Source organism: Corvus kubaryi, unplaced genomic scaffold, assembly GCF_017639235.1.
Source record: "Corvus kubaryi isolate FWS band 111438036 unplaced genomic scaffold, C.kubaryi_AGA036_p1.0 37308, whole genome shotgun sequence".
Classification (NCBI taxonomy): Eukaryota; Metazoa; Chordata; class Aves; order Passeriformes; family Corvidae; genus Corvus; species Corvus kubaryi.
The window spans coordinates 1027785-1099873 of NW_024581096.1; the positions used below are offsets into that span (position 1 = coordinate 1027785).

A 72089-nucleotide genomic window follows, 5' to 3' on the forward strand; every position below is an offset into this window, starting at 1 on the left:
CCATTATAACCATGGTTGCAGCACTCCGATCATATGAGTCATCCCACCACATTTAGATGATGGTGACTATGTCACAGCTTTCCTGCTGCCAATGGCTCCCTCCTGTTTGTCACTTTGTTACCCATACTGTGTGCACTGGTGTGGATGACCGTCAGCTGGGGTACTGATTTCACCCCCAACGCTGGCATCCCCACTCTACGCTCATCTCTGCTGAGCCTGGTTTTTATCATATTCCCCCTTCAAACCCAGTTTAAAGCCCTCTCAATCAGCCCTGCCAACTCATGGGCTAGAATCATTTTCCCTCTTATAGACAGGCAAACCCTATCTCTTTCCACCAGGCCTGGTGCCATATAAAACACCCCGTGAATAAAAAAGCCAAAATTCCACTGGTGGCACAAGCCACATGTTGATAAGGTGGCTGTTCCTTTTGGCATTCTTCCCTGCTACCAAAGGAATTGAAGAAAACAACACCTATTCTCCTGTCCTTACAACCGGTCATCCCAGTGCCCTGAAGTCCTTTTTGACTGCCCTAGGACTTCTCTCCTCAGTGTCAGTACTGCCAACCTGGGTAACAACAGTGAATAATTATCAGAGCGCTGACTCAGTTCAGGGAATCTTCTAGTAATATCTCTCACCCAGGCCCCAGGGAGGCGGCAGATTTCCCTGTGGAATTGGTCCTGTTGGCACATGGGAGCTTCGGTTTCCCTCAGAAGGAAGTCACTTAGAAAACACTGGGGATTTGCCTTTTATATGTCCAAGGGGGAGACACCATTTAAAATGCCAAGAAAAAAAATCAAGTTTTTTTGGTTTTCTAGTGACACAGCAAATGCAAAATCTCACCCTGTGTTGTTACAAAGAAGAAAATTTTGAATTCTTTTCTACTGCAGCTTCTCACTGCAACATTTTGCTTGATGCAGGTGAATGGCTGACTGCAAAAAAAGAGGACTTCTCTGATTCAGTTGTCTAACGGGATTTTTGGCAACCTGCTTGTTAGAAGGATTTTTTTCTTTAACAATATTGCTGTAGGAATGCATCTTCTAAGTAGCCTGCTACATTATTTTGACATGACTTTTGTATCTTTTGAACTTACAGTTTCTGGAATTCTTTTTCTCCCCATAAGAAGCAATGTTGCTGGGTGTGCTTTTTCTAATAAACCTTGATGGATGATCAGGAAAAAAAAAAGCTGTCCAGTGGCTTGATAATTTCAGGGTCAAAACAGATTTTATGTGTTGATCTTCTTTCACTTGCTGATGCATCTGTTTGACCAGGCAGCTGGTGCATAAGATCTAGCCAGCAGCACACAGAACACATTAGGAGAACAAAGAGAATGTGAGATTAAACCAAAAAGAGGCAAGAACAGCATTTCCTCACTGTTCTGCATGAAGGCAGAAGATGCTCCGAGAGGATGCTAACTCAATTTTCTTATTGGACTTGTGGCCTCTTCCCCCCCATCAGGTTATTCAAAGGTAAATTTGCTTTTCACTCTCTCAGAAAGACTATTTTCCCCTCACTGGTATATTTATTTATTAGTAACATTATTTGTAAAATGCTAACTTCATTGGCTGTGCTGTTATGATGTTATCTCTATGTGCTTCTGTGAGAATGTAACAATGTCATGAAGAAAAATGATGTAAAAGTGATATGGGTACATAAAACGGGATTGACAAAATGTAATAAATCACTGCTGGGCTGAAGAACAGACCTGCATGTGTAATGAAATACTTCAGCATTACATCATCGTTTATGTAACATCTGGCAGAGCCTTGTATTGTATTTCAGTGCTGATTTGAATCAGGATCATTTTTTCTCTGTGATAAAAGAGAAAAACAAGCCTCTAGGTTTTGCACATAGGAAACTGTAAAGAAAAAAAAAAGGAAAAAAGCAACCCTTAAAATACCCACGTCAGTTTCCCCCTGAGAAGTTCTGCCATCTCCAACTGGATGCAAATAATGTAATGACTGAGATGCATAAGAATAGTTAGCATCCTAGAGGACTTTCTCAGTTTTACAAGAGAAACATATTTTTACTATAAAGGGGAATTTTTGAGATTATTTAATCTAATAAGAGTTTTTCTAATTTACATCATTATACATACCTTGGAACCAGACTTCTAGAAAAAAAATTGCAGGTGTGAAGTCTATGTACTTGAGTGTTTTCCACTTCATGTTTTTTTCAAAGGAGAATTGAATTATCTTAACTGTGGAGTTCTGATCCTGTCTCATGAAGACATGTGGGTACTACTTCAGTGTGGATTCCTCCATCCCAGGCTGCCAGCAGAGTCTTCCTCATCCATGGGGTATATCACTCTGCCTTGTTCACCTGTGGTGCCAGGCAGGACAACATGATGGGGTTGTCCATCAGTTGACCAGCAGTGCTGAGGATTAGTTGAAATATGTTTAATTGGCTGTTGAAATAGATGAAATAAGGAATGTGAGTGTCTGCTGCAGAAGTGTCTGGATGACACACTCACATGTCTGAAATCAGTAGAAATCTTGCCATTAATTTCTGGGTTTCTTGGCTCTTGCCCTGTGGCTCTTGCCTCTGAAGCCTTTGGGAGGTCCTGGTGCAGTGCTGGTGGTGCTGTGAGGGTGCTGCAGGGATCCAGGCTGCCAACCCCCTCAGCAGCTGACTCTCCTTCCCCAAATTTTGGTGGCCCAGAGTGCAGAGCTGGGACATTGACAAGAACTTGCTGTATCTAAAAACAGGCCCTTTTTTTTTTTCCCCCCAGTGCTAGGAGGAAATAGATCAGATTGTCAAAAAGAAATCACTGTTTATTTAGCTCCTTTTTGTTAATCAAATACCGTACAGATAAGCCACCATTACTGCATTCACTCATCTCCCAGGGATTTTCCTATGGTATATTTATCCAGCAGTATAGGACTGGCTGCTACATACATAGAGCTAGTTGCTATAGCTATCTTACTTCCCCCCCCTATTTTCCCAAGGTTGGTACAGAATGGTAGATCTTGATATGCGTCAAGTAAAATGTTATATCTGAGTTTGTTTTCTGATAGCAGAAAAGGCAAAGGGAAGAGGAGCAGTCCCAAAACAGCAGTTACTAAAAACCTGATGAGGTGCAGGTGTCTGGAATGCTTTTTTCTCTTTCTGAACAATTGTTAGTTACTGAAAATATTGTTTCCTTAATTTTTTAAACTAGCAGTAACTTCTATTGATTTCATTTGGAGGAGAGAGATGCTGAAGAGCATGAATATCGTTGCAAGTAGGACTATATAAAACTGGCAAAGGCAGAAGAGTGAAGCAATGGTCATATAATTGAAGCGTAAGATTCAGAGTCAGGATTTCTAATTCCTATTTCTGATTTTCCAGCAGGTGATTTTGGGAAAACAAATCACTATCAGGGGTGAAAGCTGGCCATGTGCAGGGCCACAATGACTCTTTTTGGCAGCTGAGGCAACAGTGGGATGGTCTAGGATGGAAACCCCCTCTTTCTAGCACCTGAGGATTTTGGATAAACATATTTTTCCCTTATAGAAGTGTCATGGCAATGTACCAATGACCTATGGATTTCCTAGGGCAAGGAGAAACATTTTTACATTTCAGAGGCATGTCCATGATATTTTTGATCCTGGACATTCTAAAAGTGGAAGCAGACTGTCACATAGTTTACTGAGCAGGGGTGGTGTAAGGTTAGAGAACAAATGCTGGTGGATGCTAAGACCATCTTGAGGTGAAGAATGAGTTGTGATGATGACCTGTCAACCAACTCCCTCTCCTGTAATGAAAAATAAATTGCTGTGGTTTGAATGACAGACCTTTGCAGTGAGGTGATGTCTTCCCACAGGACTTTCTGTGAGACACCAAGTGAGACCTCCAGTGAGTTTAGTGGTTCCTTTGCATTTGCAGTTTGTACCTGTGCCCCTCATGCTGTGTAATGGCCACAACTTGAACAGGTTAATAGAAGACTAAATTATCCAATGGCTGTAAGTTTGTCTCAGTCCCCTGGGAAGGATGAGCTGACAATGCAAGAATATATATGAGCATAATTGAGAACTGGATTTCAAGGAGAAGAGTCCTTTGATAAGATATTGTCTGAATGGAAAGGGATTTTTTTTATCTCTGGTTTCTTCAATTTCTGCAGCCCCATCTGTGAAGAAACCTCGGACCGCTCCTGGCATGAGAAGGCCCAAGAAAGGCAGGTAAGCAGCTTGCTTTCTCTTCTGTATATTCCTCCAGCGGTTTGATCAACAGGAACTTTGGTCCTTAGCTTCATCCCTGTCGTCATGGGATCAGAGCCCCACTGTAAAGGTGTGCCTCTGTGTCTAAGACTGAGCAGTATGTTAGTAAAAGAGAATGAAGAAATGCTCTCTCTTGCTGTTCTTTACTTTGCCATGGCAAGGACAGGAGCTGGTGAGGAGCTGTTGCTGTAAGAGTAATTGCTTTCCTCAAAAGTCAGTGTTGGATCTGCCTCTTGCAAAGGGCTTGCTCTCCACACCTAAACAGTATGTGGGCACTGGCCTACATGGTGAAATTTGTCTAATTCACTGTATGGCAAGGCTTTTGGGCAGTCCATTACTGTGCTGAGCAGGAGAGAGGATTTTACTCTTTAATGGGCCAGTAATGTGTTCAAGATTTGGTCAAGCACTAGGGCAGGTGCTAATACACAACACTGGGACAAGAAGATGAGAATTCCCAGTCTGCCAAGAAGATGAGAGCAATTCTGGAGAAGTGAAAGCAGTCAGTCATTGGGGAAGAAGGCTGAAATGGTGCCTTGGATGGCCAGAGGTGCCAGAGTTGGTTCACTACTGCTGCTGGCTGAGGGACGCCAGTCCCCACAATCCCTAATGTCCTTCACAGCAAGGGCAAGATGCCCTTGTGATTTCACACTCTATAGGAGGAGATAAAGCATGGGTTTTTCCATTTCTGTCAGCCTCTGTCTGTAATAACTTTGCAGCCATGTCACCTGTTGGGATGTATGACTACCTTATTCCCATTTGCTTGTATGATGACTTGGTTCAAATTAAGGGTGAGTTGATCCTAGGATCTAGGCACCTCCAGGCTGGCAACCCTTGAAATGGATCCCACTCTCTGAAGGCCAGGGCATGGCTTGAGGTCCCCCTCACCTGTGCCTGCACCTTCAGTGAGCACGGGCAGCTCTCCACCATCACTGCCACTGCTCTCCACCTGCACAAAGGGCTGTCAGTAATCGCCGTGGCCACACCAGCCTGTGGGATCCGGGACAGTACCCAAAGAGCCTTTGACCATTGCTCAGCAATCAAAACTTTGAATAATCTGATTGAGTTTATCCACCACCTAGCAAATCTTTTCCTGCTGGTGTAACAGATAAAGGAACAGTAATGGTTACAGGGAATGAAGTTTGTGTGAGGATGCATAACAGTGGCATTTCAGATTTCTTTCTTTTCACTTCTTGACAGCTGTTTAGCATTTCACAGATGCCCATATTGATAACTTTCCCCATCATTTCTACATCATGAAGCTGCAGTTTTTTCCCAGATCTTCTATTTAATTCAGCGAAGCAATATTCAGTTGCCTATTTAAAAAGGAGATTGTGGACAAACAAGGCTGGCCTGGAAGAAGAATTGATTGGTTAAATCACAGCTGACTATGGAAAGGTGCCTCCATCAGGCTCTGCTCCCTGCTTCCCTTCCTCAAGATTTTGTGGAGTTGTAGGGACAGGGGAAAGCAGAAGGGAGGAAAATCCTTCATCTCCTACCCTGGCCTGTGCCCATGCTGTTCCCACTAGATTGATAGGACTCTTCTGGCAGAAGTATTAAAGTGAATGGCTGTCTAGATCAGTTTTTAAGCTAAAGATTACCACCAGCACACCATGTCAGGTCCATGCAAAATAGTCAGAGAATTTCTGCTGTGTAAGTTCGTTTCTGCCTTTTTTCTTCCCTGTGCTGGTCACTCAGGGCAACCTTTATTAAAACTACTCGGCTGTTCATGATTGCTCTTACATTGTGTTTTGTTTCCTTTGAGCTGGTGGTGTTCACATGCCAAGTTATTCCAAATTTATTGCAGATGAAGTCAGAATCATACAATTATTTGAAAACAATAAGTTTGGGTTATATAGTTTGGTTACTTTTTCACTTCGTTCTCTGCTATTTGATGGTTTGCTTCCAATGTTCCTTCCTGCTGACTTCCAATAGAGGTTTCTTGCTTTAAAAACAACTGGATTGATTTCCAATATAGACTTTTACTTCCTTGAAAACAGATCTTCTCAGGGGAAATTGGCAGTTCTCTGTGTATATATTTTCTTATTTGTATTTCCTTGGAGGGGTTTGAAGTCCAGAGACAAGATTTATGTCAACAAATCCCTCTTCCTCTTATCCAATTTAGTTGTTTTAACATAATGCAATCATTTTCTAAATCAAACTGATGGAGCACTTCCTAAAGGCATTACACCAGCTGTATATCTGGAATCATATTTGCCTTCTTTTATTGCATTAGCACCAGGCTTGAACTTTTTAAATTTGCATTGTGTTTTACAGAAGTTCTCAGGATATTCGAAGCAGTTTATAGCTAGAATCTGGCGTGTTTTAAACAGAGACTGGAGAGTGAATTATAGAGCAAAGCATGTGTAGAAATGAGATTTTGGTTTCATGGAGCAAGTAGAAATTGGAATGAGTAAGCAAGAGGAATATTGCATTTTCTGGGTGGATTTGGAGGCACTGCAAAAGGGGGGTGCTGTGTTACAACACTGATCCTGGGTGTCTCACAAGGCTTTCTAAAAGGTTTCACTTCTTCTCTTTGAAGAAGGTGCTGAGTAAGGATCTGGCATACAGCAAAATTGGATAAGCAGAGAGTGCCCAGGGCAATGCACTTAACACCTGCGATATAATGTGATGATGCCTCTGCCCTGGCTTTTGGCAAATATGTCTCTTGTTATTTGAACGTTGTCTTTCTTTTCACCATATGGTCTGACACTATCAGGCATCCTTCTCAAGATATGCTTGTAATACTAATGAGGGGAATTTTCGAAAACACAAACAAGATTCTCGTGCTCATCTGTGCTTTTAAGTATCTCCTCCCTTGTTCTTGTGTGGTTATTTCAGTGATAATTCTTGGTCACACAGGCAATGGGTCGTTTGGAACAAGCTGGCTTAAATAAGATGAAGAACATACAGTGAAAGGAAAAAAGAAAGCTCAGATGAAATTGGTTCAGGCACAGAAATGAGTTCCCCAAGCTGGGGGATGGAGAAGTATGTCAGTGCAACAACCCTTTGTGCGAACAGGACCATGGTACCTCCGGTATCCAGGGAGCTTGTGTGAAACCCTTCCAGTTTCTCAGTGCTTGGGACATAGCTAAACCACAGCTCTGCTAATTCCTTGCATGCTACTGTGACGTCACTGAGATGATGAAAATCCCATCAGAGATGGATGCTTTAGAGCGCTGCCAAAAGTTTGTGGAACTAACCTATTCCAGTCTGTTGTCTTTTTGTAACTCTTCTCATCTTCCACAGCAGAGGCCAAGTAATCCTTTCATAAGTTCTGTCCCTTTCCCATGCTCTGATAGACAAATGGGTGCAAGGGAGGTTCTTGGGGTACATGACTGGGTCCAATAAATCACATTGCAGAAGATGAGTAAGGCAGCACTGGAGCAGTGAGGGTCCTTGCAATTGCAACTCCTGTGCCATGAGTCTAAGCCTAATTCAAAAGCATTATTTTCCATTCCTCACCCTCCCAAAATATCACAATCAGCTATTGGACAATATCTTAACATCTAAAAAATTAATATCAGGTTATGAATAGTAAATTCACAGAATTCACAGAATGTCTGGGTTGAAAGAGACTTTCAAGATCGTCGAGTCCAACCCATGCCCTAGCACCTCAACTAGATCATGGCATCGAGTGCCATATCCAGTCTTTTTTTAAACACATCCAGGGATGGTGATTCCACCAGGCAGTCCATTCCAGCACTTTATCACCCTTTCTGTAAAAAACTTTTTCCTAATATCCAACTTATATTTCCCTTGACGCAGCTTGAGACTGTGTCCTCTCATTCTGTCAGTTGCCGCCTGGTGAAAGAGGTCAACCCCCACCTGACTAAATTGGCAGAAGATAGCTGACTGCTGGAGACCGTTCTCTGTTTTAAGTGAAAACTTTAGATTTTAATAAATAAGTAAAATTACAGTGATAAAACCCATTTTGAGGTCTTTACTGCAATTCTAGGAATAAGATTACTTAAAAAAAAGGTAGTCCACTACCTACAAATGGCTCTTAGATGAACATTTGGGCTCCCAGTATAGACAATTAAAAGGAGGTTCATGGTATTTTCCTGCAACACAGATCCTGCCAGGTGTGGCAGGCATTCCTGGAAGAGATGAAAATAGTCTTGGGCCCAATTGAAGGATCAAAGAAGCTTGTGTGCTGGCCGGTGGCTGGGATTTTTGGTGGTCAAGGGACAGTTTCTGATGGTTTGGTGATCTCTTCACAAATCCACTGAAGGGGAACGTGTGCTTAATGGAGGATGGTCGGGAAAGGTACCCAGTCTGGGTCCTGTTGGCAATGAATATTCATGACATAGGTAGTTTGGGGTCCAGTGACACTTTTGTCCCTTTTGCCCTATCCTCTCCACAGTGCAACTTAGCTCCTCTCTCTGGAATAAGCACTGGCAAAAGGAAGTTAACCACTGCTGAATTCATACCCAGTGCACTACATTTTCTGAAAAACCAAGAAGTTTGTGGTGTTGCAGAGGTGTGTGCCTACCTGACGCAATTCCTGCTGACACTGCATTAAACCAGCCCCACTGATGGCTGCAACACCCTCTCTGAGGTGTTAGCTGTTACCAAGATGTTTAAAACATCCTCTCAGTCTATTGACTGCCCACATGAGCAGTTCCACTTACAGTCCTTTACTATTGATTATATTAGGAAAGATGAAAAATAGGAAACCAGCATTGCAGAGAATAGGTCAATTTTTAAAGGCTCCCTCTTCAAATTAGCTGTTTTACAATTCAATATATGAACATAAAAATCTGGTCTTAGTGAGAAAAAAAGTCTTCGCACGCTTCGTTCTTCTTGCTTTTTATTGTTGCACATTTCAAGGGAGCCATGAAGCTGTAGAGTATTTGACCTCTTGCCTCTTACTAAATGATTAGTAACATATTTTTTTTCAATCACATTTTGTCACAGTTTCAAACTGCAACAAATTGTCAGTATGTCCCACATGTATTTCCGTCTACCATAAATCAAAAATTTAATGTTTCTCTATGTGTTTTTATTTGAATGGTCTTGTTAGAGAAAGATAATAGGAATAACTGAAGTGTAGTAACCCTCACCCTTTTTCACGCTTTTCCCTTCCTGTGTCATATGTCATGGATAACTGAATGGCCAGATTGATGGCAAAATCCCAGAGAGGGCTATGATAAAGCTGTGTTGGGAAGGAAGGATTGCCTTCCTGCCCTAGAGTATGATCCTCCTTCCTCATTGAGGAGCACCATACTGATTGCGTTCCAGCCACACACCATTGCCAAACTACATCTAATTGTCTGTCTGTTGCCCCCTGGGTTTATTTCAATCCTGAATTTTCAAAGGTGGTATTATTGTCTGAATGGAATTTGGACACTGCTACATGTACTGAAATAGGACTGAAATGCAGAGACTGGGGAAAGCAGTGTTCACACCCAACACTTGGGTGACAATCTGTGTAGCACAAATGGCAGCTCAGATTCACGTCTTGTTCATCACATAAGCAGTGCACCTGGAGAATCGGTGTGTGAGCAGGGAATGGGAAACTTGTCCTCTCCTCTGCTCCCCAGCCTTTTGCAGCACCTTCATGTGACTTACATTGTAATGTCACCCTCTGTCCGTGGGTTTTAACTCAACAGTTAAATTTGCCACAGGAAATCAGTAGCAAACTGTCCTAACTTGATCTTCCTAACCTGGGGACCTCATTCCTCACTGTTTTCCCAGCACATAGATTTTCAGATGTCATTGTTCCCTTAACGCGGTTATGAAAGGGTGCTGCAAGACACTTTGTTGTAAGACCTTACGGATCTGCTGACAGGGTAGAGAAGAAACCCAACTAAAATTTTGTTGTTTCTTTTTCTTCAGCCAGAAATTAATTTACCAGCAGGGGCCTCCCTCATGATTATGGTTGGGTGTTTTCCTCTACCAATGAGGTTGAAAATAAAGGATAGAAAGGTATCGATATATGTGTGACCCCAGAGCTAAGGGCAGATGTGGTCTCAAAGTGCGTTTTGTCTCCCCTGAGTGTGTGTGGATCTTGTTTTCTGTGTTGGGAAGCTCAGGGAGGCAGGGGGCTGTGCTTGGTCATGGGCCCTGTGCTCTCTTGGTGCTTTACCTGCCTGGGATGAACAGCTTTTGGGATTGCTGTTGGGATGGTCAGCAAGATTTTGGAAAATCTGCTGTGGGAGAAATCTTTCCAAAACTGACCTGGGCTCCAGCCAGCATACTGGGGAGAAAGCCCAAGTGCCTTGGACATTGAAGGAAGGATGACAGAGAGAGGTGGCTGCTGCCAGTGGCTCATCCACTGGAGCTTGTGACTCAGTGAGCAGTAAGGGGTGCCTTGCAGGGTAGTGGGAGCACTGATGTCCCCTGAAGCCCCTGAGCCTTGGCCCTAGTGCTCCTCAGCCTCCTCCTTCACAACTGGCAGGGCACTGACATCGGCACGGGGTCTCCTCTCTCTTTTACACCCTGGAAACCCAACACTTGGTGCGTCCAGCCCTGCAGTGGATACAGCTTGGATACAACACTTGCACTGTCACAGCAAACGCTACATACTGTCACAGAGGAATGCTGTGTTACTTTTTATTACCGGAATAGTTGTATTTTTGCCCCTGGCTGGTATGGTGGGAAGGCTGTTTTCCTTGCACTTACCTGGTTCTGACTACCCTTCCTGCTCTCTTCTGCTGTTGAGATACGCTCTTTATGGTATATAAGGCATTTCAAGTGATTTTGCTCTAATGGTAAACTATAAAAATCGCTTGAGTTAGTGGCCCCTGGGATTGTGTTGTAATCCAGCTGTTGTCCTGTTTTAACTTAATCATTTCTATTTGCTAATAATGTATGTAGTGAAAGAAATTTTTTCTCACAGGCACACATACATGAACAGTCTTCTTATATGCCCCCTTCCCCTCAAGGACAGTGTGTCAGGCTACACGCTGCCACGACAGCTCCAGCAGTGTTAGCTGCACCATCAGCTCCTGCTCCCACCCCTGCCCCACCCGGACATGCATCCCCTCTGCATCTTGAACATACATTTTTACAAGCACAAGCTTTGGGTGGAGCCTATTAGAGGGTGATACCAGGTGGCAGAGCCACTGTGGGCTGTGGAGCAGTGACTGCCTGGAGTGGGATAACAGCAGGGCATGGGAATGTGAGAGCAATGTGATTGCTATGGCTACTTAGCAGCTAAATGTTATGATGATGATTAAATAATATTTGAAATTGGGTCCTGGGATTTGGATGCAGAATTCTCAGCTTGTCTTGTGTAGCTGTACGTAGATGGGAGGTAACTAATTTTGTACTAGTCCTGGTTGTGTTGTATGGACTTTTGGTTTTAAGAATGAATGACAGTTGTCAGTGTGGGAACCAGCCCAGATCTTGGAGGCAGCAATGCCAAAACCAAATTTCCTAGAAAAAAATTTGGGATCAGTACATGTAAGCTGATAGTGTTGACATCTTTGAATGAACTGAACATGGACATCACCTTAATCTGCCCCAGGCACATCTACTCTATGTTCTGTAGTGGTTTTGTAAGTGGCTGTCTGCCCTTGTGTACTGATACTGTTGATGGGAAAAGATTAAGACCTTTCAAGTGACACCTGCCTTAAACAAACAGTGACAAATGAAAACCAAATCACACCACTTTTAGAGATGTCACTGGATGAAAGTTTATCCTGGTCAGAATGTCTCCATGGATCTGCAGTGACACTTCACAGGCCTGTTTCCAGGAATGGAATGTGGGCTTTGGATCTTTCATCCAGCTAACATTGGTCTTTGTTGTGGCATTTACTGTGTCTTAAAGGAAAATTCTAGTGATTTTTCAAAATTCTAGCAGTTCTTGAAAGCAACTGAATTGCCTTTGAAAAAAACCCAGAATGCTGTATTTATGAGACCAATCATCAATCAGGCAAAGAAAGAAAGAAAGAAAACCCAACAACCCAGGAAGGCAAATGGTGATAAAGATCCCAGATAAAGTCACTCTTCTCAGCAGGCAGAAAGTCTGATGAACTGAAATGGAAAGTCCTTCTCATTGATTCCACTGGGAAAAGTAATTGACTTTGAACTCTTTGAATAAGTTGCAATCTGTATTTAATTTTTTGTCCAAGGAAGAGAATGTAATTTTGTTTTTCTTGTGGCTGCTATTAGCCTTAATGTCAGTTGCACAGCTGAATTTCTTGCATCAAGCTCCAAATTTACCCCTGATGTCAGTGTGCTTAGGAATAAAACAAAAATCAGCCTTTCATCTCTCAGTTGCTTAAAGGATCATGCCATAATACCACATTTATTAATTCAAAATCTCTCCTGTCTGTACATGCACAAATGCAGCTAAGTATTCTGAGGAAAGGCAGGGAAAGTGTAAAGACTGTAATTAAACTTTTAGACATTAATGCAACCTATTAACTGAAAATATTCAGAGAGTTCTAGCAAACGTACACATTTTTGCCCTTGGACTGCCTGGAGAGATTCAGCACTTCAGGCTGTCAAGGTGGCAGATATATACTGTTGGTTTTCTCGCAGGGCCACATTAACTTTTGAATGACGCATACAGGATAAAGTTTGTTGTCATCAGTTCCAACGTGGACAGGGAGATCTGCATCTGACCCCAGTGGAGCCAAGACCAGTTTCCTCATACAGATGTATTTTGGTAAGATCACGTCAGTTCTGTATTGGGATAGCCATCTGAAAACGGAGGAGCTGTACTTGAGCTTGCACACCATGCCTTGCCTCTTCCGATATGGAGGATCTGATCCTGCAAGCCTTCCTGAAATAAAAATCATGCATGTGCCCTTGCTGTCCACAATACCTGGGTACATACAATCTTTCTGTAAAAACTCCTGTCTTCACCTCACATAGACTTGTTTAGCCAAAGACTGTGAGGAGGAGAAAACAGTTTTGATAATGAAACTTTAATGATTTACACTGGCAGTCTGGGGACATTACACTTTCAATCACCAACACAAACAAGATCAGAAAGCTCATCTAGAAAGACATGTTTATGGAGAAATAATGAGTCTCTCTAAGGCTCCAGATAGCAATGAATGTTGGAAAGGCAGCAAATGTTAAATACCAACCCACTTGAGAGATCCTTTAAAATAACAGAAAAATGTAAATAGACCATTCTGTGAATGAGGATTGGGGGTTATTTGTTTGCATTTATCAGCCATTGTAAAAATTAAGGGACAAAGGCAGTCCAGACTGTTTTTGAAGAGCTCTGATAGGGAGAAGCCATGATCTTGAGGCATGGACAGGTGAGGTGGCCATGCCTGGACCCCTGAAGAGGCACTTTCTTTACACAGGGCAGAACACTCCCCCCACACTCATAGTTTCACAAATAAAAAGACTAAGGGAAACTGGAAAAACAGATGACAAATATATCTTAAAATGGTGCTAAACTGTTTTAAACATCTCTTTTCTCAGAGAAAGGAAAAAATGTGAACCAAATACATCTGCTACCCAAGAGAATATGTCTTCTGTGTGCAGAGTAGAAAACCAGAAGGAAAGCTTTTGTTTTTTTCAGCAGTGGTGTTGTTTTCTGATACTTTCTCGCATTTTTCTGATAAAAACAGAAGATGAGCGAAAGTGTTTCTATACACAATCTATCCACAAGCTGCAGGCGAGCAGTCTACATGTAGATGTCTGACTATGTGAAGTCTAATATTCTGTGTTGTTCTTCATTGTGTTTGTTTTCCTTTTGTTTTTCATGACAATTGATACACAGATTTGCTCCACAAATTCTGACAGCTTAATGTTCCTGCAAGGCCAGTGGAGTACCAGTTATGGTCTTGCGTTTTACCTCTTTCTTCCTCAGTCATACACTTTTCTTTTAGTACTGTTTGCATATTAAATTCTTCAAACTTTGTCATCATGTTTATCTCAAAATTCTTTTTGTCTATTTTCATGGGCTTATACCAGGAACTTTTAAGAATGTATTTTCTGTAGCCCCACTGAAAATTTTACAAGCCGCTTTGCATCAAGTTCTGCTACAGAATTTTGCTTTTCCTTATTAACAGACTTTTCATTTCTCTTTTGGTAATATGTGCTGTCACAGGCTGTTTTGTTTGAGAACATGATTCTTATCCCCTGTAGAGGGATTCCTTGTGGAATATAGGATACCCCAGGAGAGCTTAAGCATCCCAGGGCTGTTGCAGAAGTACCCCTGACGGGGCCTCAGGCTGAAGATAGGCTTGCAAGGCACCTGCTAGCCAGCAGCCTTGAACAGCCTTGGGAAAAGGTATACACTGGTCAGCTCCCCCGCTGCTTAGAGGCTTTCTCATGGGAAAGGGGCGTGAACTTTGGGAAAAAAAGTATAACTTGGTGTAACCGGACAATAAAAGGGGAGCAACGATGCTCAAATTGTGTCAGTGTTTGTGTCGTGACTCTGGCTGGATTCCCCTGCTCCCGGGACCCCCCCTGCTACAATCCCCAGCCATGACAACAATTTTGCTATCAGTATTAAAATCCTGTGAGTGTGTCTTGGGGTGACCTTATGATGTGTATCCCATATCGCTGCCTATGCCCAGAAATTAATTTTTGGGCCTTTCTATGCCTCTAAACTGAGCCTGAGAGGGGGAAGGAAAAAAACTGAGCAAAACTTTCTCAAAGCAGTTGTAGCTTGTTCAAGGTCACATAAAGATAGCAGGTTTTCTTTTCCCCAGCTGGGGCAGGGGAGCGAGGAAGCACCCGGCTTGCGGCTTTCCAGTCAGCTTTTGGCCAGTTTTTCCAGTTTCTGGTTCTCCGGAGAGAGACTGAGAGTTGAACTTTTCCTTCTCTGGAATTTTGGATTTTTTCTCCCTTTTCTAATGGACTGCTTGATTGCTGTAACGTCAGAGCACATCAGGAGGACTTTCCACCAGGCACAGAGGGCCTGGCCCCGGCCCAAGCCCCAGCTCCAAGGAGACCAAAGGGAGGACTCTAACGCTTTCCCAGGTTTTTCCTCTGCAGCGAAAGATTTTACCATTTAACATTATTTTCCTTTCCTGTGTGTTTGTTAAATAAATAGTTTTATCTTCTTCACTTTCCTTTGAGGAAAATTTATTTTTTCCCGAACCTGGTGGGGGGAGGGGTGGTTGTGCCTTCTCTCAGGGGATGTATTTCTAAATTTGGCCAAGCCGGAACAGAGTGTCAGTACAAATAGGACAATCTGGGAAGTTGTGGAGTAGGTCCACTGTAAAGGCTACGGACACTGCACCGGACGAATGATGTAGAGCACTGCAAGGAGTCAGAATAACCTAAGTCAATGAGTAATGAACTAAACCCAGAAGTAATTTTTGGACACACAGAGGTCCAAGGTGATGCACCTGAGGTTGCATTTACCAACATTACTAATTTTACTTGAATATCATACAGGCTGTCAGGAATACCATGGCTTTCCATCATCTCTTGTCTTTCAAAACAAGCCCTAAACCTTTATGCATAGTGAAGGCAAACACGGACCCAGACATTATGCTAAGCAGATACGACTTGCCAGAAAGACGTACCTTAGTGGCATGTCTTGGTAATCCTCTCCTCTAGAATGAAGGCCCCTTCCTGACTTTGAGGTTTCATCAGAGGTCACGATATACAGCTAGTTCTGCGATGAATAATTCCCTGTGCACCATTGCTTCTGTGTACTAGGCTACACCACCAAGCAGGTTTTGCTACTGATTTTTAGTTAAGATCTTGTCTGAAGCTCTTGATGCTATTGACTGGGCACTGTTGCTTTGATGGCAAGCAGGTGATGGGAGTGGGCCATGGATTTAGTCCATTCATGGCAGAAACAGAATAAGCTGAAGAAATGTCTGACTGTACATTGCTAGGCTGACATATGTTGTTCCTTGAAGCTTTACCTGTTTTCTTTCTTCTTCAGTGTGTTCTTGAGACATTTCCTTTCCATAGCACATATGCTATTGTAGAATCTCAGCACTTCAGCATCTGAGCTGTGTTTATCCTTAGAACATGCCATGACTAAAGCAGCATTTTCATCCTTAGATTTTTTAAAGAGTGAAAAATTGCCAGGAAGTTTGTAAGTGGCTTGATGAAGATCACAGAGCTTTTGTGGGCCAGGAAATCCTAAATCCAAAACTCATATGGTAAATTATACCGTTCTTCCTCCATGACTGTGTGAAGAGACACTTTCTAGTCATAAGGAGCAGCCTTACCAACAGGCTGATAACACATGAATATTTTTGTCTAGTGGATCTAGTGTGAGTTGGCAGAGCTCTTGGGCAGTGCTTCCAGCTGGAAGTGTGCGAGGACATTGGTCTTTGGAAACTTTGCTCTTGAAGAGAGTCATTTGGTGGAATCTGGTGGAAGTCATTTGGTGTATTTTCTTCTGGTTTCTATGCCTGAGGAAATGTGGATTGAGGCAACATGCAGCAAGAAGATCTTCAGTGTATTTTCGCCAGATTATTTGTAGACATAGGAATGGGACGTAGGCATTTTCTGTGCACTGCATCCTAATTTCTGGGTGGACTTTACTTAGCGTCTGATGAACCTGAAGCATCCACTTGTTCACCTCTCTCTTGCTGGGAAGCAGAGGAAATGGTCATTCAAATGGTCACAGACATTTAATTTACAGAGATGGCTTCAGATTAACATATCTCTAATGAAGATTTTCTGAGACTCTCTTTGAATGAAAGGAGATGTATTTCTGTACGGCCTGGCACTGAAGATGCATATGTAGGTGGTTGACTTCACACTCTATCAAAGTCTTCTAATCCATCTGTTTTTTTTGGAAAAAAAAAATTAGAAAGTTTATGGATGGGGTTCTACTGAGAGGTCTGGAAGAATGGTTGGTCACGGGGAAGGATTACAGAGCTGGGGTGACTGTAATGCTGAGATCAGTCCTAAACCTCATGTTATTCAGCAGTGTTATCAGAATCCTTTTTGCAGAGATAAAAGAGTTTCCGTTTATAATTTTATGCCACCCCAAGGATTACCAAGGGCTGCCACCCTGATTAGTAATTTTTGCTGGGTCAGCACACTCAGAAGGACACTCACCTAAACCAAGTAAGATTTAATGTATGAAAAGTAAGTCATAGCCCAAAGATAGCTGACTGCTGTCCTTTCTCTACCAAACGGGACACCTTGGAAACCGGCTTTGACCTGAGAAAACTTAAGGTGGTGCTTCCCATCCAAGGGGCTTCATCCTCTCAAAAGGATGTTATGGAAAAGCTACTCCCACTAAGCTCACCTCACTTCAGTGTGCCTAGAATATGGGATCAAAGCATTTGCCCTCTTGTTATCTATCAGAGAGATGATTAATTTGTGGTGAGAAGCTCTTCTGTGGGTAGACAGTAATAGCTATTCAAAGAGAATTTATTGTAGTGGAGAAAGGCATAACTGGCTGGAGCTGTAGTGCAGGGAGGGTAATATTTCTGGAGTAAACCATGGGAGCAGAAGATGGAGTTTCTATTTCCTGATGTTCTCATAACAAGATTGGATGTTCAGACAGACTAAAACATCTCAGTCAGGCCAAAACCAGCTGGTTTTGGGTCAGATGCAAATGAGGGATCTGTCTACCCTGGACATCTCAGGCACTCAATAGGTAATGAAAATAGTCCTGCCCAGCATCCTTGATAGGAAAGATGGTCCAAGTTAAGTTGGTGCAATGTTTTTTATGAACTGAATTGATAAACTAAACTGTCCCTGATGCTTCTCAGAGACATCCTTTGAAGGACCATGGCTCCATTTGCACCTCACTAACTGCTTGAACACCCCCTTCTCCAGATGTGGTAGCCACAGACAGCCAGGTGCCCTGCAGAGACCTGCTTCCCAGTCCCTCTGTTCAGCAAGTCCATTATGCTGGTCTGCTGGGGCTACTGCACCACTTCCAACTTTGAAGGGAGCCTTCTTTGTGGTTTTTATTTAGAAATAATTTTTTATCTGTAGCAATTACATTTGTGATTTAATGAAGCCTATTTTGAGACTGACATGTATGAGGTCACTTTCTTTGCTTGTTTTTATTTCTAAAAAACATATCCATAAGTAACACCAAATAGGAAATTTCTTTAACACCTGCCCTTATACATGGATGGGTAGAAAACAATAAAGTTTAGAAATAAATATCCCTATATAGACAATGCAAACAAAATTTACACTGCAGGTAAAGAAACAGTCACAAAGGAGTTGTTTTAAATGTTCCACTTCCTAGCAATTAAAGGAGATTTCTAAGCATGTGACAGGAGCAGTCCATTAGCTGGTGATCAGTGATACCTTCTAGAAACGTCTTCCTAAAGGGAACAACTGGATATGTGAATGGAAGCTCTGGTGGAGGCAGATGGCTGTGTGCAGGTGTAAGGTGGCTCAGTGTGCAAGTCTGATAGGCTCACTGCCCTCTATGAGGAGGATGGTTGCCAGCATGCGACTGTTGAGGCATTTGACAGGAGCTAGAGACAAGACAAGCACATAATTCAACACAATTTTAGCCTGGTATTTACATAAGTAATTTACTTTTTGCAATTATGCGCTATGCTCTTGGTCACCTGGGGCCATGTCTGAGGCTGACTATGTTACAATCCTCAGGGGGATCATTAGACATCTGAATTTTTATGTTTTGACTGCAGGCCAGAGGTGCTGGCAGGTAAAAGCAGAGCTGTCCAAGTAGGTGGGCAGGAGGTGCCATGGACTCTCAGGCTGCAGGGCTCAGAGCTGTGATGGCTGTGGAGAGCACTGATAGGGTTGGTCAAAGCAGCCTGCCCTGCTGTCCTGTCAGTAGACTGGGAGGGTCACCAGCTGAGTGCCAGGAGCAGGTTCCTGTACTCCTGAAGCATCTTTCTCCTGGAGGTAATTTTTTCCTGGTGAGAAGTTTCATTTAGCTATCCCTTCCCCTGAAGTTTTAATGACATCTAGTGCAGGCAGTTGTTCTGGACCACAAGATGGTATTTAAATTTGTGTTGGTGTGACAACTTCCTTCTCTTGCTCGCCTTTCTGTGCAAATCTTGTCCTGCCCTGTTTCTGAGGTGAATTTGGCTTTGTCAGTGACTGGTTGCTGTCTGCTGAATGTTCCTCTCACTCCTTCCAACAGGTATTGCGAATGGACACTGAAGAGGTCTCCAGGCATCTGAAATTGCTGTAGACAATTTGTTCCTACACACCCTCTGGAGAGTTTTTTCCTTCCTAGAGAAGTTGTCCAATGAATGATACACTCAGGGCAGTTATTGGCACATCCTTTCTGATGCAATGGATAGCCTGGAGCATTCCTGCTTCCTGGTCTGAAAAGAAACAGTCCAGGTGTGACAAAAGGTATGGTGTAGTGTACGTAGTGCAAGACCACCCATGGGCCACATGCAAGGGCTCCTGCCCAGGCCCCTGGCCAAAGGGTGACAGCAGGTTTCCCACCTCTGCAGACCACCCAAGAAGCTCCTGCTCCTGCTCCAGGCACTGAGAGGCTGGCAGGGAGCATCCCACCAGCTTTACAGCTGTGGCCATATGTCACATATCTCTTTTTGGGGCAGCACAGAGCAGCACCCTGAGGGCTGTCTGCCTAAGGCTTATCACTCACTTCATGATAGATATTTCCATCTGAAAAAGCAAGGAGTGATATTTATTATCTTTTTACTAGTGCCTTTAACTTTTAAATAGAACAGAAGAGAAATTGGTTTTATATGGATTCTTTCACTCTTCCATATTGCAAGGCACTTTTACAGATCAGTTAAGTTAGGATGTAGTGCTGGTAATGCAGTGTCTCTGGGCAGACAGGGCAGTCTGAACTGCACCATATATCACGGTACCCACCTCGGCTGGATGTGATGTGCATGCCTTTTGATCTTTTTTAATAGCTATTCCATACCTGCCCTTGATTTTGACTGGCTAAATCCAAGCTATTAAATCTGTGTCTCAGTATGTCTTTAAAACACCTTTTAAAAAGGATGTTTAGTACTTGTAAAAGTTGCCAGATTAAGGTAGGTTTGTGGAATACACAGTTTTATCCCCTAATTGCAATGCCAAGGCATTCAAATATTCAAGGGGATTGTAAGAAGCATTGGATCAGCAGCTGAACTCTGCTGAGCTTTGTCTATGTGTAAGAAAGACTGTTCTGATTTGGTGTCCTTTTATTGTAAAAAGTTCTATTCCCAGTGATGAAAAAAAGGACTTTTTCCTTGCAGGAGATAACTTTAGAAAATAAAAGATAACTCTCTTTCCTTGTAAATATATTTATTTACCTGTAACATACTAGGCATCCTGTGTGTGTGTGAGTCATGCAGGTGCCATTGGTTCCTCTACATTGGTGGCCAGTGGGGATGTAGACACCAACAGCAGGGAGCACAGGACGGCTGCCCAGTTATGGGAGCTGCCTCAACCAGCCAGCCTCGGGAGAAAGAAATACCATTTTACCAGATTCTTAACCCAATCAGTGCTGCAGAGCAGCAGGTGGTGCTTTCTCAATAAATCAGCCAAGGCTGTGGCAGCTGCAGGAAGCTTTGAGATATTATTATTCATACTAAAATACTGGCAAAAGAGTTTATTAATAGGCATATATTCCTAAACACACTGCTCCATACCAGCTTGTGTATCTTGTGATCCTTCATTTTTTGTCCTCCCATTCATGCTTCTGAAGTGAAATAGTAAATAATTATTTCTGTACCCCAGAATCTTCCCATTAATCTTCATTAATGATTACTTCTGCCACTTTCAAGCTGGTTTTGTAAAAATTGTGCTTGTATAATTGACCAAATCCCTCTCTCATTTCCTTTTAAGCTACATTATTGATGTCAAGTGGGAACAGAATACCCCTGAAGTGTAAGACCTGAATTTGACTCAAAGACTATGCAATGCTAAAAGCTTTCCTGTCCTATTATAGGTTGCATCCACTATTTTTAGCAGAAGAAATCATGAACTGCACAGAATATTACCTCTGAAAAATTATCAGGAGAACACATAACAGATAGAGTTGAAAGACAAATTAATTAGGGTTTAAAAAGAAAATAAAAAGAAAACTGAAACCTTTAGTGCTGGTATAAAATGGGAAGCAGACTGTACTCTAGTGCAAATCACTAATGGTTAAATTCTTCTTTCAGACTCTACATAAATCAGAGTAGCCTCACAGAGTTTAATAGTCATGCCAAAATTGCATTGGTGTAGTCAGCTCATTTTGCCCTTACAAACTTGGCATTTGTCGTTGTAGGTCTAATCCAAACTCTGTGGAACCTCTTGGGAATCTTTATATTCAGATAATGGGATTTGGATTGGATGGTATAAGTTTAACATGAATCATAATTAGCTCAATTTGGTATTTTTATGGCTCATAATATGCAAGAGAGGCACATGAGCCAGCTGGAGCATTGATCTTGTGCTTAGGAATGGAAGTGAAACCATGAAGAGTTTCCCTTAGTCCACCTAATTTAACTCAGATTGTATGTAAGAAATTACCAAATCAGAACAAGCTTGAGCCCTGATGTCATATCATGGATTCTGTCTTCTAGTTCCAGGTCTCCAGTAAAGTGATTCTCCTCTTTCACTTCTCATGAGTCTTGGCTATTCATAACACTCATCTCATAATGTTGATGTCATTAAGTACATTAGTATTTAATATGCTACAGGGATAGCATTATCTTGTCTACTATGTTTGCTTAGTTCATTATGTTCTGTGCATGTAGTGGACAAGAGGACCCAGAGGTCACAAAGCCTTGTTTCTGATCTCATTTACATTGGAGATGCATCAACAGAATTTGATGAACTTTGATGAAATTATTCTTGGTATATAGTAGCACAGCACAAGTATGAATCTAAGCTCTACTGTAATTCCGTTTATCTGCTGGAATGGCATTGCTCATGCTGAGGGTAAGAGGGAGTTGTACTTGACATGTATATATGTATATTTATACAATAATTCTTTAAAATGGCTGTTCATGTTCAAAAGGAAAAAAACATATTCTATGTTCATTGGGGATTTTCTGGAGATATTAGACTGTTGTTAACAGCAGGAAAATTTAGCCCACACTATTGCATGCTTGGAAGCAAAATGACACACAACCACTGCATGCATCTCTTGTCCAGAGCCCTTGTGCAGTAGAAAATGTCTTTCACCTTCTGTACTGATGAAAGGAAAAGAGCTTACTGCCAATTTGTGTGAAGAGAAGAAGACTTTCTTCTAGTCTTCATCTAAGAAACAAGCAGATGAAAGGATGCTTTTGTATCAATATCATATAAAGGGTAATGAAACTGGAAATAGATTAATGATTTATTGCTCTTCCAGCAGCGCTCTTAAGTATATGGGAAAATTGGCTTTCCGTATATACAGTAGCTGCTTATATAGCATGACTAAAGAAAGACCCTGTGAATAGGAAAGGTCCCAGATGAATGTGGCCTGAAATAGAGGAAAACCTCTATTTCTACAGCAGGAAGGATTGCGTGGCTTTCACATGCCTTGCCAGTAATTTGCCAGTGTTTACATTTGATCTTTGGCTTGCAGGAGCATTGGTTTAGTAGGCTGTAAAGGTGCCTTTCCCCACCCGCCATTTGCACCAATGAAAGTTATTATATTACAACCATCCCTTTTTCTAGGTGTCAAGCAGGAAAGCCATCACCTGGGAAAAGGGGAGAAGTGGTGGTGTAAATCCTGTTCACTTACTACACTGAAGAAAACATGAGGTGTGTCTCTTGGCTGCTGGACAACGATTTCACCATGGAGAGGAAGAAGGTGTCCTAAGCAGTCAGGAGCAGGAGAATGTTTGCTAGCAGAAGGGATCGGGACCAGGAGAGCGTAGGGAGGGGACAGCCCCTTTTTTGAGTGTTGCCTGGTGTCATCCCCAGTGAAGCTGCCGGGCTTCTGCAGGAACAAGTTTCCCCTTCTAAGTGAATGACCCGACTACTGAGGTCTCTTTGTTAGGGTGGGTGGCAACCAGTTTCCTAAGACCTTGATGCTTGTGACTTAGAACAGGAAATCAGATGAAATATGGAGATACTGTGTGAGGTTGGAAACCTGGTTTCTAAACCTGATTTGAAGCAGCACCAGCCTGCTTGAGGTGTTGTCTCAATGCCAACATGTGTGCTGGAGGAACAGGCTTGGGTGAAAAAGGCAGAGATGCTCTTTGTGAGGCCCTAGCTGGTAAGGAGGTGTGCAGTACAATTTCTCTTCTGAATTAATATTCCTTGAGCAGGCCCTGGGACTGTATCTGTTTCTTAGATCTCTCCAGTTAATGGAACGGCCAAATACAATTGTCTAGTAATAGAATTGCACTTCAGCAATACAAACAAAAAGACACTAATTTACATTCGTGCCAATACCATTAATGTAAATTGGTTATTAGCTATTTATGCTAAAAGGCTGCAATAAAAATCATAAAGGTAGTTTTATTAACTACATTTTGCTCCGTGAAATCCATGCTAGAAGGCATGCTTTACAATCAGTTGCAATCAGGCAATATGGCATTTGCTCCACCTAACTAACATATTTATAAACAAATTACTCTCCCTTTTTCTTTACTTTGCATTTTATAACACATCACTGCTATGAAGTTAACAGGACAATACTTCTGCAATGCTTTTGTAATTCAATTGCAGTGTTATATTGTTCCTTATCCTATCATTCTCATGCATATGTAGGAAGGGGTAATTAAAGAAAAAAAGGCATTTAAAAACAATTATAATGCAGGAATAGCAAGAAGGGAAATGTGCTTCAATCATTGCTTTTAAATAGGAATGTGGAGAACACTGGCGATAGCAGAAAAACAGAGCAGTACCTGATCTGCCCTTCTGGTTTTAGTCTCTTCATGCATCTGTGGGAATATTTTCTAGGTTGCATGGGTCAGATTTTCCCTTATGTGGTGCTGTTATACCCATGTTGATGGAAGGAAGAGCCTGTGACCTCCTTGATTTCTAGCACAGCCATTGCAGTGTCATGCTATTCATCTGAGCCTTTCTGCAGCGTTTGGGTACTGGGTAGCCAAGTCAGGCATGCAGGCAGTAATGGCAAGAGAAAGGGAAGAGGTACGTCTGCTGGAATGAGGAGAGAGTATGTTGGAAATGGTATGCTCTTTGTAAAGAAGTCCAGAGGTACAGCATATGCATACAAGCAGGACACCGTGCCTGCCTCCCTCTGCCGTGTTGCATAAGCATCTGTGTGAAGTGACAGAGAAGATTAAGCTATTGCATGAGGTGCATGGTCCCAGACATCTCAGTTCATGACGTCACCAGGGCTAGACTTAGACAAAGCTTTCTTCTGGCAACAGAGCCAGAGACAGCAGCACTGACCTCCTGCTCTTTTTGGTCTGGCTCCCTTGGCCAGCAAGGTGTCACAAATCCAGTTCCTCAAAACCCAACCCAGGAGGACAATCCAGCTTAACTCGGGTTGGTCCCACAATCCAGTTGTACCCATCCCAACCAGATGGCCTGGTGCAGCTGAAGGAGTTGTGTGAAAACCTTCTCTGTGGCAGGACCATGTACCTGTGTGTGATTCCTGCTTCCTGCCCTGCCCATCACTGCATCAGGCACTTGGGGCTCAGGTTCTGCTCTGCTCCTCTCCCAGGAAGAGCAGCATTTGAAAATTTGATGTCAGCTCCTTGGCATGAGAGAAGCTCCAGGATGTTTTGGACCTGAGGAAATATTTTGAGCAAACAGAAGGTGCTGGAGTGTGGTTTGAGGTTATCAGATGAACCTGTCTCAGCCACCTGCCCCTTTCAGGGCTAGTGCTTCAGGCGTCCAGACCACACCTTCTGATTTGTCTTCACCACCATGCAGATGCAGTTTCGGCCAGGTATTTTGATTCCTCGCTTTCTCCTTTGACTGATGCTCCTTTGGGGAAGGTAGGATGAGAGATGTGAAGGTGCATACTTCTCCTTTTCCAGAAAGTAAGGGTTTTTAATTCAGACAAAAATGCAATATACCTAACAGCAACTGTAAATTTGGAGGTCACTTTCTTATTTCTGTAGAGAACATATTCTGATGAATGAAAATATCTTCCCTTTAATGAATTCACATATTCCAATGGAACTTCAATCTTTCACATTGGAATTACATGTTCACATTAAATGATATCCTTAAATTACAGTGTCATCTAACCCAGCTGTGTATTTAACAGGCTGATGTTAGTCATTTTAAGGGAAACTTGCTAGTTTGGAAAAGAGAGGGTAAACCTATGTTTTGTGCAAAGAGATTTATAAAGTCATGATAAGTAATAGATAGCAACTAGCTCTGTGTGTAGGAATAGTTTTATCCCACATACATTGGCATTCTCCATGTGAGGATGTATAGGAGACTCTGAGCATACAGGTTCCATGACACAAAATAATCTGGTGCTCCTTTTATTCTGGTAAGGAAGAGCAGTAGACTATTTTTGCGGTGAGTTGATATCAGAGGCTCTTCAGTTGTTTGCATTCAGTGACGCTGGAGTAGGTTGCTCTTAGAGGGTTGGTGTTGATAACAGGGAAGGGGGTGCCATGCTCTCCTCTGACCACTTGTTTGGGAGTCAGCACTGGTGGCTCTGGCTGCAGGGTAGAGCATGAAAAACAAGTTAATAATTGACCTATTGTCCTTGTTTTTCATTGTCGGGACTACAGACATAGACATGATAACATCTGTTTTTTCAAAAACTTCTTATAACGAATAGAATGTTTTTACATCTCATGTTAGAAACAACAGACACGGTAGGTCAAGGAATGAGTGATTTGCTGTCTCTTTTTAATGAGTGTTCTTTAAAGAAGGAGAGATCAGATACTGCTAGGGAGGCTCATGCAGCATTCAGAAAACTTTGTGAATCAACCGCAATAGGCTGAGAATGCCATTTTTTGTATGACTTTTCAAGTTCACATAAAGGTTACGTGGCTACCAAGATGAAAAGTGCTCATCCGTTTTTTTTCTAACACAGCCTTTTTCCATTACTAAAATTGAAGATTGTGATGAATCATGTCTTCAGATGAACATCAAACACAAGTCCATAGTCTTCAGTAAGCATTAAATATAGATGTGAATATAAATAGAGGAGGTTATTATGTGGAAGAAGGAGGATAATAGCTAGGCACAAGTCAGATATTTAACATGTGCTTTCTATTCTCTTGGTATCCTACATTCTTTTATTTGGGGAGAAGAGGGCAATGGGTTAGCATGACCCTGTTGTAGACTATAGGCTTTCAGCAGAAAATTAGGATGAATAGTTACTATTATCTATGAAGCAATTGCGATTCTGCTCTATCTCTGTAAATATCTGAATGGATATTTCATCCGGCTTTGTACTTACATGTCTTCAGCCCGCAGTATTTTGTGTCATGGCACAGAGGAATCCCAGAGTCTAAATTTTCCTCATTCATCAAGGGGCCTGGTTGCAGAGAGCCTGCAATTGAACCTGGTCTTACCACCCTCATCTCTGCTCAAGACCTCCAGGCTCTGCTCTTCCCTCCAAGCCCAGTGCAAAGCAGCTACAAGCAGTGCTCTGCTTTTCCTCATTTGACACAGTGAGAACAGGTCATGTCTCTGATGCAGATTTGTTTAAGCATGTCTGTTTAGCATGTTGCCACTACACTGCAGCTTTTGGCTTGCAGGGGGACCCCTGGCTGTACCTTGTTTGAAGACTGTCTCCAAAGGCCTCCATGCACAGCTTACATATTGGAATTCAAGACTAGTACCAAAATGAAATTCAGCGATTTCTCTCTCTCTGTTATAACCAGAAAATTCTGGATATGAATGCTGAGATCACTGCCTTGGCTGTAGCGCCAACTATCTGGCTTGTTGCAGACTACAGACTGAAAATGGGATGGTCTATTGATCCTCTATATCAGGTTTAGGATAGAACCTGATAAATGTGTTACAGAAGGTAAATGAAGAGTTGCATCGTGCAGGGAGCCATTTCAACCAGGATAAGGTCAAACTTACCACCAGCTAGCTTCATCTTGGTAAGGAGGAAGGTGAGGAGGTGAGGAGGCTTGTCACCCAATCACTCTTGGAATCTGATGGATCTTAGCATATTTAAATGTATATCAAATCACTGTTACTTGTTTCATGTGACATTTCAATCATCCTTCTCTTCTTCTATTGAGAAAATACCAACTAACCTTGTTCATGAAACCACCCGTGCTAATCACCTTTTCTCCAAAGTTTACCCAAAAACTTTGTACCTTTTGAGGATGGAGTTGGGACACTTTTCCTTGTGACTTTGTGGAGTTCCTAGAATATAAAGTTTTAAAGACCTGGTTCATCTAGTTATTCAAAGTTAGAAACTTAACACTGAGATATAATGGAACAGCCTTCAATGATTAAAAGTACTTTGTAACTCTAGGTTAAGACAGGAAACTTTTTCTAAAACCGTTTAACACTTTGGAAAGAGAATCAAAAGTAGTAATTCAAATACAGCCCCTTTAATTAAGTCTTCCAAAGATAAAAAGGGTCTTCTAGAAACTCTATGAAGATCTTTCTAGCAGAAAAGTCATACTGACTTCTCATGTACATGTCTTCAGTGGACAACTTCACTGATCAGAAGAGCCCTTAATGATTGGGCTTAATTGTCACTCATCAGCACCACTGCACCATCTGTCCTGAAGTGGTAATTTTCTGTGATAGCAGTGTAATACCACAACAGCAGTGCTCTTCAAATATCAGGTTATTGAATTAATCATGAAGGGGTTTTCATTAGCACTGGGAAAAACTGCCTCAATTTAAAAGACTTAAAAAAAAATCTGGGCAAGGATAATTTCAAGTTTTCAAGGAAACTTAAATGCATGTGACAAACCCAGCAAGGCTGCTGTGCCATATGCTGGTCCTGACCCCTCTGGGAATTCCTATTAGCAATGCTTCTGGTCTTTCCCTGGAAGTTCTTCTTGCTTTAAACTTCTCATTTTCTCCTGCTTGTGGTAGGGCACAGCATTTCCTTCAGACTCTTTACTTGTCATTAGTTACATAAAAAGTCAAAAAGATCGCTGTGTATTTTCCAAAGACTTTCAACTTGATCTATTTTGATAATGACTCTTCTTCAAAAGATGAAAATCTCTCACCAAAAAGAGGTGCTAGTAGGGTTTTGAGGTGCCTCTGCTAAATTGTAGAGGAGTACAGACTGCAGGCAAAACTTGCCAGTTATCTTCAATACCTCCCAAAGTTTTGAAGTAACTCGCTCTGGCAGTGCAAACTAGCTGAAGCCTTTGTGGACAAAGAAGAGCAGATAGGAGAGACCGGGTAACTCCATGGAGAAAAGGATTATTTCAGCACTTTGTCAGCAGGTACAAATAGAGCATAATCCTTCCAAGTATGCGGCATATCAAGGTATGTGGAAGTCAAGCATGCACATTCTAGGAAACTTTTCTGAAGTGAAATTTTTGTTTCTGTTTTGACTAAAAGATGTGTGTAACTATCAACATAGCACAATTCTAGTATCTGTAGGGCTTTGCTGCCTGTGAAACCTGTGAAAACTTGAAAGTCTGAAAGACCCTCAAGAGCACTCCATGTCCATCTCCTGCCATTGTGACTAGATGGGTTACTTTTGTTACCATCCCTCCGCACAAGGCTTTGCAGGCAGCCTTGCAGATGAGTTGTTCCAGGGCTTCACTATGCTCACTCCTGAGAAGCTTCTCACCATGTTCAGCTAGCCTGCTGCAGTAGGCCCACTGAGTCTGGTCTGTTCCACCATGGGCACTGAGACAGCTGGTTTATTTCTTCTTTGCTGGAACTTCTTATGTATTTGAAGTTGAATTCCCTGTGGATGCATTCTTGATCAGTGCTTTGGAGATAACATTCTCTACGAGTGCGGGTCCTCAAGGCTTTCAGAAAGACAGTGGAAAGCAAGCTGTCTAAACTCTTCCAGCTGCTGCTAATAAACTTCCCACTCTTGGCCCTGAGCTGTCTGGTGGCACATGCTGTGAAATGTCAGGAAAGGAAAGCCCCTTTGGCACAGAGCCTGTCTTTTCCTTGCATGGATGAGAAGGACTATGAACCTGTCTGGGCTGCTGTAATCATGCTAAGTGTGGCTCTTTGTACTGCTGCCCAACCAGCAGCCCATGCAAGCCTGCAGCTGTCCTCTTACCCATTAACTTATCTGAACACACGGTTGCTAATCCTGTCCAAAATGCCTGTTCGTGGTCTAGGTATCACCTATGCCCTGTTGGACCTTACAGTTAATACAAACAAAATTGCTGAATCAAAATTAATAAAGAAATGACATTTATTATGTGACCGAAATATTGGTTTCAAAAGCCACGATCGAGAAAAGCAGCCCGGAGCCCGGGGTCGGAGCTGGGTGAGCACTCATAGATCTGATCTCTATCACATGAGACCTCCCAAGTTCACAACTGCTGCTTTGGCTGGTCCCTTCTTATACAGTTTTTGGGCAGAGTCCAAATTAATTCTATTCTTCTCGTATTCATGAAGTTTTCTTGTCCCAGAGTTGGGCCGCACAAAGCCTTTCCTGGGTCTGATGAATTGTCCATCCTGGGTCATGAGTGGGCCATTTCTGCTGATGGATGGGCCATCTCTGGTTCCTGGAACAGTTGTGATAAGATCTAACCCCACCTAGGTGGAATCCTCACTTATTGTGAAAGAAATACTTCTAGTGTTGTGAAATTTTTCCTTTCAACCAGGCTGGTGCAGGGATTTAGAAACTCGGTCTCTGTAGGGTCTGATTACATTCCAGTTTTATACATAATAGCACGAATTACATATTTTATTTATAACACAGTTACTATTGAGGGTCAGCTATTGGCATTTTGAGTTCCAGTTTGCCCAGGAATTAAAATACAGGCTTTTTTTCATTCTTGCCTTATCTTTTCTTTCATATGGTGCGAGACGTGAAAGTTTTTTCTGCCCACAGCCAGAAGAAATCACCACTGTTACAGTGTGCTGAAAGCAGTCAGGCCACCTTTTGTACTCTTACAAGCACCAGGATGAAGTTTCAGCATCATCAATACACAAATGACCTTATTACAATGATTCCTTATTTAAAAACCACATTTTTAAATGTTTCTTTGTTTCATAGCTGAAATTGCTTACAATAACAGTATGGGCCAATCGCTTCTACCCTACTGATGAGACCATGAATAGCTCCATGGGCAGTGTGATCACAGACCTGCTGACAGATTTCATAACAATATTTGTGTTATATGTGGGGAAGATGCTGGCATAAAAAATATGTCTGGATGTATCCCTACTACCTTATTCCTAAAGCCACTAAGAATGAAGAGTGACTTCACACTTCTGCCTTAACTTTTCATCTTGACTATCTATTGTCTTCAAGAAAAGCACAAGAAAAGGGATCTTGAGATCTTACAGGCTCTAATAAATATCCTGAGGTTTGAAAGTGAGATCCAGGCACCATGAGAGATAACAAATCACTGTGATTTCAACCGGGTGAGGACTTTCCCTGGAAGGATTTTCTAAGGCTTATCTGCATCTGCTTTGGAATAACAGGGCCTGGTGTTTGGAGTGCCCTCGTTATCCCCAATAGCACAGTTGGGGACTCAGTTTGCCATCCCTAACACAGTTCTTGCTCTTTCTAATGTTTTCTCACTTGGCTTTACTTACTGATATTTTTATTTCATCATGTATCTTTTCTTTTTTTTTCTTAAAACTCTCCCAATATATCCACAAGAGTGATTTTCTGCAGGAGCAAGAAAGGGGGAAAGTGTATGCGCCTAGGTCCTTTTATTTTACCTTTTTTGAGGTTAATGAGCCAGTTGATGTGTAAACAGTGTAACTAGTAACACGGTTGCTTTCTGCACCCTTAAATTAGGCCTAAAAATTATTAAAAAGGTACCCATGAAAACCTGAAGTGTATTTTACAGCAAAATCTCTTGAAAGCAAAAGACAAGAATGATCTGTTGCATATAAATTTATCTCTTCCCTCTCCTTTCTGTCCCTGCTTTTGTGTTATTACACTGTTAAGAACAAGATTTAAAACCATGCCAAGTCAGAACCTATAGAATTATAATGTCAACGACATTTGAAAAAAGTGGGATTTTGCGTACGGCCTCATTTACTTCAGCATGTAATGCTAAATAGAAGAACTTAGCCCATATAGCGTTCCCTGAAAGATGTTTAGTTTCCAGTTGCTGAGGAAGCTGTAAAAGAGACCAGTGTAGAGTGGGAAATCCTTGGGGTATGAGCGCATGATTCTCTCCTGGCCTGCAAGAGGGCTGTTCCCAATGCCTTACTGAAAATACTTTTAAACATGTGCAACAACAGAAATATGCATTCCACGCCGAAGTCCTATTCCTGCAGTGCTACTGGTGAGGGCAAATCACTTCTGATCTGGGTTATATAGGGTTCTTCCTATGTCAGGAGCACCAAGTGAGGGCTCCTTACCCCACACCTTGTTCTGCTTTTGGGAGCAGGACTGTGAAGGGTGCATGTTTCCTGTGTCATCTCCCCTGGGTACAGCTTCTTCAGCATCTGTGAATCCGTATGGGAAATACTAGAAAGAGTGTGTTCACCTCTTGTTTTTACTGGTCTGAGAAGCTCCGTGTAGACCTATGGTGCAGCATAGAGGAAAAAACAGTAAGGAATTTGCAAGGTTTTTGTGTGAAATTTCAGCTACTGCTTCATATTAGTGAGAAATGTCTCTGGTGTTGGGTCTTGGGGGAAACATAAGACTTGTGCCTTGCTCTAAGAAGTTATGACAGGGCAAGGAAAAGGAGAAAATGTGATTCTTTCCAGAGTCTCTACCTATGTGTCTGGTGTGAGGCACTAAGAGCTCATGCTGATTCATTACCAGTGGAGGTCACGGAAAGAGAATGAGAATGGAAAAACATGAATGGAAGTAAAAATTCTATTTCTTCTTTTTTTTTTTCCCGTGCATTAATACACATTCACTGATATTGGAACTTCTGTTCTCTAGAACAGACATAGATCAGTTCAACCTCTTACCTAGCATTTCTCATTCTACAGGAGAACACACAATATTCTGCCAGGCAAGGAAGCTTGGGAGCAGATGTACTGGATGGGTGGCTTTTTTAGTACGGAGTAAAGTAGTGGGAAGGCAAAGAACCAAGGACAGTGTGGAAGGAGAAGGCATGAGCCAGAGACAAGTCCAGGCCTAAAATAGGACTACAACTAGTGCAAACCACTTGATGGAGTCTGGGTCTGAACTTAGGCATGGCTACCAATGACCATACACCTGTAGCCACTGCTACAGCTCTATTATTTTGGGATATGTTTTCAACTGCAGCTGAAATTTTTTCTGTCTTTGTGGACCCAGGGAAATACACAATTGTGCCTGGCTGATATCACTGCTGGGATATATTCTGAACATTCAAAGAATCACCATGTGCAACAGGGATTGGAATGTTCTTCATCTTGACTGCTGCTGTGTTCTTGATCTCTTAATATTTATTCTTTATGATTGTCAATGAAGAATGGGCCTGGTGCCCACATAGTTATAATCTGAATCTACACGGCCAATCTGGCACACAATACAATGCACTGAAGTGACATTTTCATCTTTCAAAGTGTACTTCATTTTTGCTAGAGACATAACAGCAAAAACATCCCCAAATGATATAATTTCTAAAACTTGCCCTGAAAGTTCCACTTTACTGAGGCTCTTGCAGTATTTTTTTTTTCTGCATTGCAGCTCACATTGTCAGTCTTAAAGTCTGAGTTTTAAGAAGTAGAATGTTAAGAAACATTTTAATGTTTTGATCTGTTGTTTGACTAATCTGAAATGGAGCTTCCAGTGAGGACTCTTCTGTCTGACCGCAGACTCACTCACTACCCAATTCCACTTGAAAAGGTGGTATATCTCTGTTAATTTGTCAGGTAACTGGTTGTAATCACACTTGAGGAGCCATGGTAATCTATCCTGCAAATGCTCAGGAGCTTAAATTTAGCTGTTCTATTCAGTGAAGCTACTTGGGTATTTAAAGTTCAGCAGGAGCTGATGAGTTTTCCAGAACTAGATCCTAACTAGCTTCTGAATTTGGTACAGTTCAAATAGTTCCAGAAATAATAAGCAAAAAGCATCTATGTATCGTGTTCTAAATGAGAATACACTTTTAAGTTTTCTCTGTCTAGCAGGATCCTGTGATGCAAAACAGTCACATCTGTCTTTACTAGCATTCTCTATGCCATCTTAATGAAAATTAAGAGATGCATGTTTCCTGTGCCAGCACTACCGTGGCATTTATTAACTGGCTGAGCTAAAAACTAGCCTCAGATAGAAATAATGAAAACATGAATCCAATGTGGCTTGATGATCTCTATAGTTAATAGTCTCATTAGTGATGTAACTGTTTTAAATGATGGCAGAATAACTCAATATGCACATTAATGTAACACATTGATAGATTATTAATTATCCAAATGCTGAACTAAATTAGTCCCTTATATAATTCCAGGGAAGTCACATCATGCCAGAAATAAAATTGATCCATATTATTCTTGGTATGATTGTTATGACTGAATTAATGCTGGTTTACTATTTAAATATCTGATGAAAGCCCAGACAGACTTCCCATACAATCAGAAAACCATGAAATGAATATCAGGGTCTTTTTCAGAGTTGTAGAGCTGGACAACCTCAAGAGGTTGTGCAGCCCATTTCTTGCTGGAACACAGGAACAACTATGCCCGGGTTATCCCTGGAAGATGTTTGTCTGATCTGCTCTGAGGAAATCTTGAATGATAGAGATTCCACAACCTTTCACGACAATCTATTCCCCTGCTTGATATCTGTAGTGTACATAAATCAGAGGACATTGAGACATGCTGAAAGGCAGACAGATGCTTGCCTCTTCTAACAATCAAAATAAATTACTTAGATAATTTTGATGATTTGGGTATTTGTGACCTTGATTTTTGTTTGTTACATGTTTGCAGGTCTATTACTAATCAGATACATTGAGATAAAACTAAAATCAGATTGTCTAGCATTACATTCTGGATAACAACGTTATGATGTTAATACATGACAAGTCCCTCCAGAGGGTTGTTCTGTATTCTAACTTTTTGTTAGGCAGGTATGTGCTGGGTCTTGTGTGAATGCCTCTTATGCAACAGCAATGACATTGCTGAAGAACCCTCACCCAGAAAAAAACCCCTTTATCCAGCTAAAAATGAAGATTCAGAGGTCTGAATTTATCATAACTCCATAGCTGGAATAAGTTAATTTTCTCAGTACCCATTAGGGAACTGGTATTTTGGTGCTTTAATGCTATCAATGTTTTATACAGAATTGCCTTGACTGTCACAAATATCGAGAGAGTGCCTAACTGATTGCCAGACTCCTCAAGTAGCATTGATTTTACTGCTGCAATATTCAGATGATGAGGTAATTGCATCTTATCAGCTTATTGAAAAAGTCTTGTAAAGCAGTCAATGGTCATGGACTTATCTAGCTTCCTGATTTCTCTTTGTTTCTGTTCTGCATTTTTAAAATTTTCTTTATCCTTTGCACCTGAGTTCTGGAAGGTGGGATAGAGGTCATGATGTTGCTCTGTGTCCACAAATATCACAAGGTTACCACTATTGCTTCCTGTTCTTGGGAAAGACGCCAGTCTGTGGTAAGGTGCTGATAAATGTAGACTGTCTGTGGTGCTCACCATGTCAGGCAGAGGAAGACAGCAGGAGTCTAGCTCTGGAGAGAACTTGCACACACAGACACTTGCACTCTGCACACATGTGAAGCGGTGTGCTACCTGCATGAGGTGTTTATGCCAAAGGGCTTTGCAACGAAAATGGGAGTTCTGGTAGTTACTACTGGTGTGAAAACTGACGTTTCGCCATGCTGTGAAACTGCGCTGTCTTCTGGTGCTTGCATCGGCAGAAATGTTATTAAATGACAAATTACCCATGCTGATTCGTAGAGCTCACAGCCATCTAAAGCACCCACAACTCTGCACTGCATGCAATCCGTAAGACCCTCGCCAATCTGAGCTGTATCTTCACAAGAACCTCATGTACTTCTGGCAATCACCTATCTGTCACCAACTGACAGAAACTTTAATCTGATTACAATAATAAAACTGTTTTCTATCTCTGGCGCCTGACTCAGGTTTCAGAGCAAAGTAAAAAGTATGACATCATCCCTGCTTGCATCTGTGTTGGGTAGCTAATGAAATTACATGAAGGGTTTGAAGACCATTAAAGTCAATGTTGATCCTTATTATTATTAAGAGCACTTTCCAATTTACTGCACCACAGGGCAAGCTTGAAAGCATCATTTTTCAAAGGTGTGTGCATTGCACTGGATTGCAGCAAAGAGCCCTGCTGGTGGTAGAGGATGCCGGCAAAAGAGAGAATCAATTCTAAAATTAATTGGCTTTAAAGTCTGCGTAGATCCTTTCCTGCACAGATCCACACCTCCCATCATTTGATGACAATAGGCACAATAGTGACCTTGGGATAAAAAAGCCCCGGGTTTGCTTTTGTGTCTGAGGAGTTGGTGGTTTGCAGAGGTTTCCTCTTGCATTCTGCTGCACCTCTGGGTCTGCATGGGGCCTGGCTAAGGTCTGTGCAGGGGCACAAATGCCTGTCATTACTCCCAGGGCCTGTGAGTCCTCCCTTTACTTGCTCCAGCAGGATGGTTGGGATTTTTTTATTCCAAAAATTGATATTGACATTTTGAGGCTCAGACCAAAGATATTTAGATGCTTGATGTCCACTTTCCTGAAATGCCTCTGATCCTAAGCACTTTCACTTCCGTAGCTGCCTGGGCTTCTCTGTTTTATGTGAAGGTGAAGGTGATAAACAAGCTGAACATGATAAATACTGATACTACCAAAAAATGGAGGTATTTTGCGTCAAAGTGATTGTTCCCTTAAATGATTTAAAGCATATTGCAAAAAAACCCCCAAAAAACCCCAAAAACAACCCCACCAAAAAAACCTACTTAAGGCATTCCCTAGAACATTTTGTTATCTGAATATTTATTGCATCTCATGACATTGTTTCTTCAGTCCACCAGGTAAAGGAGAATTTTACTCCAGGTGGTGTAGATTTTTCATGAACCTTATGAACAGGTAACAGTTCTCTGTATTTTAGAACTTCAAAAAGTGGAAGGAAGTATTGGTTATGGTATGAGCAGGATGAACCTCTAGGGATCCCTGTATTTTGCTTAGGAGAAGGTGTCCCTGGTCAGGCTCAAGTTATACAAAAGGGTTTTACAGGCAATGACAAAAACAGAAACTGCTTAAGTCACATGTGAGCTTTCAAACCAGCTCAGAAAGGTAGCTTAAAAACTTCAGCAAGCACATAAAGGTTTCTTTAGCACAAGAGCTGGCAGGCAGAAGGACGGCAGGGAAGGATGCAGATGTCTTCTCTGCAGAAGTTTTTGGGGTGGGTCTGCCCAGCAGTCTGACAGTGTTCCAGGCCCCAAACTGCCTGCTGTGTTAGGCAGTGCTGGCAGTGGGAGTACAGTCATCTTTGCTCCTCCAGTAAGTTTACCACATACTAAAGGGTGTCCCCAGCAGAGAGGAACAACTAGGAGTAGTTTAGATACACCTCTACCATATCCTGGACTTGTTGCTTCATTTCCTCAGCATCTGTTGACTGGCATCACAAGGCAGACCAAAGCTGTGTTATGTCTTTTCAACAGGATCATTTTATTCATACGAAGGCAGTTCCCAAGTTCAGAGAGGGAAAAACCAGGGGAGAAATCTCTAAGATGCTGTCCTGCTAGCCTGCTCATCACACTAACGTTGTGATCTTCTCTAAGAATCTGGCAGTAGCTCCATAGTTCTGCTAGGCATCTTCTGAATCATCCCTGGCTGATACACCCTAACTGCTAATACACAGCAACAGGTCTCAGGTAAGCACATGGGACCAGTGGAACTTGGACAAAAACCTTTTATTTCACACAATCAGCCGTTCACTGGTGGAGCTGAAATGTCCATCCATGCTTTTCCTTCCTGCCTCCTGATGCACTCATGAGGAGAGGGGAGACACATCCATAGGAACCCTCATGAAGAGTTATTTCTGCTTCTCAGTTTTGCACTGCCTTGTCCCATCAGGCTCACAAAACCTTTGTAATGGTCTGTACTGTCTAAGGAATGCCTGGGGAAATGATGTCCTCTGTAGAGTGAATAATGGTGCTTGGTTTTCCAGAGAAATGGTGAAAATAGTATAATCAGAATAAGTGTGTCATTTGAATCTCTTCTAAGCGTTCTCCTATCAAATTCTTATTTTATTTGAAAGATATATAGCACCAGCCTTAGCACAACAGAGCAGCATCAGTTAATACTGGCCAGATAAGGAACTGCATAAAGAGACAGCACAAGCAGAGATGGCCCTAAATAAACAGAATGGAACTACCAAGAAGTCTGCCTCTCATGGAAAAAAAATTAGTCTCCTTTCTGCAGACATCACAACCTCACAGCTGCTAAATACAAAAAGAGGAAGGGATAGAGGCAAAATTTTAAAATAATATGTGCTGCCCCTCAAGAGTATTTTTGGTATCTGTAACATCCTTCCTAAGTGTGGATTTGTATGGAGAGGACTCTTGCTTGTGATAGGTTTTCTTACCAGGTACTTACTATTCTGGAGCCTGCAGGCACCCTGTCCTAGGGATGGGTGGGTGTAGCTCCTAAAACAGTCATAATCTGCATGGTCAAAAGCAGTGAGGTATACTTTCCTGGCTAGAAGCCATAGATCTTACTTTTTTAGAATGTTGGAGTTCCATTATGGAGATACTAAACATTATGACTGCATTAATATTAGAAGCAATGTTCTGAAAATCAGAAATTTCTGTGAAATGATGTGCTATACAAGGTATTACCCAGCCCTTTGCACCACCATCGAAGCCTTCCATATATTTTGCTCTCTCATTTTCATACATATTATACTGCCCATCAGTGTGCTGCCAAGTGTTGCAAACCAGTGAGAGTTAGTGGTGTTCTGCTTGAGGCAAAGATCAGACTACAAGCATTTGTAGTGCTTGAACCTTGTTGCTTTGAAGTACAGAAGTTCCCTTTGAAAACTGCAAACACTAATAGTCCCATTTTAGGGAAATATCTGCTGAAGTACTGGTCCATTTGCCCACATACTAGGGCATCAGTGGTGCCTGCAATTCCGAAGGAAAGCCAGTCACTGAATATCTATTCAGAAAAAGCCCCCATTCCTTCCTTAAAAAAAAAAAAAATCCCTAACCTCCAAGGTCCTTAGGTTAGAGAAAGCACATATCAGTGCAATGAAATCATGAATGTGTCTCCAGAGCCATAGCACGTAACATAGCACATCTGGACATTTGGGGCAAATTTCTGACAAGCCTGATAAAATTCCTACAAACAATCACTACAAGAAGGTAATTACAAGAACAGTAGGTGCTAGCTTAAAGCCCAACTGATTATAGCCTGACAGCTAAGTCTTTTTGGGCTTTGAGTGTAGGGGAACCCTTGGATGCTGCAAGAGTATTAGGGCAGGCTCATGGCTATACTTTCCTGTGGAAAAGACCTTTCTGAGTGATTCAGGAAGGTAAGGGGCTGAGCAACACATTTTGGTGATTTCTCTGCTCACCTTCCCTAATTAGGGAAGAGTGAAAAACTTAGCCCTTGTTTGGCAGCCCCCTCAAGTGAGCAGCCGCAACATCTTGCCTTGTCCTTCCCAAGACACTACATTTGTCAAGGGCAAAAATCCTGATCAAGGATCCAGCTGAGGTTGGGTGACGCTGCTCAAAGGTCTTAGCTTAGGACTGTCTTTCTCTGTCAGTTGTACTTCTTGTGTTCAGTGAAGATCAGATGTCCCAACACAGCCTTAGAGAGAGCAGTTACTTTGACAGCAGCCTTCATTGTGAATATAATGAAAAATTAAAACCACTGATTAAAACTTACGAGTTTACTTCAGAGTCAGGCTTCTCAGGCAGAGAGAGGTACATGGATTACACAATCTGGTGCAGAGTTAGCCTGTGGTGGTAGATGTCTACTCCAGCTGCTGCTGTCTATAGCTGCCACTGTTGGCTGTGGTATCCAGCAAAAATATTTAGGAAATTGCTTTAAAACTGCGTCCATAGCAGGAAACACCCATCTGAAAGTCAGTTTGGAGTCACCAAGGGAGCTCATGAGTATTAACTATAGCAGACCTAGCTAACAACCTGTATTTTAGAGTCTAGAGACTCTGCTCCCAGACAACCTTGAGATATTAAGATGGGTGTTTATAGGAGCCACTGTGAAGGTAACTTCTTGTTTAAGGCTTCAACAGAAAGGTACAACCTGTGATTCAATCACTTTTGCTAGTCAGTGCTTTGGTGTTAGCCAAGCCAAGGAATGAGCTGCTATTTTATCTTCTTCCCTCACTCTTTCCTCACATCTGTGTTCAACCACCCGTTCACCTACCTATCATTAATCATAAATTCAATACTAGGCCCCCTGCTAGGTGACAAGATTTCACTGATGCAGGTTTGTTTTAAAGAGCTTGTTCAACAAATCTCTATCAGGATGTGTGTTTTTTTAATTGCCAGCTGGCCCCTTTTCAAAATGCAAGAAATTTTCCTTTCCACATTATTGTTACATCTTAGTTGAGTGGAAAAAGAAAAGACAAAAAAATAAAAAGGCCTAACTAGCGTAAGGTGGAAGGATGTTTTATAGAAATGCATGGATATAGTGGAAACACAGTTCCTTCCCCTGGACTGATGCAGTTTGTATTTCAAGATTTTGGAGTCAGGTTCCTCCTTCACGTCCATTAGCCTGCGGGCTCCAGAACCATGCTTTAACCACAGTCCAACAAAGTGCAAATTCTGTCACAGGTTTAAATTTCAACTAATTTACAAGCTAAACTGTGATGCATTTCACTGGCTTACCACATTTTAACATTTGCTTCAGAATAATTTATTGCCTATATATTGGGTGTTCTATCTATACAAAACCATATTGCCGGCTGTTAACTTATAAAAAAATAGAAGAGTGAGAAAGCATTCTAATTTCTCATCAGTGTAGGAAAAGATAAGAAAACAATACTAACACATTAGATAATATCTTTCTGAATAGAATTGGATGAGTTTGCAAGAAAGGAGTCCTAGGTGCTGATCCTAGCCTCTTTTAGAGCTGGAGTCAGTGTAACACATTATTCCCAATTTTGGGAATAATAATACACTTTTTAAGAAGCAGTTAATACAGGCCAGATTCTGCATTAATCTTCATACTATGGATCTGGTATAATGTCATTAGTGTTAGTGGTGTTGCGTAAGTGTCGCTGGTTCACAGTCATTGGGCAGGCACCATCTGCAGCCTGGCTCCACATTTCATAGTCACAGTACAATGATAGCTCGGGAACTAGTGAAAAGCAACATACAGCCAGTACAGAAAACTGTACTTACACTGGGTAGAGAGCAGTGGCCTGTTCAGACACTGGTTCAGCAAATCTCCTGGGGAACAACCCTTAGTAACAAAGGGCTCCATGAAAACCAGACATATTTCAAGGAGGAAATCTTAAAAGTGCAGGAGCAGGCCATCCCTGTGTACTGAAAGATGAGCCAGTGGGGAAGAAGACTGGCCTGGCTGAACGGAGAGCTTTTGCATGAATTCAGGGAAATAAAAAGAATTTTTGACCTTTGGAAGTAGGACCAGGCAACTCCAGAAGAGTACAACGATGTCATTAGGTCAGGTAGATAGAAATTTAGGAAGGTGAAAGCTCAGCTAGAACTGAATCCGGTCACTGCTCTGAAACATAATAAAAAGTTTTTTTACAAGTACTTCAGCAGCCAAAGAAGGTCCAAGGAAGATCTCCATCCTTTATTGGACATGGGAGGAGCATTGTCACCAACGATGAGGAAAAGGCTGAGATACTTGATGCCTACTTGGCCTCAGTTTTTACAGAAAAACCTGGTATCCTCAAGGCAACCAGTCCCATGAGCTGGTAGACAGGGACAGGGAGCAGAAAAGTCCACTTGAAATTCAGGAGGAAGCAGTAAGTGACCTTTTATTTCACTTAGATGCTCACAAGTCTCTGGGACCAGATGAGATCCAAGGGTACTGAGGGAGGTGGTGGATGGAAGAGCTCGCCAAGCTGCTCTCCCATCATTTATTATCAGTCCTGGCTAAGTGGGGACGTCCCAGGGGACTGGAGATTGGCTAGTATAATGCCCGTCTACAAGAAGGATCAGAAGGAGGATCTGGGGAACTACAGGCTGTCAAGCTGACCTTGGTGCTGGGGAAGGTTATGGAAACCATCATCTTGAGCCCATCACACTCAAGGCATGTAGAAGAGAACCAGGGGATTAGGCCTAGCCAGCATGGGTGAGTGAAAAGCAGGTCCTGCCTAACCAACCTGATCTCCATTTATGACCAGGTGACCTGCCTGGTGGATCAGGGAAAGGCTGTGGATGTTGTCTAGCTGCATGTTAGTAAAACCTTTGATACTGTCTCCCATGGCATTCATCTGGAAAAGCTGTCAGGTGATGGCTTAGACAGGTGTACTGTTCACTGGGTAAAAAACTGCCTGGGTGGCTGGGCCCACAGAGTGGTGGTGAGTGGAGTTACATCCACCTGGTGATCAGTCACCAGTGCTGTTCCCCAGGGTTCAGCATTGAGGGCAAATTCTTTTTAATACCTTTATCAGTGGTCTGGATGAGGGAACTGAGCACACTTTCGGTCAGGAGGGCTCTCCAGAGGGATCTGGACACTGACGGGCCGAGGACACGGATATAAAGTTCAACAAGACCCAGTGCTGGGTCCTGCCCTTGGGTCACAACAACCCCAGGCAGCTCCACAGGCTGGGGCAGAGTGGCTGCAAAGCTGCCCACAGGAAAAGGACCTGGAGGTGTTGGTGACAGCGACTGAACGTGAGCCAGGGTGTGCCCAGGTGGCCAAGAAGGCCAGTGGCATCCTGGCCTGGATCAGCAACAGTGTGGCCAGCAGGACCAGGGCAGGGATTCCCCCCTGTGCTTGGCAATGGTGAGGCCACACCTCAAATCCTGTGTCCAGTTGTTAAGGAAACTTCCCCGCTCAGCCATCCAGGAGCCACTCTGTCAGTCACTCTCGTGCCACCTGAGCTGGGATTGAAGCCCAATCTCAGCTACACACCCCACTCTCACACAGCCAGATCAGATTTCCTTACCGGCTCAGTCCCAGGTTTCTCTTGGCAGAGTTTTAGATGTCCAAATCCTTAAAATAATTTAATCATGGCATTATAACAAAATAACAGCTCAAGCTGGTCGCCTCTGAGGAGGGACCCAGAACAAAGGAACCCCTGGGCTTTTATATCCCCACCACGTAAACACAGGGAAATCCAGGTGTCATTGGCTCCTGCTGTGTCTCAGTGTCCTCTCACCTGGCAGGGCCACAGGTCCCCGGGCCCCTTGTTCTGCAAAGAGTAGGCAGTTCATGGCCTCTTTCCAGGGGCTCTTGCCAGAGCTCAACCCAGAGCTCAACCTGCAGCTCCCACTGCAGCTGCACCCTGAGCTACCTGCATTGAATGTGTTCCTCAACACTGTTTATATGCCTCATGACAAACAGGACATTGAAGTGCTGGAGTGTGTCCAGAGAAGGACAATGGAGCTGATGAAGGATGTGGAACCCAAGTCCTACAAGGAACAGCCGAGGGAGCTGGGGTAGTTATTAGGAAGTATTTACCTACTCCTGGGGTAGTTATCTTGGAGAAAAGGAGGCTCAGAGTAGACCTTATTGCTCTCTACAACTGCCTGAAAGCAGTTCTTCACTGAAAGGGTGGTTAAGCATTGGAATAGGCTGCCCAGAGAGGTGGAAGTGTTCAAGAAGTGACTGGGTATGGCACTGAGTCGACATGGTGGTGATCAGTCAAAGGTTGTATTCAATGAACTAGGAGATCTTTTTCAACTTCAATGACTCTGTGATTCTGTGATTCTGTTTCATTCCCATAATCCTTCTATGGTAGAGAGACTCCTACCAAAATTTCACAGAGATGCTGAAGAACAGATTTACCAAGACTAGAATTTTCAAACATTGGAAAATATATTTCTGTTTTAAATCCGCATTGGGTTCTTTCAGTTTTGAACTTTTTATATCAGAGGTAACAGAGGAACTCAGCTGAAGTTACTCAGAGTGGCATCGTTAGTTTAATCAACTCAAATCTTTAATTTTGAGTTGATTTAATTTTAATATTTTAATTAATAAAATCTTTTATTTTGTCTTTTTAATGAGAAGGCTGTTTATCCTTTATATTTTTTAGTCAATTAAAAGGTGTGAAAAGCCCCTGCAGGAAAACTTGTAGGCATCTGCCTAGTTTTGCGTAAACTTGGAAGTTATTGCAGTCTAAATCAGAATTACTTCAATATACTACAGCCACGGCAGGCATGCCTGCAGCAGAAATGTGAAAATGACCAGTTTATATCCTGCACAGCGCCTTTTGCACCACTGCACCTTTGTAACACTTCTCTGGTGGCTGTTGGCTAGGCCTGGTCCAATCCCCAACTGACAGAACAGCGTGCGACAGATGGTAAAGGAAGTCTAGGTGGAAAAGTGTCCTTCTCCCCTACTTTCTTTTTTTCTCTAAAAAAATGTACCCAAGAGAGAAAGTTGGTTGGTTTGATTTTTTTTTCACCTAAGTACTTTCTGCTATATGCATTTCAAACATTTTGAAATCTCTGTCGCTTTTTATCTTTGAATTCAGAGAACTTTTGTCTGAGGTAGTAAAATCACTGGCTAGCTAAGCCTGTTATCTAGTGGAAGAGGATTAGTTTTCTTTTGATTATGAGAATGATCTTATACAGAGCATTTGACAGAGGCACGTTTTTCCTGCCACCAGCCATGTTTTCTACCATTAATATGCTTAACCACAAGATGAGATTTTATTTGTTTTTTTTCTCAGACGACATGTGAAAAGGATTTTAGAACTTGATTCTCCTTGAGTTTGTATTAAAACCTTCCATAGAAATTTAGAATATTGGACAGAAACATCTTTTTTGGCTTAGCCTGAGCAAGCAGGAAGGTAGCAACTTTACCAAAAAGGAAGGGAAAATGGCAGTTTTTTACTATAGCAAAATGTGCCCTCTGAGCTGGTTTCTGACCTCTCCCACTCCAGATTAATCACCCCAGGTCTTCGGAAGAGTCTCTTTGAATTTTTAGGTGTGTGAAGGAGTTTCTTCCCTCTATCTTAAAAAAATGTGAATTATCTTTCTAACTCAGTTTGTTCTAAATTGAATTGAGAGAGTTGGCAACTTCTTATCTGTCTGTGGTTTCCCAAACTTGGACACTCCAGTGCAGATGCCCCTGTCTGTGTGGCTCACTCGCAGCTCATGCATGACCAGAGTGGGACTCCCAGGAATGTGATTCATTATGTCTTGAAGCACAAGCACAGATTATCTCAGATGAATCCAGCCTGAGTCTCGGCTTGCACCACACTGGTGACTTCAATTGTTTGGTCCAGCTGTTGGTGTCACACCACAAAAGTCCTTGGAGGGTGTTCACCGTCCTGATGTCCTTGGGGACCTGGAGCTGGGATCTCCCCATGCCCCACAGCCCAGGACAGCATTTTAGCCATTGAGGGTCAGGAAGGGGTTCCATCCATCTCCTCTGGTGAGAGCAGAGGTTGGGGACACGTGGACTGGCAAGTGTGCCTGTTAGGAGCTGGAAGAGGATCAGTGTCATGGCTCATCCTGTGGTCAGGTGCTGCTGTCTTGACAGTGCAGCCAGTGGCTGAGCTGCAGTGATGAGAACTCCTCTTTCTCCTGAAGCCAGTGCTGCCAGCCTTCCTCGGGGTGGTCGCAGGAGCCTGACTCCAAGTCTGTAGCTGTCAGGACAGCCAGAGAAGAGATGCCTGAGCTGCTGCACCTCAGAAGGGCTGTGTTACTGGGATGATATGACAATACAGAAAACCTGTAAATACCTAATCTGAAGAAGGAACCTGAATCTCCTCCTGTAGCCCTGTCTGTTTAAATTGCTTCCCCAGTGCCCCTCATTCTTGTTAAGATGTGGTATAACCTATTCCATCATCTCCAGTTTCACACTGTGCAGAGCATTCTCATAACTTGAGCATAAAAGATGATTTAAAAATGTAAGTATATTCTATATCTGATGTTAATATAATATTCTTTCAGCTAATGGAGGATTTTGCAGTGCCCATTTCATTTCCCTAGTGTTAACTTTCTAGACAAATTTAGCTATGGTACAAAGGTCTTACACTGAGAAGGATTTTTCCTTTTAATTTCTTCCTGTTCTCCCTTTGCAGCAGGAGGTCTATTCTGTAGTGCACAATGTTCTCTGGAATATTCTCACTCCGGACTATTGATAGCTGTAGACAAAGAAACGACCATTTTCTCAGGGGTTCATTGTGATGGAGATTTGTTTGCAGTGCATTGCTTGAAATGTATATAACCAGTTAATAAGTTTATTTTAAGAATTAGGAAGTATTTACCTACTCTGCCTTGACCGTCTGAGGGCAGTGTCACCCAATACTTGCTGGAAGTGATATGCCTGGTCACTGCAAACTGTCTGCACTGCACCCACCCTCTAAGGCTGTTATCCAACACTTACAGACTTAAAAAAGAGCCTTTCCATGCATCTTAACTATATCTTGGACTCGGATGTATTTCACTCACTCTTTGCGTCAGAGTGTCTATTGCTATAAGTCTTTTTTGGCAGTGAATCCATTTTGGGGCATTCTACCTGTTTCTCCCATCTAGACCTTAATCTAGACAGAATCATGACTGACCTTAAGGTTGGAAAAGTCACAGACATCCAACACAGATTACTAGAAAGTGCCTTTTGCATGATGCAGTTTATGCTTGGCTAGCGCATGACCCTGAGAAGAGGTCCAGTTTTAAAGACCTCAAGTGATAAATAATCTACAGCAGTCTTTGATAAATTGTTCCATAGGCAATCAACCTTGCTGTTAGAAAATTCCATCTTATGTCTTAGATTAAAAATGTTTAATAAGTTCACATTCCACTGGATAATCAGTTAGTCTGAGTAAGTTGTCATCCAATTTATTTTCTCTTTGTTATTAAAGCTAATTGTATGTTGCAAACCGCCAGACCTTCTTTTGGAAGTTTCTATTAATTACATGCATACAGGCATCTCTCTCTTTCCCTTTAATTCTATCTCACAGTGAAAAAAAGACTTCTGTATGTGGTCAAAACAGGAGTTTTGGGTAGGAGGGAATGAGAAATCCTACAGAAGGGGCATCAATGAGAAAGGAATATGGGTCTTCTGCAATGGGTAGTAGACACTTTATAGATTTCTTCCTCTGGACTAAAGCTGCATAGGATGGGGATAATGGGAAAACATGGGAGACAACAGAGTGCTGGTGGTTTATACTAGTTAAGAACCGGACCTTCTGGTTATGTTTTATTCCGCCTAGTTGTGGGCAACTGAAGAGTGGCGTGATTTTATTTCAACCCACATACGTATGTGATGACACAGAATAGAAGGATATTTATACAGATGTACCTCATAGTACTCCTTGTCTTGCCTGGAGTACTTAGATGAACAACACACCATTACAGGTTTCTCTTTACATTATGATGGAAACCTTTGCAATGTGATTTCTTCTGGAGGAAAATGGCAGATTATATTGATTTTGGGGAGGTAACAACAGAGATTAAGTAATGAGGCAGTACCCCTTGATCTTTCTCTTTCTCTAGCAACAGAGATATTAGGTGGCCAAGTTCTAGATAAATGTCAAATAATCAAAGATAATTTTGGCAGAAAGGTGTAAAAACCTCTAAAGGCTACCATGATCAGCACAGTAATCCCAGAATGTTACAAGTTTGTTCACCACCTTAAAGCATTAAATGTAAGGGTTCCTTCTTTCATGATTGGCGCTGAGAAAGCTGAATATTGACAGTAGAATACAGAGGTCACTGAGATTCAGGCATTCAATTAAACACCAGTGTACCAAATCAGTGTTAAAGGTTGTTCAGGCACTAGTAACCAACCCTGGGCATAAAGGGTGATTCCGAACACTCTGAAGAACAATTTTGAATATGCAAAAAAAAATTCAGGAAATCTTCTCTCATTGCTGTCACTGCCATAATCTCATGGCAATTACAGAGATGGGATAGCTTGCATTACTGGAATGCTGTCAGGGACAGCCATATGCTTTCTTTAGGAAAGGTAGGCCAGAAAGCAAGGTGGTGGATCTGCTCTTTATGTGAGAAAGCTACCAGAATGTATCCAGTTCTGCCAATGGGTGGATGAAGAGTGGGTTAAGAGCTTATAGGTAAGAATTGAGGGGCAGGCTAACAGGGCTGACACTGCTGTGTTTGCTACAGGCCATCTGATCGTGAGGAAGAAGTAAGTGAGGCTTTCTACAGATAGCTGGAAACGGCCTCTCAGTCAGAAGACCTTATTACTGTGAGGGAATTCAATCACTCTGCTCCAAGACAACACAGTGAGGCACACACAGTCAAGAAGATTCCTGCAGAGCATTGATGATAACACTTTGGCACAGATGGTAAAGGACACAATGAGGAGAGGTCGGCTGCTGGACCTTGTACTAGCAAACAAAGGACTAGTTGGGGATGTGAAGGCTGGGGGCAGCCTTGACCTCAGTGACCATGAGATGTGGAGCTGTCTGGGTCTCCACATCTGACTGAGCTTTGTTTCATGCTACTAGTCTCGTCACTAAGCAGACCTCCCTTCACTCAGGAGTGTGTCTCCTGATTAGTGTTGTGGTTAGGTATCGTACTGTTCAATTCAGTGCTCCACAGAGACTGTCCCAAACCAGATGCTGATCTCTCACTCTCACTCTCCCTTTCCTTCCCATTTCCCACTGCAGTGGGATGGAGTTGAGAATTGGAGGCACAAAGGGTGAAGGTCATGTGTTGAGATAAAACCAATTTACTGGAAACAGCAATGAGCTAAGAAAACAAACAGAAACAGCAACAATATTAATTACAGAAGTATAGAAAAGAGAGGGTGATTCACATGCAAAAATGTTTACCACAGAATCCAAGAAAAATGAACAATGACAGACAGCGTTCCCCCTTCCACCATATGTTTTTGAATGGAAGCCATGCCCTTCTTCTCAGAAGCCAGAGGGAGTCCCTTTTCCCTGCCCCTTGCAATGATGTGAGGTGGTATCAAATAACATTAAGGTCTTGGTTGAATCTAGGATGGCTAGTTACTGATTATTTTCTTACCTCATAACTTTTTGCTTTTCCCACCACAGTTCTGATGCTCTTATCATTTGGCTTATTCTCTGGGAGATGAGAAGCCAGATGCAGTATTGGCTCGCAAGCTGAAATGCTTTTAACCTCATTACCATGAGTAACGATCCAAGTCAGCCATAAAAAGGTGAAGATGAAGAAAACCCCAGGTGATGTTATCCTTGCAGCAGATGATTTATGTTTGTTTTTTAAGAAAATAAACAGAAAATTAAGGATGAAACATCTTCCTGAAGAACATACTGAAACACTTTATGCAGAGTGTTACCCGAACATGGAATAGGACGTGTACACTGACATAAACCACTGCATTCTTGAGACTTCAGACCGTCTTGCAGGTTTTCATATCGTCTGGAAGAGAAACAGGTGGGAGGACATGTTAGACGGAGACTATTGGCACAAGAGAGAGAAAGCTCAGACACTGCTGGAGTGAGATAGAAGTGCAGTCTTTCTTCTGTGACCATCATATAGAGTTTCAAACCAAAAGCTATGGAATGCGGTCATGAAGTTGCCAGGTAGACCGATGTCTTCACTCCTTGGAAAAACAACTTAATCATGCTCTGTCTTGAGCTGTTCTTGGCAATTTAAGCCATATCCTGGAGAGAGTGGAGGGGAGAAAGTGCACAGTGGAGCCAGTAGACAAGTGTGTTACGGTGTTTGGTTTGTACATGCTTAGGGAAGCTGGTCAGCTGCACAGGAAAATGTCTGATTGCTGACAAAGAGCATACAAATAATTATGCTTATTTTTGAAAACCTCATCTCCATTTCCCAGTATTTATTACATTTTTTCTGCAGATTATAATGACAATAATCCTTCCCAGACAATGATATAATGGTTGCAGCTTGATCTGTCACCTGTTTATGTGGCAGGTGGGGCTAACCAAGAAGTTAGGAAACAGAACTGTTTTCCTGATTGGGGTCAGAAGGTAAAACATAACAAACTCTATTTTTGTTTTTGTTGTTGTTTATAGACATACGTCTTTGTTTTTATTGTTGTTTATAGGCATAGTTTCTCCCCAAAGTAATTTTGGCTTATTTGTAATTTCCTTTTTTTGATTGGTACACAGTATTTAGCTATTCAATTCTCTGATGTTCCAGCAAATAGACAGGCATTATTTAAAATAAATGTTCTCTCAGACTGTGCATATTTTTCCTACTGTTCATTTCTGGATCTGTGAAATTGAAAGAGACTTCAGGAGCAGCGCAAATTTATTTTCCAAAGAGAAATAAGTTTGCCATTCTTTTTTTTGCCACATACCACAGTATTGTTTTCTCCATTTTATTGTCTCAGAGTTGATGTTAAATGTGACTTTTTTTTAGGGTATGCTTTAGTTTTCAGTATTTCTTAAGCATTTTTTCTGCATTATAGAAGTCAGAATCCATTTACTGCCAGATGACTGATGTTCACCCGTGTTGCTCGCTTGGATGGTTACTAGATGCTGCCTGTATTTCATCTATAATATCCTAGAAAAACCTTCCTCCTCTCTCTCTGTCTCATTCCTCATTTTCATGTCTCATTTTTTATGCAGCCTCAGCCTCTGTCAGTCACTCTGATGACTTTTGAACTAGTTTGTCAATTTAAATTAAATTAGCAGGAGGTCAAGAGGAAGGTTCCAGCACATTCCATGAAAGTAGGGGATATTAACAGATGGCTGCACTAACAGTATTGGCCACACTCCTGTGTCCTCCTGCATGTCCTGTGCAGCTTCAGGCACAAGGAACGGATGCTGTCTTCAGACCTAAATTCTGTGGTGATTCCGAGCTGGCTGAAATGCAGCAGTGATGCCCACATGGTTTGTTCTGTGCTGTCAGTGCAGTTGTCATCTCTTGCCTTGGGCTGTGGCTTCCACAGAGGAGAAGCGCTGTGCAGGAGGAAAGGAACCCTTGGGGAGAAAATGCAGAACTCCACCATCTGGCATTGTGCTAGGCCTGAGTGGACGGGTGATGTCACTGTCTGCTGTGTCCATGCCAGCTTTCAAGCTACAGATAGATGTAGCACAGCCTCCCTCATGGATTAGTGTGTTGTCCCTAAAGAAACTCTAAGGATCATATGACATTACATGGAGGTTTTTTAAAAACAGAATGGCAAGAGCGTCTACCTAGAAAGCTCATCAGCCCATGTACCAGAGAAGTGTTAGAGCCAATTTGGAGCAGAATATGACACTCTGCATGCCACTGGTATAGCATCACAGACACACTAATACACCTTCAGCTTGAGGCTCAGATGGCTGGAATTCACATGCGCAAAGTGACTCTGTGCTCCTCCGTTCTTGGGACTCAGTCTTGAATGGACTCTGAAGCCTCTACATCTCCCAAATGTCTTTAAAGAAACAGTGCCAGGTGTGAAGGGGCTGTGCTGCTCTGTGCCCTGTCGCGTGCTGCCTGCAGCCACTGGAGCACAGTGCGCCACGTGGCCCTGCTCTCTTGGAAGGGTGGGTGTTTCAGACTGCTACCTTCTTGGGCTAGGGGCTGGCCAGCCTAACTTGTGTTTCTGGCTTTGCCACCTAACTTGCACCTAGATTTTAGGCCTTGTATGAAGCAGTCTTGCCGGTGTCTGTGCTCCCTGCCTACTGCGTGGGCAGAGGCAGGAGTCTGTACCTTGTCAGATAGGGTACTCCTGGAGGCTTTCAGAAGACGTGATTTGTTTGCTCCACAGAGCACAGGTCTTTACTACTTGATTCTGCTTTCTTAGGCACCTTGCACTTGAGGGGCTGGTAGGTTAGGTGATTTGGGCATTGCTCTCTTCAAACACAGTTTTTGCAGACTAGCAGTTGACAGGCAGGACTGCGTGTGTGTGGCTGCAGGGTGCTCAGAGGAGCGCCTCATTACAGGTGTGTGCGCTGCTGAAGGCACCGCTGTGTGTTTGGCTGAAGTGTGCTCTCTCATTACAGGCAATTTTCCTATCACCTCTCCTAAAAATATGCCTTTGCTGGGGTGTAAGGAAGCCTTCAATGTCTTGACTCACCTCAAAGTTTATTTAATAAAAAGAAGGCCGTGCACACTTGTGTGGCTCCAAGTACAACTGGCAGAATGCTAGCTGCTCAGGTTTTATTTAATCCTAAAGAGTAGGACTAAGTTGAAATTTCTAGTCAACTAATTTTCTTATTTTAAAAATCATCACAGCAAAATAAGAGATGCAGAAAAAGCAGCTATAAATAGCAGTGAGATTTGCTTATTTCTGCTATTCTTGCTAAGACTTTATGATGTGTTTTTAGTCTTGATTATATGCCTCAAGGTAGAAAACAGGCTACAGAAGATTTTTTTATCAATTATGTAATGAACTTTACATTATTTCCTTGGTCCTATTGTTATTTTTCAGAGGAAATTAAAAAGGAAAAAAAAAAACATTTTTAGGGACTATCACTTAGCAGATAGCCTCTCAGTAAAATGGTCTTATCTGCTGTGGTTTCTAATGTTAGGCATTAATTGCTAGAAATACTATCATTTATTTTTCATTCTGAATCTCTCTTACTAAAAAAGTCAAAGCACATCCTATTTATTGTCCAGTTTTAAAAATTCATGGATTCACAAATTCATGTACGAACTTAAACATCTACTTAATTTTCTGAATGAATTTTTTCCCCTTTTATGAATCACAACACTTAATTTAACTGTGGTTTTTAATGTATTTGTAGATACTGCAGATGACTACATAATGAATAAAGTCACTACCAGACTTTTCCTTATGTTTCATGTCACCTGACAACCAAAATGAAATCCTGACAAAGAAGTTTTAGACAGTATTTGTTTGAGGTTGGTGGAGTGAGCCTGTGTAAAAACCATTAGCTACTAAAAACCTGAAACCATAAACTAGTTTTCAGTTTAGATTGTACAAAATACTAAATACCAAGGGAAAAATGAAAAACTAGACTTGTCTTACAGGAATATCAGTTAGTTGATGTCTGTAAAATATGTTGAAATAAATGTGAATCAAAATTTAATTATAGCAAAAATTATTTTTTAAATTTTAAAAATCTTTTTATTGAGTCAGTAAAAAACTATGACAAAACAAAAAGTAGACTAGAATGCAGAATTAATCTTATAGAAACAATAGGTGAATGAAATATGAAGACTATAAGCTAAGGTCCCTCTACTTGTGAAAACCAAGCAGAGGTTTCTCTTCTGGAAGGCAATGATCAGGGAAATCAGAGCACAAGGATATTCTGATTGGCTTAAATTTTTACTAGGTTTACAAGTAAAAATCTTCAAACAGAGTAGTACCTTTCTGTATTCTGCATTTCTCACTGCATATTCAGTATATTAAAAGACTGAGTAATTTAAATGTCTTGAATTTTACAAAACCTCCAATTTTCAATCAAAATTAAAGAGTAAACACAGGTGGATTATAAAATATACTGTCTGTTATTTCTCTGTGTAACAACTTACAATATGACAGGTTTTGTGGCCTAATTCTAACTTCAGAGAGAAATATACTCTCAGAGTGGAACATAGTCATAGAGAAAAATACCTTCCATTTTGATCTTTGGATCAATTCACTGACATTGAGAAGACAGGATGCAAAGAATCAATCCCCACATAAAGAATAAAATGACTAGGTTTGTTTGGTTTGGTTTGGTTTGGTTTGGTTTTTTGTAGTCCTGCACACTGTCGCCATCTTCAATTGCACAGGAAGAAGTAACATTTGGGGACCATTAAACAGGTCTGTTCTGACAGTAACCTGGGGCTCCATCATGCAGAATGAAAAGTGAAAGGTAAGGGCAAATTCAAAGGGAATTCAGGGCACAGTGCAGGAGAAAGCTACTTAGCAAGTATTTGTAAGTGGTACAGTTCTTGAACATGCTAGAAGAATTATACGACCTCTGGGGCCTCTGTCTTTTCAGACCAGAGCCTGAAAATTCACTTTTTGTTCAATATGTCTCTACCTCAACTGTGTCTTCAGACATGAGAAAAGAGGAAAAGCATTGGAAGGGTAGAGTGTAACAGATGACATGTACCCAATAGTGATAAATAGGAGTGAAAAAGAAAAGGAGCAATACAAAGATTACACTTAAAACCTACACTGTTAATTGGAATCGAGTCACAGTGCTTTTTTTCTTGGAAAAATAGCAATTTGTCTCCAGCTTTGGCAGAAGAGCAGCATGCATAAGAGCAAATAATATTTGAAAGTAGAACAAGCCGACATGGCACCAAGTGAGATAAATGCTTAGCTCATTATCATTAACTCCTGGCCTAGCTACTGCTTTGCATTGCCAAAAAATCAGGATTTGGAGATGAATTATATAGGCTATAAATAATAGTTCCGAGATGCAGCATCAGAAAATAGTTGTGACTTTATTTGCCCATGATCATTAAAGTGCTATAAAAACAATGAAAAAAAGAACGTCTCCTCTTGGGAGCCCTAAATCACAGATTTGTTCTGGTAGCTACTATTTTTTGCTGCAAAAGTAGCTAATGTCCTTGTTATCCATGAACCAAGTGCCTGCTTCTGTTGGCAATCTTTTCCATCACTACCTGCCTGAACAGAAAAGCCCTGCTGTTCTTAAAAGGGAGGGAAAGTGGTTGCAGCATCTTCTACATGACAGATCAAAAGTGTTCTGGACTTCTGCCTCAGCATGAAGCTGATCTACTGTGTAAAGCCATCTATTTAGCAAGATGACCATCTGGCTGGAGTAGGCTTGATGAGGTAATGGTTTTATTAATTCTTGTAATAAGTAAGATGAGTAGACAAGGCTGCCTATGGTGTTCAGATATGAGTATTTGACCTTTACAAAAACATCTACCTTCCTTTCTGGTGCAAAACCTGATGATTTTCAGTGTAACAAAGGAGTTACAAGATGAATTTTCCCAATGCTTCACAGTGAGCATGAAAAGGTCCAAATTTTCTTTTCATATCTGCAGAAAAGTCACTTTTTAATCATCATGACTGAAGCGAGAAAAGGCTATTTGCTCCAGACTCCTCTATTTTCTCTGCACCGGAGGACATTGCATGCTATCTGCATGTTCTTCTAACTCTGCTGAAGATTTCTAAAGATTTGCTGCTCTCGATCAGAGGAAGCAATCACATTCCTTGGCAGCTTGTCTGAAAGTTGTCCCCCATGCTATTTAAAAATGGTGACCTGTTCCTTAGCTACATTTCCATCTTAAATTTCCATCTACTACTTTTACCTGTGCTTTTATCTTGAGCATAATAGGGGCTCCAGGACTGAGCATCTTCACTGCCTAAAGGAGCCACAGCAAAGCACTCGGCTTTGCTAAGTGTGCTAATCAAACTCCTACACCTTTCCCTATGCTGCACTTCTTCCAGTCCTGAACTGATTTATATAACTTTTACCTTCAATATCTGCAAGTTTTCAGTGTATTTTTAGAAATGAGGATGCCAAAGGTGGACAGAATTGCACTGTGAGCAAAGCTGCTTGCATTAATGGACAACAAATTTTTAAATGTTGGAAGATATTTTAAGGTAAATTTAGACTCCATAATAACCTAAGTAGCTAAGTAACACAAGCTAAGGAAAAGGTGCTCATGTGCCTGTAAGGGCATGGTGGCCTTTAAGAGGTAGTAACTAAAGAGGCATGGTGATCAATCATGGGCAATTTCTTGTACATGACATTTCTTGTACATGACATAGGAGGAATGTTGTAAAGGCTGCTACCAAAGGAAGTAAGGACATCCCCTTTTCCAATCTGCAAAAATGAACTCTAATAACATTGTGCAGTGTATCCAAGGATTATCTTATGGACATGGCTGCAGGTTCTGCAGTCTCTGATAAAGAACGGCCAACACAAACATGGTCAGTAACACGTGTGTTTTGTCTGCCTGTGTGCTCCCTTTACCTCCATCACTTCACCACTAAACTTTTCATAACAAGGCTTCATTTGCCCTTTCATTTCACTTCTCTAATCTTCCACTGGAATTCATGTTGGAAAGCACCAAATGCAAATGAACTGCCTCAAGTAAGGAGTGAGCATTGACAAGCACTGAATTCAAGAGGGACAGAGGTCCTGTCAGCCTCCAAAGAACTCATCAGGTTGCTCCTGAAGGTTATCATTGCTCTGGTATTTGGCCTGTTTGGTAACAGTATTTGGCCTGTTATCAGAGGTTGTCAGGGATACGGCTGAGAAGCCATGAGTGATTCTTTAACTCTGCCACAGCATCCTCAGAAAAGCTGGCTGCTGCTCCTTTATAAATGGGTTGTCCAAGCCAGGTCTTTCCTCTGCCTCTGCACAGGGACTTCCTTAGTCTTGGGGTCCAACTCAGGTTGGGCAGGACCACAGACAAGCTGTGGCTGGGGTCACCATGTCCTGGTGACACACCAGCAACAAGAGTCATGCACAGCTCTTGGTTTGTGCTACACACAACCATTGCTTGCCTGAGGATACCACAGCAACCTCTGCTGCTGCCCACAAAGACACACTCAGCTTCAAGGCATGGAGGGATACAAACCAACTTTGGGTATGTTGCAGTCGTTACACCAAGGGAAGGAACACTTCCACAGAGGACAGGTTTTCCCCAGATTTTCCTAAATATGTTCTGAACATATGGTTCATGCCTTACTCATGCGTTACGTTTAGAGCCGCTGAAACACAGCACTTCCAGAAATCTTGTCTCATCAGCTCTGTGGGGAGGCATTTCACTTTGAAAAGGGAAAAGGACCAAAGGAAGGTTTAGCCAGATGGACACATGGCAGAAAGAGTTGTAGCAAAGTCGTAGCCTGTTGTTCACATCTGTGGCCGGAGGAGTGAAGGAGCTGGAGCCCGAGTCTAAAAGGCAGCACACCACAGTTATGTGCTTTCTCTCCTGATAGCGACCTTGTCCTGGAAGAGCCAAAAACTTTAATGATGGTAGTAAGGATGGGCACAATTCAGAAAAGCTATTTTAAAACATAGTATGGTAAACCAGCACTTGTTGGCATGTATTGAACAAGCTGACAGAGAAAAGAGACTTAGAGCTGTTATGGCAAAATCCAGTGTACTGCACTGCCATGGTCAGATATAGGATAAGGAGAAATTATGAGGCTCTCTAGAGAGCCAGTGTGGTAAGGCCCCTGGCTGCCATGCAGGGGTCCCCATGTGTTGCTACTGGCATGACCTGCTCTGCAGGATGTTTGTGTAGAGGCAAGGCTTGCTCCTCAGAAGGATGTGCAGTCAACAGTGGGAAGGTGGGAACTGCATTTGCTTTTGGAGCGTATCCCATGGGAGTCTCTGACATGAGAGAGGAGTCAGTGAGAGGAGCAAATGGTGTACCATTCTCCAGCTGCCTGGTCCTAGCAGGCCAAGTTCCCCAATAACAACATCCCGCCCCTCCAATCCCTCCTTGGCCTCAAGGAGACCAGATGCTCTTTTTCTTCCTTTCCTACCTCCCTCCCTGCCTCCCTCCTGGCTGCAGCAGGCCTGTTTCTGCAGTCAGCTGCTTCTCCAAGGATCTGCTTTTCACAGTTCTTGTACATAGACTTGCCCAACCCTCTGGAAGAGTGACTTTCCTCAGAAATGAAGAAGGCCACTGTGCACATGCGCCATGCTTCACTGCTGAGCAAATGCTTTGGAGCTTTCTGTTAAAAGCTTTTATCCATGGAAAAGCATAGTTTGCTTTTGTGTTACACTCACTTGTGTGGTCGCACTGAGGAGAGGCAGGACACACACACAAAATAGTATTGACTGCTTGCAAATAAATACCCTTCAGTGAGTAGCTATTAGTAGTGTAAACATTCTTCTTAGAAGCAACTTGAGAAGAGAATTCGGCATAATGTGGGTCCCTTGGTACATGCCAGGATCCCTGGAGCTGGTCAGTCACGTCACTGCCTCTCCTACTGAACCTTTCTCTGGCAGCTTCTTGAAGGGACCAGGTTGTAGACCCACACTTACCACTTCCCTTACCAGGCTTTAAATTTATTCTTCCCATGTGCCCATGGCTTCCCCTGACTTTGTTTCCTCTACATGCGAAGAAGAAGCCATCTTTGAGTGGAGGCTGAGCTCCTCCACCTCTTGCCCCAAAGGCAACAGGGTGGGCATATACCTCCTGTTAAGCATCTCATGGAGGGTGTGGTGGAGAATATCAAGTCAACTTTTGTATCTGCCTAAATTCAACAGTGACATCTCCATTTGCCCTCACTGCCTCCACTGGCTGCAGAGATGGGACAGCCCAGACAGCCGTGGGGGATGGCCCAGGGTAGAGAGGGATGTCCAGACCCCCCGGAGCCATGTGGGGTCCGTGCTGGGATGGTCAGGCATGTGTGGTGTGTGGTGGGGTGGCAGGTGACCCCTGGCAGCACAGGGATTGAATGTCTTATGGGTGTCGGGCACCCAGCAGCTGCCCTCAGCCGCCCTCAGCCGCTGAACAGGGTCAGCTAATGGCAGAAGTGTCTTGGGCTGGCTTACACCTCGGGCTGTGGGATATCTGATCGGTTATCTCATGTTTCCCTGCTGGAACCAGGCACATGCACACCAGCCTTGGTCTCACCCATGCTGCCGGATGGCCAGCAGCATAGCGAAGCTGCTCTGTAATCACAGACAGAAACACAGATGGGGCTGACATCTCTAGCTCCTGGCTTTAATCAAAATCACACGTAGCCCTCTGCAGCTGTAAGGATGCTTTTTTAAAAAATAGATATAATTTTTTCCTTTTTTTATCGTGTAAAAAAAAGGGACAATATTCCTGTAACTGTTCTTCAAAACGGAAACCTTGTCAATTACTTGCAGAATCCATGCGTGCTTGCAAAAGTTGAAACAGTTCTAAAATAGCACAGATCAGTTCTCGGGGATGTAATTATAAATGCCTCATCAAAACTGTCAAGAAAAACCCTCAGAAGTGGACTTGTCCAATTTTTTTTTCTCTGTAGAAGTTTCTGAAGAATACTACTTTTCTTTCAAAGTATATTTCAGCCCTATTTATAGTCTGCTCTTTATACAGGAACTCCTAACTTATGAACACTGAATTTGCTATATTGCAAAGTCTTTGAAAGACAGGACCTGATTGCTTAATTTCTGGAGGGGGATGGCTATTTTATCTGTAGATGACAGAATGGATCTAATTGTAATATCACATTTAGGGTATGAATTTTCCATTCCAAGTTTTAATGGCCTTGTGTAGTTATTGCTTGTGATATAACTCCATTAGAAGTTCTTTTCTTTAAAATATTTGGGATATTATGGAGCTGGAAGATGTAAGGCGAAGGAGGTTTCATTAAACCTTACTCTAACCCTGCATCTTTGAGGGGATTTCTATTGGCTGCTGGTTCTACAAATGAGCATATCAATAACCAGGTTATGGGCAAGGCAGAGATTTATCTGTTCACTGGATCACTACTGAAATTATTTGCATGACAAAAAGGCATGTGATTGCTAGAATACCCAAACAAGAGGAGATACCGTCATTATTCTTGAAAAAGAAATAAAAGAGATATCCTTTTAAAATTGTTTTTTAAATATGAAAGTAAAATGTTGATCTGAGTGATGCTAAGTCAGCCTGCTTCAGCTGGGAATCTGCCCCATCTAGTCATACTCAGAGGGATGGATATTAATCTATTATTCAGCTGCACAAAGTTCAGTGGAATAACTGTTCTCACTAATTGCTAATGGGAAAAATTACTGGTGCTTATAGGAGATATTCTGGTAACAGATAATTAAGCAACTAAGTAGTTGAAAATGTCAGGAGAGAAAAATGATCTTTTCACCTCACTGAGTTCATTTTTAAAACTGTGTCAGCTGAGCTCACTTGGCTCCGTACAGCCAGCCTGCAGCTCTGCCGGGGAGGGGTGCTACGGCCACCAAGTGCACAGACAGAGGGCAAAATGAGGGAACACCTATTTTCTTGATCCTTCTTCAACAGTTGCCATTCATGCTCAAGAAGAAATCTCCAATAACTGCTGTATGTAGCTTTTGCTTGCACTGTCTTACAGAAACCAGGCTTTGACACTTGCTTCCTGGCTGAGAGATGGTATTCCCTCCCACAAGCCATATCCCCATGCCACTGAATCTGGAAAACCTCTTCCGTCTCTATCATCCAGACATAGACCTAGAGCCTCTCCTTTTTTGGGAGGTGCCAGAGCAAAGGTGGGTAAGTTGTTGACTGTAAACAGGAGGAGAGAGCACTTCTGAGCCTTTGCAACATGGGTTGGAGAGAGAAGAGAGTTCAGGCAGCAAATGAGGATAGGAGCCACAGCAGGTTATTTTGGCTCTCCAGTATGTTTGAAATTCACTCTTGGTGTTCCTGGGGACAGCAAAGGAGCAATCCCTGACCACTAGGAGCCCTGGGGCAATGCAGCCAGCAGCTGACCTTCTGTGTTTCAGCAACCCCTGGGGCAGCGGTGTGGACCCAGGAACTTGGACAAGGTGGTCCCAAGCAGCATTTTGAAAGCTGACGTATCACCCTAAAGCCTCAGCACCTGCTTCAAATCTGTCACCCTTTTTGGAATAGAGTGCAGCTGGGGATTCCTTCTGCTACCCCTACCCCCCTGTTGCAGCCCCAAGAAGACTGTTGCATACGAAACACTGGATGCCCTCTGAATTCACAGCTTTACTGGCAGCAGCAGAGTGCTTTGACAGCTATTTCTCCATATCATGAGGATGTCCTGAGCACTCTCAGGTGTGAGCCTGTTCCTGTTTGGACCTATTTATGGTATCATCCAACATCCCCTTGCACTTCCTTGTAACCCAGATAGGGAGGAGTGGAGAGTATTTGATATATTTTGCTGCTGGCCATAGATTGCTCTTTCTGATTGTGTGTTAATGAGTTTCTAATGAAGAGAGCAAGGCTCCCAGTGAATAAGCCTTGCATCCCTAGCTCCCAGGTGCTAGCCTTCTGGGTATCACTCAAGTTCACCTTCCCCTGCAAGCCTGCCTTCCCACCCTGTGCCAATGGCAAGCTGATGCAATAAGGAGTACATGTCTACTTAACAGTAGCTATTACAGTGAAATGTGATACTGCATCAACATTTGTCTCCAGGATGGCCACAGAAATACTGGCACTGGGACACTCACGTTGTACAGAGAGCAGTGCCACTCAGAACCTTATACTGGGGTTGAAAGGTCAGTCTGGATGACTGGATACCATTGACACATTGGTAGAGTGAATTTTCCTCAAGAGTTTGAAAGTTAAAAGTCTTTCAAGTTACAAGGTTATAAAACAGAGTGACAGATGTAGTATATTATAGGTACACATAAAATGTTCTGTTTTGCTCACACAAAGCCAATTTAAAAATCACCCTCACCGAGAGTCAAAAAACCTGATCAAAAAGGAGTCCTCTGCTAAAACTCTGTCTCCAGTAATGCTTCAGCAGAGCAGACAAGAGCCTGCTGGCTTAGTCCAGCAAAAAGGCTGCAGTGGGGTTTAAGTCAGACCCATATTGATTCTCACACGAATAAGACACAAGGAAGTTTTCTCCTGGGATGACCACAGTGACTTTACACAGCTCCTCTATAAAATCAGGACTAACAACATGGAGGCATAATTTCTTCTATAAACAGCGTTCTTTGAAAATAAATTAATGGGATGAGAGGATAACCCATAAGTCAGTGGACATAGGAACTAGACTGCAATGCTGGGACATGGCAGAAAATTTAAAGAATTTGCTAAACACATATATGCTCAGTAGATGAGAACAGTTCAGTAGTCAGAGACAATTTTACTTGATTACCTACACTAGATAGAGGATGAATGAACATGCAGAATCCTCAGGATACAGTGCATGGCATGTTCAGGAAGCTGCAGGAGTAACCAAAAGCCTTGGGTACACTAAAAAGGCATTTCTGTGCTGACTTTGGAGTTAATGGCAAGGTCAGGTGTCCACTACCAGGGCTTGGACTTCTGTCATGTCCCACCATTTTCTGTCCAGAGTGGGTGTGCTGAATGTGCTGAACCAATGCCTGCTTGGCTGTGATCTGTGTAGTACAGCTGAGTGAAAAACAGGCCTTGTAATTATGTGGCTAAACAAAACAAAAGATTATGGGAAAACTGTAAGATAAAAATACAAGAAAATTTAAAGAATTTAATTGAAATAATGCCCAAATGCTGGAGGACCTGTAAAATATATTTCAGTTTCATTTTAACATTGCTTAATATTCTCAAAACCATTTTTTTTCATTTTAGAGGAGGGGACACCTGGATCAGTTTTGAAGTGGAGCACAGTATTACCAAAGTAGAAGTAAAAAAGTTTTATTCTTCAACATCAAATGAAAATCATAAAATTGTAGAATGGCCTGGGTTCAATGGGATCTTAAAGATCAACTCATTCCAACTCCCCTGCTGAAGGCAGGGACAGCTTCCTTCAGGTTGCTTCGAGTTCCCTTCAACCTGGCCTTGAACACTTCCAGAACTGGGGTATCCACAACTTCTCTGGGCAACCTGTGCCGATGCCTTACAACCCTCCCAGTAAAGATTTTTTTTTCTAATATATGATTTCCTAATATACTCTTTTTCAGTTTGAATCCATCCCCCTTGTCCTGTCACTGCACGGTCTTGTAAAAAGTCCCTCTCCATCTTTCTTGTAGGCTCCCTTCAGGTACTGGAAGGGATTCTCTCAGACTTTCGTGATAGACGAGATGCTCCATCCCTCTGATCCTCTTGTTGACCTCCTCTGTACTCGCTCCAACATCTCCATATCCTTCCCGTGCTGGGATCCAGAGCTGGATGCAGCACTGCAGGTGGGGTCTCAGCAGAGCAGAGCAGAGGGGCAGAATCCCCTCCCTGGCCCTGCTGGCCGCGCTGCTTTGGATGCAGCCCAGGACACGTTTGGCTCTCTGGGCTGTGAGTGCCCATGGCTGGGTCATGTCCAGCCTCTCACCCACCAGCACCCCCAAGTCCTTCTGGGCAGGGCTGCTCTGATCTGTCCATCCCCCAGCCTGTGTTGATACCAGGGCTGCTCTGATCCACGTACAGCACCTTGCACTTGGCCTTGTTGAACCTCATGAGACTTCCATGAGTCCTAGAGCGTGCCCAAGTCCCTCTGGATCCCCATCCAGTTGTTCACGTGTGTCAGCTGCAGCAGTCAACTTTGTGTCATCTGCAAATGATGCAGCATTTCTAAAACAAATTCCCCGATGTTAAAACCCACAAAAATTTTGAGCTTTGATATAATTGTACCATATTTTTCCCTTGGAAACTTATCAAGTTTGACCCAATTCTTTCAAAAATACATATTCAAGCATTTCACTTGTTGACAAAAAGACTCCTTCCCCATCTAACTTAAAGCTGTGAGCTGTAGCCCCACAAGTTAAGGCTCTCTCACTGGGTCTGGAGCAGGCTGGAGAAGCCTGTTGTGTTCTCTTGACATAAATTCATCAGTGAGCCTCATAACTCAGGGAAGTACAAAATTGATTGAGCTACACAGCTGTAAAACCACAGCCGTGCAGTGGCGAATCAGGCATAGGCTGCCAATTCCCACCAATGGGGAAAAGAATAGGAGTTTAAAGTTGATTAAAATTAAAAGAATCTCTCTAAATTATGTCTGAGGATGTTGGAATGAGAAGGATAGAAGGTGAAGGAATATTTAAGGCTTTCTGTACTGGGAAACTGAACCAGCTCTGGTAGAATATGGTAAGGCTCGCCTTTGGCCTCACTATTTCTCTTGCAGCTGAGGAGACTTACTCATGCAGGGCTTACTCCCAGGGTGCAGGCAGGGTCTGGAGCTCTTGTATCCTGACCTCGGGCAATTCCAGCTGAGTCTGTGCATTGCCTGGGGCTGGGTACTGGAGAGGTCTCCTGAATGTTTCTTGCTGCCCACAGCAATTGACAACCTACTGTCAAGGGGAAAGTCCCAAGCTGGCCTCTCCAGCACTCCGGATATCCAGAGGCACATGAGGAGGAATGTGGTGCAGACTGCTGTTCATATAGGCACAGAGAGCTGGAGATGGAAAGGCATGGGGGGTCCACAGGATGTGAAATCAGACCAACACCTGCCGGAGGAAGGGATCCCACAGCTGGCAGGGCATGAGGGCAGAGGGAACTGCTGGAAAGGGGAGGGGGAACTTCCACCTGCAGGGAAGCTGTGGGATAGAGCATCCCTTCCTGTGTCCCCCCCCAGCACACAGGTATTATTTTCCTGCTGGGGTGAGGCCCTCTGGTAACAGCCTTCATCCAGCAGCTTCTGCTAGAAGGGGGTTTCTTTGTGCAGGCTGGAGAACTCATGAAACCTGCACAAGTCCTTCCTAAGGAGCTCAGTTTGTTACTACTCTATTGCTTGGCACCACTGGCCAAATTATACTCTCATTTAAACCTGCACAAAAACTTCCCTAGAGTCCAACAAATAATGCAGGTTTATACTCTGCTTATCTGAAGGAGTTTGATCCTATTGTTTTATAATGCTATGACTTCAGTTTTACAAGTTCTTGGGAAGAAGAGCAAACATATCTGTATTTACTTGGTCTGAGTTTTAAGTGCATTTTGCTGTGATACCTTAAATGAATCATCTTCCAGAAGTGTTGATTTCTCAGATCAATATATTCTACTCTGTCTGTGAATTGTGACCTAATGTCCTGAGCCGTGGAGCACCAGTCTATAACAGCATTTCACCTCAGTGAATCTAGCAGCTCTTACATGTTATATACCACATTACTCCTGACCTTCCAAAGGACTCAGCAGCCAGTCAGCCCACCTCTTTGTGGGCTGCCTTGCTGACACTTCAGTCAGTGGGTAATTCACTGTCTTGTCATGACATCTGTGTTTTCTTCAGATGAGGCATTACAAATCATCATCTCCTTTTTTTGGCGAAAGGAATCATTGCCAAAATTCCATAAGTATCTTTTCAGTGAAAATGTCCAGAAACCCACTTTTTTGCAGCTCTTATGAATGGCTCTTTAACAAAACAAGGTGATTTTTTCCTCCTGTGGGTAGCAGTTTTACATCTAACAGGGTGTTACCTTGTCACACCAGCAAAGTGTAGCAGGATGGGGACTTGTCACATGAATCTCTTTGGGAACATTAAGAATTAAAAGCCCTTGGACCCTAAACCATAAAACTTCTGCCTATTCAAGTAGACTACTAGGACGAGAAAATTCACCTTGCAAATATGGAGGTGGGGACAGCAGGTGTAAAGTACACACAAGAACTTGTTCTTCTTCCTAATGATCCATTTTTCCAGCTCTGCCATCTAAAAGGAAAAAAAGGAAAGAATGATCTTTTACTCCAAGTGAGAAAGAGATGTCTGGAAGGATTAGAGAACATCCTGCCTCCCAAGTTCTAGTTATGCCACTAAACATGCATTCGTGATGGAAAGAGTTGCTGTTGCAATCTTTCTAGAAAATATGCTACAGCTGTAGCAGAGAGCCTTAAAGCACCAAACACTGAACACACAAAATGAGTAAAAAATGGAGCAGAGAAATTAAAGCTCTCCACTGAATAGAATTAGTTTATAACAAGAGAGGGGGTTGCAATTTAGTCACGGTTGAATGTTTCCCATTTCCTCTTAGCACTTGCAACTCTTTTTTTTTTTTAATTGCTCTTTTGTGGAGAGAGGTATTGGAATTCTCCAAGGTTTTGGAAATATCCTTGCTTTATCTTGAAAGCATTTTTCTGGTCCCTTCATGACACAGCCTCTAACCTTGTTTTGGATGCACTGAGATGAAATTGGCTTCTAATTTCATGGCTGAAATCAGAAGAGATACTATCTTCTCAGTTCCCTGCATAAAAATTGCTCTCTAACATAAACCTCCTGGAATTCTGCTTTTGTGTCCTCAAAAGGATTGGGCTGTGAAGATCCATATGGGTGTGCATGATCTCTGTAGGGGTTGAAAAACAGAATACCAGAGTTGCTTGATTCTACATAAAATTTTAATAAGGGATTGAGTCACATAAAGCTTTTCACTGCCTTCCCCTTTTATTCTTAATATGTGTCCTAGACATGTCTGTGGAACCTAGCTTGTCAGTGTATGTAGGTACAGTCTGATTCATGCTGACATCTTATAAAGACTGGGGAGGTGTTTTTCAGGCAGCTGCAAGGGCAGTTCTTAGGGAGTGGGAAGAAACACAGTATTATGCCCCCTCTGATGAGCTTTTAAAAGTTGCTTCATTTGTGCAGCATGTCCAAAGACATCAAATCCAAGTGCCAGTAAGAAGCAGAGCCAAGAGAGGGTTAAGGAAGTCAGCGATGCCTGATGTTAACATCTTTCCTCTTTTTTCGGCTTTGTAAAAGATAAACGTTTCAGATTTCAATCTGTGTTTCCCAGCAGTGCTTTGGAAACACTGCAGTAGGCCCGCAAAAATTGCTAATGCTGGGCCAAGCTGAGATAATGCGTCTCAGCAGGAATGACATAATGTCCTAAAAGAAGACTATGATGTAATGCATATCTCACAAATCAGAGCCAATTTCCGTTAGAAAGCCTTGAAGTCTAGCACTAATACTGCAGCATGCAAAACTTTGGGGGTTTAGATCTTTTTTCCTTTTTATTTTTTAAGAATGATTTTGTAAGGCTTAGAGCACTCACGCAGTCTGTCTCAATTACTAGAGAAGCTTCTCTCTTGTTCCACCCTTTCTTGCTATTCAGGTGCTTACTGAAAGCCATTAAGCATTTCACCTTGGTTGAGGTGCCTGTGATACATTAATATGAACACTGTAATTTATAGCATTAACATGGCTGTTTATGCAGGTGAGGCATAAAGCATATATAGCATATTACAGTAAATCCTGCTTAATGAAGGTGTTAGGCAGGGATTTATTAGACTCAGCAACGTCTCACATAAAAGTTAAGGAGTATTTCTGCAAAGCTCAGCTTTGGTTTCAGCCAGTCCTCAGTCCTTGGTGGCGTTGCTCTCCTCTGGGTGAGCCGGATTTATACCCACACAGTTTATAAACCATCACAGTTAGTTTTCCTGTCTTTTATTAATAAACCTGATCCTGTGGTGCATGAGCCAGGGAGACCAGAGTGTTAGGAGCTGCCGCAGGGCTTATTTCTAAGCAGGGCATCTCTGAGCAAGCCAGCTGGGGCTCCATACCTCCCCTGACCCAGCCCCTCACAAAGCTGTTCCATGTCCTGGAGGTGTCACTGTCCCGTTGGCTCACTCACGGTTGGTGACAAGGAGACCACTATTATTCCCAGGCATGCAGCTGCCTTTGGGGCCCTAGCCCTGCACCTTTTATGCATCCTTTTGTGGATGAATGCAGGAGCTGCTGCCACTGGCTGGCTCTGCTCCTTGGAGGCAGGACAGAGCCAGGAGTCTGAGTCTGCAGCTAGGAGAAAGACCCCACAGTTCCTGGCATTGGAGGGAATGACAGCAGCTCATGTGGCCTTGGCTACCTGTGTGGTCACATTCCCCTGCAGCTGTAATGTGGCAGTATATACCCATTTACTGTGCCTTCATCTTACTATTGTCATGTCATTGGAGCTGGACCTCCTATGCCTTCAAAATACCCCAGATCTCCAGAACTAGCCCTGATCAGGGCTGTGCATCCAGTTCCTGGGATGGGATCAGGGACCAGGGACTTTTCAGAATCCTATTCCAGTTGGGACAGGAGTGTCTGGGCCAGAACCTGTCTCCCAGGACAAGAGAACTATATTGCAGCCCCTTGTATCTACTCACAGAGATATTTCCAAGGATGTATCCTGAGCATCAGAGTCACTTCAAGAGTGTTGACACTGGAAACCACAATCTTTAGAAAATGACCATTGATGTAGCCCATGCATGTCAGCCCTCCACCACGGCAGGCAGCTGTCAGCATGGTTTTGACTACCATGGTCTCTGTGAGACAGAGAGCTGATCTGTGCTTACCAAACCATCTCGTCTCAAGCAACTGAGGTATTAATATGCAACCTCTGCTGGCTCTTGTAAATTTGAGGTTTACATTTTTGCTTCTCTGTGTTAAGAAACATCAGGAGTGTCAGATTCTGAAGGCTTATGTTTACTTGCCTACGAGATGTGAGGTTGCTAACTGAGATTCAGTAGGCAAATAAACTTCTGACCTCATTCTAAAAATTAATAAACCACCATCATCACCTCAAAGGGAGGGGGAGGCTGGCATCTGCTCCTGTTAGTTCAAGCCTGGACCTGCTTTACATTCAGAACAGCCTGACTGCAGATGGAGACTGCTGTATTTTATGTTACAGACTGCCTTCTAAAGGAGACTGACCCGTGACACATGGCATCATTAAACTGGGAATGATGCTGGACATGTACTGCAATCACACAAGTGAAAGGTGAGTTGCTGTCTCAGATTGTTTTGAAAATTCATTAGCATGAATAAATACCAAGCTGTGTTACATGCACCATTTCATTAAAAGAACGTAGCCAGAAGGAGAGCTTAATTATCTAGCTCTAGCAAAAAGCTCTAGAGGCAGATGGGAAATGTACAATTATAGTGTTAATATGCCCTGCTGGCCTGCTGGTGGAATGACAAGATGAGGACCCAGCCCTCTAAACCTGACCTCACCTCTGCTGTATGGGACTGTTGGGGCAAGTCATTTAACCTTCTTTCTGACAAGGGAGCTCTCATGCTTCCAGAAGCAAGGAATCAAAGTGCCTTGCAGACTAATTTTTGTGTAAGGACTAGAGCATTTGTAACCTATTTTGTCATTTCCAGTTTGCATTTATGCATACTTAGATACCTACTCACCTTGTTCCAGCTGACTTGAACTCAGCAAACAAGGTTACACCGGCTAAGGAGGAACTGCAAGATCTAAGAAAATGGCAGCCGGTACCCAGCTACATTGTGAAAATCTGTACTAAGTGAAGCATCTCACCTGATGGAGAAGTGTTACAGCGGGGATACTGTAACGCCTATATCAAACCAGGAGTCCCGTGGAAAAGAAATACATATGGACGGATTCTTGCTAGATGTTTCAGAGATGTTTATTTCTCCAGCCGCATGGCCGGGGCTCTGCTGAGGAACTGTTCAATCACGGGACCCGAGGGTCCTTGGCCACACAGGGGAACACAAAACAACCAGTGGGGAACGAGGCTGACCAGGGCCAGGGAAATCCCGTGTCTGTCCCCTCAGGGCCCCTCTCCCAGGGCTACATGGTGGGGGGAGGAGACCCCAACATTTCACCCGTTTAACAAAAAGAGATGTAAAACTTAACATTGAAAACAACTGGATAAACATAACAAGAACAGTTTCAAAACAAAACAAGCCACCCTCCTGAGTCTTTGAATGTCCAAACAGATTCTCTGGAACATCTTAAGGCTGACAGAAGGGAGACAGAACTCTCTGAGCATGCTTTGTGGGGAAGCTGAGGCAGGAGAGGGTTTAATTTCTTCCCTCCCCCTTTTCATCCCCCACTCGGCATTGGAAAGGGATTTTTGGGGAAACAATTGGCAAAGGTATGGTTTTGTGAGGGAAACCATGGATGAAAAAACAGATTGGGAATACACTGGGGGTAATAGGACATAGGGTAAAAGGGAAAGGTGGGATTAGGAAAGGGAGACTGTAGGGGGGGCTTACAATGGAGATATTGTCTAACATGACTACGATTTTTAGCATATATACTGCCTTTTACAGGAACACCATCAGGCCCAGTGACCTGCGGTGCTTGTAACGCTTTTCTACCTTGCATAATTTTGAATTCTACCACTTCTCCATCTCCCAAGCTTGGGATGAATTTTTCAGGGTTATTCTTTTTAATAGCAGTTCTATGCACGAATATGTCTTGCTGGTTGTCACACCTTGTTATAAAACCATAATTTTGTTTAACATTATACCATTTTACTATTCCTAAAATCTTTGCTACAACGGTATTTTCCTTTTTCCGAGTGGCTGCTGTTTTCTGTCTCGCTGCATCTTTGCTCTCTCTTTCGGTCACTCCCGTTTTGGAATTGTCGGGGCTGCTCGTGCCTGCGCGCTCTTCCCGGGGTCGCGTTCGGGGCTGCGCGGGCCGGGCCGGGCTGCGCCGCTCAGTTCTCCGTGCGTCGCCTCCTCTGGTCGCAGCTTCGCTGCCGATGCCAGGCGCTGCATCTCAGCTGGACCCCCGAGCGATGACTCCCCCGCGCCCTGCTCCAGCGCGCGTTTCGGCTGGGCGCGGCTCCGTTCCGCCGCCAGCTGCCGCCCGCGCGCCGCCCCTCTCAGCCGGGCGTTCACGGGGCTCGCTCCACCACGCACTGCACGGGGCCGGGCGGGCACCGCCGGGTCCCGCCGCTCCCACCGCTCCTCACTCCGCTGCCGACACTGCGGCTCGCGTGGCTCTGCCCGCACGCGGGAACTGCCTCGCTGCTGCTCAGAGAGCGCTCAGTCCACATGGCCTGGGTAGCACGGTCCCTGAGCCAGGCTTCCCTTCGCCAGGACACAGCTGACATTGCTCAACAGTCTCAGTAATTAAATAATATTCATGAAAATATTCTTCCATCAGCATGTATTTTGACTCAAAAATTAATTGTGTCCAAATGGTGTTCCAAAAGTCTTTGGGAAGAATTAAATCCCAAGAAACATAGAAAAAGTTCTTAAACAACCATGCCAGGAAGTGTTTCAGTTTTTTTGAACTTGAATCAAGCTAAAATTTACAAATCGTTGTTCAAGAATCATTTTAAGTTTAAGATAGATGTCCATATGCGGCTCTGAGAGCCAAGAGTCTTCCCACGGTTCCTCCATAGTTTAGATATGGAATAGCAAAACAAAACAAGAAGAGGAATCTGAAGTTTCTAGGGTTTACTCACACAAATCAGTCGCTTAGGGATCGGGGATCGTTCTGCTCTCAATTCTCCACCATTTGTTACAGCAGGGATACTGTAACACGATGTATCAAACCAGGAGTGCCATGGAAAAGAAATATATACGTACAGATTCTTGATAGATGTTTCAGAGATGTTTATTTCCCCAGCCGCATGGCCGGGGCTCTGCCGAGGAACTGCTCAATCACGGGACCCGAGGGTCCTTGGCCACACAGGGGAACACAAAACAACCAGTGGGGAACGAGGCTGACCAGGGGCAGGGAAATCCCGTGTCTGTCCCCCAGGGCCCCTCTCCCAGGGCTACGTGGCGGGGGGAGGGACCCCGACAGAGAAGTGCCTTGCGTTTATGAAAGATCCTTGGGAACTTTCAGTGGTGTTGGTATGGTACAACGGGGAGGGTTGCCTCCTCTTGTGACCTTTGATGGAGGATGATCTCTGTTCAGCTAGCAGATGATAGAAAATACATCCTTGGTGCAGTACAGCACTAGTGCAGTGAACTGACCAGCCTCGGATAACTTAACTCAGGAAGGCAGTGCAGCAGCACTCCTGGTGCCCCTGGTTCCAGGGCATACTTTGAGCTACCTGCAGTGTTTCTGTGCCAGTGAGGCACAGGTGTGCTGTCTGGCCTTGCTCTTCTGGCATGACTGCCTGCAGGAGAACTGGGGGCTCTGTCTGGCCATTCTGCTTGTCTACCTGAACACTTAATATGCCTTAAAAACCTCTCATTTTTTCCTCTCAAAGGCCATCCAACTATTGAATATCTCATCTCCATTTTGAGGGGTAGGAAGATCTGTAAGCATATAATCCTGCTTTAAAGGTACTCTGAGATCTACTTAGGAAAAAGAACTGGTCTTCTGGGACACGTCCTATTGGATGAGAAAGTGCCAAACTCATTGCCAGAGTAGCCTCAGAGTTGCTGAGCAAGGAGCTGGGTTAAAAAGCATTCAGGTGAGATATTTCCAATTCTGAAGGGCAGAGAGAGCACTCATCAGCTCCCTGCTTCTGACCCTATCCCACAGTATGAAAACAATAGGTCTCTATGACATTAAAGGCAATAAATTTAGAAGGAATTACAAAGGATATTGCTTTGCACTGTGAATAGGGAGCCTGTAGTCTTCACTAATGCAGACATTTAATGTCAAGCACATGTGGATGGATTTTTGAAAAGTGTTGGCTAATTTAATCATCACTGGCTACTACATGTAGTGCTAGAATAATCCAGGGCTGGATTTCATTCTACAGTGTTACAACTGATTACCTCTGGGGTAACTGTGTGCCTGTGGGGGAGAACTGCACAACTGGCTGGATATATCCAAATTTTTTTCTTCTTCTGTGTGTTTATAAATAATATCTCCAGAGATGTGAGGTCGAAGCAAATGGAGTAACATTGGAATGAGAATGTTCTAAAGCCAGAAGTCAGATTCAAAAGGGAATCTACATGTCAAGATCTTCCTTGTTTGTATATCCAATATGGCTTTGAACTTAGTAGGAAATCAGTACCTAAATGTCTTGACAGGTCTCATCCTCTTGGCTAAGGTAGCAGTTGTGAAATGCATGGACTCTACACAAGTGAGATAGGAAGGAAGTGATTCCTGTCATCTTTGCTCCCAAGGAACTCAGAACACTCTTTACTATAATTTTGAAGGCACCTTAAGGGTTGCTTCCAGTTGCCTCCAGTGTAATGATTGTGTAGCTGAAACCTCTACTGTCTTTTGTTACGTATGCCCAAGCATGCAGTTGATTTGCTGCACCATGTGGCTTGAACAGATTGTGCCTCTGCTGCTGGGAATCTGGAGGTTCAAGTTTGGGCCATCCCACCCTGTGCTTGGGTTTCCTCCCTCAGAACCTCTTGAATTTTGGGATGGTCTTAAGACCAAGGCAGCTGTGAAATAAGACATGACATAGGTATCCTCTCAGAAAGGTGAAGGATAGTTGGGGTGCAAGAGCAGGCTGTCCCCTGCCTCTCTGCACACACACGGAGTGATGTGGACAGTGGCAAGGGGGTGATCTTGGGGTCTTGCTTTGTCAGGAGATCCTCTCTACTTTAGAACGTCAGAGAGCCTGTCTGGCTCCTGTACACTGCCTGACCGTAACTCACTGCAACAGTAGTGCAACCCACCTGCCTTCCCTTTCCAGAGAGCAAAGCCCCTCAGAGGCCACCATGGAGAGGCTCGGGCGTCCTGTGTCTTTGTATGCAGGATATCATAAATTTAGCATGCCTCAGAGTGTCTCTCTGTTGCTATCACTGTCCCAGTGGCTGGCAGTTTCCTACTGCTGCTGAGGCAAGAGTGATTCACACATGAACACTGTGCACCCAGAGCCCCTGCAGAGGGCTGCCTGCTGGATGGTTGCCTATTCACTCTTGCAGGCCACTGAAATGGTGGCTTCTGGCTGCTGTGGAGCTACCTGAAAGCAGTGGAGACATCCTGTGTATATCTGGGCACAGCTGAGCTTGGGCCTGGCCTCTCAATCCTCTG

The 72089-nt window shown here is 42.9% G+C and overlaps 1 long non-coding RNA gene across 2 annotated transcripts; it reads left to right on the forward strand.

The window, feature by feature from the left end:
• The first annotated feature begins 1105 nt into the window (after positions 1-1105).
• On the forward strand, positions 1106-49211 carry LOC121664714. 2 transcript variants are annotated; one of them, XR_006016101.1, is made up of 3 exons: positions 1106-1466; positions 4100-4157; positions 48072-49211. It is a non-coding gene; the product is annotated as an uncharacterized LOC121664714 (long non-coding RNA). The 2 variants fall into 2 exon arrangements; XR_006016100.1 differs by lacking the exon at positions 48072-49211 and adding an exon at positions 19174-19627.
• Positions 49212-72089: the final 22878 nt, after the last annotated feature.